Source organism: Sciurus vulgaris (assembly GCF_902686455.1).
Source record: "Sciurus vulgaris genome assembly, chromosome: 5".
In the NCBI taxonomy this organism is placed as follows: domain Eukaryota; kingdom Metazoa; phylum Chordata; class Mammalia; order Rodentia; family Sciuridae; genus Sciurus; species Sciurus vulgaris.
This window is the reverse complement of record NC_136465.1, coordinates 31,104,192-31,176,280: the sequence shown is the minus strand read 5'-3', so window position 1 is coordinate 31,176,280 and position 72,089 is coordinate 31,104,192. Positions and strand designations below refer to the sequence as shown.

At 35.7% G+C, this 72,089-nt stretch overlaps 1 protein-coding gene across 1 annotated transcript; it reads right to left on the bottom strand.

The window, feature by feature from the left end:
- Positions 1–21,216: 21,216 nt before the first annotated feature.
- On the bottom strand, positions 21,217–71,220 carry NEIL3 (nei like DNA glycosylase 3). Its single transcript, XM_079141052.1, is given in 15 exon segments — positions 21,217–21,676; positions 23,123–23,297; positions 28,838–29,258; positions 30,714–30,883; positions 38,836–38,856; positions 38,858–39,000; positions 40,466–40,540; positions 42,734–42,947; positions 43,230–43,364; positions 53,417–53,459; positions 53,462–53,479; positions 53,482–53,493; positions 53,496–53,532; positions 53,535–53,543; positions 71,005–71,220. Coding segments are annotated over 15 exon segments (1,812 nt in total). The 5' UTR covers positions 71,161–71,220; the 3' UTR covers positions 21,217–21,493.
- Between the last annotated feature and the right edge of the window lie 869 nt (positions 71,221–72,089).

Genomic DNA, 72,089 nt, shown 5'->3' with positions numbered 1-72,089 from the left:
GTATATACCTCCATATAACTCCAAGCAATAAGTAGAGTCTGGAGACAATAAGGAGAGTCTGAGAAAATTTACATGAGTAGCATACTTTAGTTGATAAAATTGTTTTCCTTAAGGGCAAAGGTAAATGATTCTGATATTCCTATACATGTATACTGGATTAAACCATTAATTAAGTTGATGGCAGATAGTTGGAGCCATATTTCTCCCTATTAAAATAAGAGTTTGAAGTTTAAAATGGGGAGAAAGCTAGAAGGATCCATGTGGTTATGGATCTTGGAGACAACAATATGAACTTGTATTTAGCTTAAAGTAGATAACAGAAACAAATATAGAAATTCTTTTAGACATGTATGTATACATATTAGTGTGTACAAATATGTTTTCTTTTTCTGTCTGCTAGGAGAGACTAGATTCAATGATATCCCAGTGGGTGTAAAACCCAAGGACCTATGATCTTGTTTTTTATTGTCACACCCCAATGAAACAAACCAGGTTTCCTTAAAGAAATGACAAATTCTAGCATTGGGTCAGAAAACATTCAAAATAAGCCTAGAACATTCTGTAGTGCAAGAAATTAGAGAACTGCTCAATAACAAATAAAGAAACCAAATAAACAGAAAAAGAATACACAAAAACAGAAAGAAAAAGACCCTCATGATGGTGGGAATGTCAAAGAAACAAAGGTGGCAACTGAAAATGCTCTTAGTAACCAAAACTGGAACAATTTGAGTAACGAATAAATAACACAAAATATGAAATAAATATTCATAATTCCATACCAATATTTTAAAAATCACTAAAAAATAAATATATGGATACAAAAATGACAAACCTCCCATGCAGATTTCCTACTTATTGATATGAATAATCCTCCTTCTGAAAATAGGCAGATCATAACTTCACACTCCTTAAGTGTGGGTTGTACAAAGCAACTTATTTCCAAAGAGTGCAGCTTGGAAAAGCATCAAAATATCTAACTGGACAGTGAAGAAACCTACCAGACCCTGTCTCAGTCAGTCAAGGTGGACAGTGATTAGTTTTGCTGACAGAATGAACAATTGGTATCAACCAAAGGAAAGGCACTTTACCTCTGTGATCTTCCTCCTCCATCATAATTCCCATCTAATCATGAGTAAACCATCAGACAAGTCCCAACTGGAACATTCTATGAAATAACTGAACAGTGAGTCTCAGAAAAAAGGTCACAAAAAAATAAAATAAAAGGGAAATCTGAGACACTATCACAACCAGTAAAAGGATGGAGTTAGAGAATATCATGCTAAGTGAAATAAGTCAATCTCAAAAAAACAAAGGCCAAATGTTTCCTCTGATATGCGGATGCTAATTCACATCAGGGATGCAGGGGATAGGGGAGAGTTATTTTACATTAGGTAAAAAGGAGTGAAGAGAGGGAAAGGGACATGGGGGTAGGAAGGATAGTAGAGTGAAACACTTTATTACCTCATGTACATATATGACTGCGTGACCCATGCAATCCTTCAATAGGTACAATCAGAAAAATGAGAAATTATACTCCATTTATATATAATCTATCAAAATGTATTAATGCATTCTCTTGTCATGTACAGTTAATTAGAACAAATAAAAAATTTAAAAACAAAAATACAAACAAAAATCTCCACATTTTTATGCTGAGATGGAGCATGAATAAACATTTAGGTCATAGAAACACAGTAAGAATCCCAGAAATAGTACAAAATATATGGATATTTAGTATGTAGCAACAGTGACAATTTTGGAAAGGATGAATAAGTAAATAGTCCATCAGCAATCATCATACCAACTGAATTACACATGAACAGGTTCCAAATTGATAAAAGTACTAATCGAAATAATAAAAACATTAATAGTACACTTAATATGAGTGGCCAGTGTTATTCTAAATATGACATAACATTCAAAAGTGAAAGGTGGTTCAATGCAGCCTTTGTATATAGTAAAAAACAGACTAAATAAATCTATATGAGGATATTATATGGTTAAGTAAAAATTGGCAACCTCTTTAGATATCCATGTGGTTAATATTAAAGATACAGTTTCTTCTTCTTTTTCTATTTCTATATTTGTATTACTATACTTATGGGGACTTTGGTTTTTATATAGAGTTTTCCACTACCACCATCAGTGGACCAACTTTTTCTTTATATTTTATCCTGTACTTGGATAGAGAGAAATAGCAAAAATGGAAGGGTATATATATATATTTTTAAATAATTTATTTATTTTGATTAATTGTAAACAAATGGGGTACAACTTGTTACTCTGGTTGTACATGAAGTAGAGTCATACCATTTGTGTAATCATACATGTATACAGGGTAATGATGTTTGTCTCATTCTGTTATTTTTCCTTGCCCCCCACCTCTCCCACCCTTTTTTTCCTGTATATAATCCATCCTTCCTCCATTCTTGCCTCCTTCCCACCCCGAATTATGTTTCATAATCTGCTTATTAGAGAGATCATCCAGCCTTTGGTTTTTTGGGATTGGCTTTTTTCACTTAGCATGATATTCTCCAACTTTATCCATTTGCCTGCAAATGCCATAATTTTATTCTTCTTTATGGCTGAGTAATATTCCATTGTGTACACACACACACACACACACACACACACAGATATATATATACACACACCACACACACCACAGTTTCTTTATCCATTCATCAGTTGAAGGGAATCTAGCTATTGTGAATTGAGCAGCTATGAACATTGATGTGGCTACATCACTGTAGTATGCTGATTTTAGGTCCTTTGGATATAGGCCAAGGAGTGGAATAGCTGGGTCAAATGGTGGTTCCATTCCAAGTTTTCTAAGGAATCTTCACACTGCTTTCCAGAGTGGCTGCACTAATTTGCAACCCCACCAGCAATGTATGAGTGTACCTTTTTCCCCACATCCTTGCCAACACTTATTGTTGCTTGTATTCTTGATAATCACCATTCTAATTGGGGTGAGATGAAATTTTAGGGTAGTGTTGATTTGCATTTCTCTTATTACTAGAGATGTTGAACATTTTTTCATATATCTGTTGATTGCTTGTAGATCTTTTTCTGTGAAGTGTCTGCTCATTTCCTTAGCCCATTTGTTGATTGGGTTATTTCTATTCTTGGTGTAAAGTTTTTTGAGTTCTTTATAGATTCTGGATATTAGTACTCTATCTAAAGTATGTGTAGCAAAGATTTTCTCCCACTCTGTAGGCTCTCTCTTTGCATTGCTGATAGTTTCCGTTGCTGAGAGAAAGCTATTTAGTTTGAATCTATCCCAATTATTGATTCCTGCTTTTATTTCTTGTGCTTTGGGAGTCCTGTTAAGGAAGTCTGATCCTAAGCCAACACGATGAAGATTTGGACCTACTTTTTCTTCTATAAGGTGCAGGGTCTCTGGTCTGATTCCTAAGTCCTTGATCCATTTTGAGTTAAGTTTTATGCAGAGTGAGAGATAGGGATTTAGTTTCATTCTGCTGCATATGGATTTCCAGTTTTCCCAGCACCATTTGTTGAACAGGCTATCTTTTCTCCATTACATATTTTTGGCACCTTTGTCTAGTATGAGAAAATTATATTTATTTGGGTTTGTCTCTGTGTCCTCTGTTCTGTACCATTGATATACCTGTCTATTTTGGTGCTAATACCAAGCCATTTTTGTTATTATTGCTCTGTAGTATAGTTGAAGTTCTGGTATTGTGATATCCCTGCTTCATTGGAAGGGTATGTATTTTTGATGGAACATATGTTGTATGTCACTCTACACTGTTACATAAGAAAAGAAGGAAGAGAGACAGAGGAGAGGGAGAATGGTAGAGTCAGTTTAGAGGGTGAGAGAGGTATAGACAAATTTCAAGTAGGAGAAAATTTTACGTATTCTCTTAGAGACCATCACTCTACCTCAGGCACATAGCAATAATATATTTTAGAAGGGGAAAAAATGTAAGGCCACACCAAGATCGACACAAGATCATTAATTTTTTGATTCAGTTATAAAACAGAAACAAAATATGGTTGGTACTGAAACTCGATCCAATAGCACACCAATACTACTGAGATAGTGTGTGTACGTGTAACCGTGAGTGTGTGTTTGCGTATGTGTTTTAACTTTTTGGGAATAACATGCAATGAAAGATGTCCCCTTCCATCAAAGTAGGGACCTATGTAAAAGGGTCCAGCCTATAAAAGCAATATCAGAAAAACTATCACAGACTATATGAGTACTGCTTTTATATACTTACCATGGGTAGGCAGAGAAACAAACTCTGTTGTAGCTAGAAAGTGGGCTGTTTTTGTCAATGACCAGAGCTGTGATAACCCCCGTATCATCTGGAATTATGATGCCATGAACTACCTTAAGGAGAATTCATTTCATCCCTTGACTCCTGAGGAGGAGAGAACTAAGTATAAATTAGAAAGAGATTAATGTGTGTGGATGGGAGGTACAGGTGGAGGAAATGGGGAGGAGGGATGAAGAAGGGGAAGAAGAAAAAGAGGAAAGAGGAGGGGAAAAGGAGAGAGAGATTAGGAGAACACAAGAGCAAACTCGTTCAGGATAAGAATGCAAGCCATTATTTCTAAACACGTGAGGGAAAAAAGCTAGGAATGACAGCCAGTTAAAAAACAAAAACAATGACAACAACAACAAAATAATCAGGGAATATATTCACTCCAGAAGAAGTGAAAATAACAGAATACTTCGAAAATTACTTTGAAATAAACATGTTAAACTCCCAAAAAAGATACAAAGAGATTGTGGAATATAAAACATACATTAACTGACAATGGTTATGAGAAAAATCAACATTTTTAAAAAGAAAAACAGATGTTGAGATAAAATCCAAATATACATGAAGCTGAAGAGAGAATAAATGAATTAAAATATTTATTTAAAGGAATTCACCTCCAATGCAGAACATAAAGCTAATGATTGTTATGGTTTGGATGTGAGGTGTCCCCCAAAAGATCACAGGTGAGACAATGTAAGAAAAGTCAAGAGAGGAGATGGTTGGGTTATGAAAGCCTTAACCCAATCAGTGAATTTATCACCCCACGGGGTTAATTGAGTGGTAAGTAAAGGCAGGCGGAATGTGGCTAGAGGAGGTGGGGCATCAGGGGTTGTGGCTTTGGGGTATATTTTTCTATCTGGCAAATGGAGACCTCTGCTCTCTGATCATCAGGTGAGCTGCTTCCCTCCACCACACTCGTGCACCGTGATGTTCACTTTGAACCCTGAGGAATGGAGCCTGCTTGCTGTCTATGGACTGAGACCTCTGAAACTGTGAACCTCCAAATAAACTTTTCCTTCCTTACGATTGTTCACAGCAGCAAAAAAAAAAAAAAAAAAAAAATTAAAACAATGACATTAAAAATATAAAACAGCATATTAACTGAAAAGAAGCCAAATGAAAACACACCCACACTTTTCTCACATTCCATTGAACATGTATAACATTAAAGGATGGAGAGAAAAATCTTTGAAGTTACCCTCAGTACTGAAGGATGATATTCTGGGAGATTATGGCAGTTTGGACTTTAGGAAGTGATGGAGGGACCAGAAATGTTAAGTCGCTAGGGTCAGGCTTCAACACAAGTGCATTGCCCGGCAGGTGACACAGGTGGGGGAAGAAAAACAGGTACGTTTCTAAGTTCTGTGAGACAACTGTTGTTCCCTCAGTGTCAGAAAGACAAGGGGGAACAGTTAGGGCCAGGACTAATGTGAGTGAGTATCCGATAGCAAAAGGTATGCTATTCACAGAAGAGCAATAAGCAACCAGGTTGAAATAAACAACGAGCCCATCTAAGAAGGCAGGTCCATTGCTTTAAGATCTGGGTTTTAAAGACAATCCATAAATCTGACTTTTAAGGTAGCATCTTCCAGTTTTAAATGTTGACAAATAATTTAAAATATAGTACACTACAAAACTGGGCAGGCCAAAAAAACTCTTGCCTGCAGGTTGAATTTGCAGCTGTCTATTTCAGAGATATGTGCACAATTAGTTGAAATTTTAGTCTTCAATAGGCTTGATGTGACCTTATCAATTCCTTTGACCTATCTCTTCTTTTGTCAATACCATGATATTTAAATCAATATCAATGCATATGTAAAATGTTATTCATACTGTGACCCTAATAAAACTTTCTTACATGAAGAGAACATCTTCTACTCTTGCAGAGACAGTTATCTTTTCCCTTGATGTCTAGAACTGTGCCTGATACTGTTTGGTTGGGTACAATTAAATCAATACATTTCAAAACAATTCAATTTTGGGCCCGTGCAAAATTGTGTCTGGCTTTGTTGTTCTCCTTTTAAAGGAGAATTACCAGATCAGCTGTATCTCCTTCCAAATATAAGGAAAAATATAAGTGAATTTTGAAATAGCATATGATTTCTCATTCATGGGAGTTAATTGGACACAAAAAGATATTAATGTGTTAAAATTATAAATAATGTGATAAAATTTTTTTGGGACAAAAAGTTACATTTTAAAATACTAATTTTAACACTTTATTTTATTTTGCTCATTCACTTGTGTTTCCTAGATTAGTATTATGCAGGTATACATCATTTAGTAACAAACCAAGTAATAATGATTGAATAATATACTCAATCTGTGTTTCTTCTAATAACTGGAAATAATGCTATAAGCAATCAGTTTCTGATTTTTCCTGGCATTTTTATGTATATATACAGAATTATGCTCTTGATATAATGGAATATAGTAAAATATTATTTTAATTTTTTTTGAGGAAAGAAAGGAGGAGTATCTACCCTTTTCAATCTACCCAACTCAATTAGTCTTGAGACACCTTCTTTTCTTTAAATATTTTACTTGAAATATTTCAGGTTTTCAGCAAATAGGAATGTCTCAAGCATTATGCTGCTGAAATAAATCACTTAAATTGCCAGGTTATATTTTACAGCTCCAGTTGCTTAAATATTTATTGTAAAGCACCAAGTACAATGATTTCCATTTTTATAATTAATGAGAAGGTCTGGAAAAATAATTCTAATTGGCAAGCCAAGAGTGATTGGTATGTGTTCTTAAAATTTCATCCAGATCTGTAGCATTACTCTCTTTCTTGTGAATGCACATCAATTAGAAAGATCAGAGGAAGGACACCACTAAAACTTGAATTGCAGACACGGTCCTAATGAGGTGAGCCAGCAAGAGAAGAGGTTGCCTGGGTTCTATTGAACATGCTATTCTCTCCAGGGCACAGGTGGTTTCAGATGCATTTCTCTATAATTCAAAAAATAATTTCCTAATCTTAACACATTATTTCTTCTAGGAGTGTAATTAAGCCTGATTTTGGATCTCCCATTATAATTCTAAAGACAATATTTAACAATTATATTATTCTCAAATCTATTCTGTTTTTTTTTTTTTTTTTAAATTCTTTCAGTTGGCTATCTTCCCAAATTTCACATCAATTCATGGTTCATTCTTTAAACAAGGCAGCCTACCTTCTAGTTAGGATAGATCACAATTTGGTTTTGCTCATTTTTTCCTTCATATTTTCTCATTGTATATTGCTCCCAAGGTCCCAGCAGCGAAGGTATCCTTGACTTGAACTTATCATTTCCTCCTCTGCCTTTTCTTCTGTCATCTACTCCTGAATATTTCTAATATATGCCTTACCAGAATCCTGCCTATGCTGAGATTCTTATTTATATCTTAATCATTTTCAATAGCAAATCCTCCCTCTACCTCATTTATAGCCTTCTTAAATCTTTAATCTGTGAGTTTCAGAAGATCTAGAATTCTGCTACTGCTATACTATGCTACCTCACCATTTTTCAAACTTTAAATTACTGACCTTTTCTATAATCTTTGATGGTTTCAGCATCTATCTTTTTTAACTCTCAATTACCAGCTCACTTGCTTTATCCTTTTAATTCCTTTCATACCCTTCTCTTCAAATAGTGCCATAAAAATAATCACAATATAAGGTGCCAAATTTCCATTGTGTCTCCATAAAGTTTATTTTCCTAACATCATCATTATATGCCCACTGAATGTCTGATTATGTGTCAAGAAACGTGTTGGGGACTAGATAGAAAATGTTAGGCTGCATAGAGGGTAGCTATTATTACATGTTTAATGGACTGAAATTTGTTATGTTATCAAAATGAACATAAATTTCTATACTGTGCTATAATAAAGGGATGAATTTAAAATGAAATGAGATAGGATGGCTATTACATTTTGGATTCTTGATTTTTGTTTTTTGTTTAAAAAGAAAGAAAAATTTCTGTGTTTATCACTTTTATCACTGTGTATAGTAATGAGAAACATCTCCACCTATTTCCCATTTCACTTTTACCTTCTAAAGTCTGAAATATCAGACAACTTCATCAAAATAATGCACAGGTAGTAAATAGCTTAGAGTCTGATCTTCATCCTTAGGGTGGAAGGTATACATCCTGAAAATAAGTTGTAGAAATGAAGGGTCTGGATTTGGAGACCTATATTTTATTTCATCAAAAGCATGTTTTGCTTACCATACAGCATTCTGCTTACATGAGACTGTTGATACGTAGGTTTAAAACACAGATGTTATTAAATCTGTTGAGAGGTTTCTCAAGGAATGTGAAATTCCTTCAACCTCTGAAGGGTACATTCTATAGTCACTCGTTTAGAGGGAGGGAATCACTTGAAGCTTTTTGGGAATGATGCTGTTACATAGCAGAGTAACTAGAAAAAAAAAAAAGGAAAAAAGAGTAGAGAGAATTATCTTTAGTTCTGTTTTTTTGTTTTTCCATTTCTGGTAAAGGTCTTTAGGTTATATGCCAAGAGATTACATTTCCTGTAGGTGAAAAAAATGAAACAAAAATGTGTTTTGTATATATTTAACTTTGTAAACTTGCACTTCTTTTTTTTTCTCATGAAAGCAATTAGATGTAGTTCTGAAGACAAAGCAAGGGAAGGGGGGATCTGCCCGTACAAATTGAAGAGATAGCAGAAGTCCAAGAAAATTAGGACTCCCAAGCTTTGAAATAATTTAATAGCATAGAAGGCTTTTAATTCACAAATTAAAAGCACTTCAGTTACTACTTAATGTTTATCATGAGATCTTCTGTACATGAGAGCTTCAGTCTAGATTTTTAGACAATGCCTAGCTATACTGTAATATTTCTGGAGGGGCCACCAGGAAGTTCCTGATATTTGGTTTCAATGAGTAGCAAGAAGAAACTTTCTCCTGTTCATCAAACCAGAAGGCCCTGTAAAACAGAACAAATAACCCACTGGGGTAGTTCTTTCTGTTGACCTTCTGAAATAACAAATGCAGTGTTGCTGAGCCTCTTCACCTCTGCACGCTGTCGCCAAGGTCAGGACAGCTGAAGGGAGGTGTACAGGCAGCTCTCACCTGACCCCACTTCACCCTGAAAAAAGTAGTGGTTGGTGATAAACTAAGTTGTGTGTTTAATGTGTGATACCGAGCTGCCAGAAACTTCTCATAATTATTTTTAACTGTGCTTCTGCCCACTCTGCTCTTCTCATGCACGGAAGACATTGACGCAAACTTACATTTCAGGCCTCTGATGAAAAATTCAAGAAAAGCTCTCTTATTCTTTGCTAGGTGTTATGTATGAATAAGCCTCTGCCACCACTCCTCAGAGACAAGGAACAGACGGTAGGAAAGGGAAAGAAAAGGGGGATGGAGTTTGTCCTCTCTATAAGCTCCATGAGTTATTTCCCAGACAGGGTTCCTTCTGGGGAGGGCAGGGAAAAGTCACCCCAGGGTTTGAGATAAGTCACCCTCCAAAATAAAATCAGGAAGATTTGAACATACTGGGTGAGATTAGTTATCTGTAGGAATGACATACCCTAAGGAATAGCCAAAAAGATATGTGGAGAAATTTAGAAACACCCTAAGGAATTTGACAATAGCAGAGGCTTGATTGTATCCATATATTTCCAGCAACAATCTAATCACAGTAAATGGATGAAGCTGTAACACAATCAAGCAGGAACTTAATCAGTTATAGTGAATAGATTAAGTACTCTAATCACAATCAATTGTATTGTGACCCACCTAAGGAAGAATGTACTAACTGAAGGGGGGTCTATAAGGAATTGGGGGCCCCAAGACGCCAGAATTTGGCTATGACTGCAGCTCCCTCCTGTGTAAGATGTGGAGCTACAGTGCTATACTTAACTGGCAGGTAGGACTCAGGGCTGTTTCCATAGTAATTTGGATTTCAAAAGCTTTATTCACATGTAGATTTGCCTACAAGGATGAGTGCTCTTATCAGCAAAGCAGCAGTCCTTATCAGTTTTAAGGCCAAAGGATTGCATTTTTAGAGTTATAAAAACAGCCAAAGGGCAGTCGGTAAAATTAATTTCAAAGACAGGGTTTCATATTCACTCAACAACCATTCGTGGAGACCTTACTATAATACTGCAGTCCCTGGTTTAGGAGCTGGAGACTCTATGTTGAAAAAGAGAAAATCTATGCCTTTAAGCTTTCATTTTGAAAAGGAAGAGAGAGATTAAACAACTGACTATACAATAAGTTATTTCATTATAGTAGTGTTTTCTAGAAAGAAAATATGCAGATTTACCTGAATTGAAAAAAATCACAGGGGCCCTTGAACTGATTTAGAGAAAGCTTTTTTGAGGGTCCTTTTGGTTGATTTATGCATAGCTTATTAAAAGCAAAGAGACAGAGAACCACAGAAATACATACAAGTCCAGGGAGTAAAATTACGCTAACATGGTGAATAAACTGGGTGATAATCAGTAGCCCCAAAATGATCTATGACAGCACAATGGTTTGCATGCAGACTGTTTAGAAAGACCACCGCTAATGTTGCTTTAAGAGTGGCACCAAGAGAGGCACCTACTGCCATTTACATTCCACACATGATGTACTGTTTAGAAATGAACTGCTTCCAATATTCTTAGAACAGATAACAGCTTTGAAGATTTTATATCACTGGAAGTTGACCATGGATCAAAATGATCTGTGTTCACTCTTGAAGCAAAATGAGGGTGCTGGAAATGTGTTATGGTTCCAGTCCCCATTGTGAAGCACTGGACAATCAGCTACAGTGGATAAGACCAATTTGAGGATGCAAGATCATAAGGCATAAAGGTAGAATGATTCTAAAGTGATGCTGAAATAGAGCATTCTCCTGTAATTTCCTATCCGAGGCAGAGAGGGGTTATTGAAAAGTTTTAGAGCAACCATGCACATGCTCTAAGTAGGTCTCAAGGGCACTCAGGCAGAAGCTACATTACCCAGGAATGTGTTAGGAGTTGGCATGCCAGGACATAAAATATGGAGTGCTAAAACACTGTTCTGTGTAAGATATAAGGAAAGGGCCAGCATATGTTAGCTCCCCAGTCACAGATCACAACAGAAAAGGAGCGGAAACAGATGAAAGAGCAAATAGGTAAAAGAGTTCCTCCTTCCAAAATATACAGAGAAAAATATTTTGGGAAGAAGCTTCCAGTGATTGTAAAGAAAATTAATTGACTGTGCCTGGGATTATAAGGCATTATGCACTTATTTTTTAAGCATGTATTTCTTAAGCTTTTATTGAGAAATTATTTGTCTGTAGTGTTGTGCTAAGTTTATGAAGGTTTATAAATTCTGCTTTTGGAAGTTTATAGTTTACATCTATAAGATTTGGTGAGAAAGCAATTCAACAGATACTCTGGGTCTCCAGCTTCCCTAATCTTCTCTCCCCAAGTTCATTTTAGTGAAATTTTTTTTTTTTTTTCCCTTACTTCTCAGCCCCTGTGAATTGTTCAATTGACATTCAGGACAGGATGCTTCGCACACTGTGATGAGTGCTATTCATTTTGTTTTCTTCTTTGGGGAGATTTAATCAAGGAATCTTCATGGGAGTTAATGGGTATAAAAGTAAGAATATGACATTTCAAGCAACTGTATAATAAACTGGAAATCCATATGCAGTAAAACAAAATTAAATCTCTATCTCTCACTCTGCACAAACTCAACTGAAAGTGGACCACAAACCTAGGCATTAGACCAAAGACCCTGCACCACATAGAAGACAAAGTAGGCCCAAATCGTCATCATATTCGCTTAGGATCAGACTTCCTTAACAAGACTCCCAAAGCATAAGAAATCAAAGCTAGAATAAATAAATGGGATGAATTCAAACTAAAGAGCTTTTTCTCACTAAAGGATACAACCAATAATGTGTAAAGAGAGCCTAAAGAGTGGGAGAAAACCTTTTCCACACATACTTCAGATAGAGCACTAATCTTCAAAATTTATCAAGAATTTAAAAACTTTACACCAAAAATACAAAGAACTCAATCAATAAATGAGCCAAGGAACTTGACAGATACTTCACAAAAGAAGATATACAGGTGATTAATAAATATATGAAAAAGTGTTCAACATCTCTAGTAATTAGAGAAATTCAAGTTCAAACAACTCTAAAATTTCATCTTACTTAGAATGGCTATTATCAAGAACACAAAACAATAATAGATATTGGTGTGGATGTGGGGAAAAAGGCACACTTTTAAATTGCTTGTGAAGTTGCAATTTGGTACAGTCACTCTGAAAAGCAGTATGGAGTTTCCTCAGAAAACTTAGAATGGACCCCCCTTTTGACCCAGTTATCCTCCTCCTTGGTTTATACCCAAAGGACTTAAAATCAGCATACTACAGTTAACACAGCCACATCAATGTTTATAGCAGCTCAATTCACAATAGCTAGATTGTGGAACCAACCTAGATGCCCTTCAATAGATGAATGGATAAAGAAACTGGTATATATACAGAATGAAATATTATTCAGCCATAAAGAAGAATAATATTATGGCATTTGCAGATAAATGGATGAAATTGGAGAATATCATGCTAAGTGAAATAAGCCAATCCCCAAAAACCAAAGGTCAAATGTTTTCTCTGGTAAGTGGATGATGACACATAATGGGGGTGGGGGTGGGGGTGGGGATTGAGAGAAGAAGAGAGGAACTTTAGATTATGTAGAGGGAAATGAGAGGGAGAAGGGGGTGGGGGTATGAAAGATGGTGGAATGAGACAGACATCATTACCCTATGTACATGTATGATTACACGATGGTGTGAATCAACTTCGTGCACAACCATAGAAGCAAAAAGTTGTACCCCATTTGTGTACAATGAATAAAAATGCAGTCTGTGAAAAAAAAAAAAAGGAAAAGAAAAAAAAAAACAGGGAAGGAAGAAAAGCTGGTTTAGACATGATAGAAAAGCACAGAGTAAAGACATTACAGCTTGAAAAGAAACTAGAAGCTGAAAAACTAAAGGTAATCCCAAAAGAGGCTGTGGATGATTGTATTATGTAATTATGTAAACTGTTAATGTTAAAAGCTATTGAGAACCACAGTAGTTTAGATTGGAAATGGGTCTCTGAGGTCTTCTTATACAAACTCCTTGTGTTATGACTGAAGACTCCGAGATCCAAGAGAAGTTCAGTATGTTGGCAGAGCAATCCATTATTTCATAGCAGTTATTTTTTTGAATCTTATTCATATTTGGTGGTAGAGTTGGAAGTAGAAATCATGTTACCTGACTCCCACTTCATTCACTGTTCTTTACTCAACCTTACATTCCTATTCCATTAAAAATGAATTCACCTAATTATTATAACACATTTCAAAAAAGAACTATTATGTGTCTATTCTAATATAGTTAAACCTCGTTTGAAACACTTACAAATACTCTGCTCTAGAACAGTGGTCCTCAAGCATGAGATTGCAGGAGGATCACCTGTAGGTCTTGCAGGAGCTAATATTCCTGGGCCTGAGATTTTACTGATGCTGCTGGTCCAAATTTTCATTAGCACTTTAACAGCACTACTCTAGGAAATAGGCACTAGTTATACTAATCCCACTTTCGGTAAAATGGATGAGAGAAGTTAAAAATTTGCAGTGAAGGAACAGTATGAACTAAATGAACAATTATTTGAGTTGGTTGATTTTAGATCTTGTTGTATTTCCATGCCAAACAGTCTTTTACAAATTCTTCTCTCTGCTTACAGGCTCCTGTTTGCAGCTGGCAAACTACCTACCTCCCCAGGGTTCTCTTTTGCAGGAAGCCTTCTAGTGTTTAACAGGTTGCTGGCACAGGTCTTTTACTTATTTTCTTTTTCTTTTGTGTCTCTCCACTTTGGCCCTTGTCATGGTGATCTATAATTGCTGCTTCACATGCTTATTTAACCTTAAGACTTCAAACTCCTCCAGGCACTATCCTTTACTTATGCTTTCATAGTGCTTATCATAGTACTAGTCTTATAATTTATATTTGGTTGAATGCTTATAAACATGAAGATAACTAGAGAGAAAACAAATATAAAATACTTATTGTTGACCAATTCCCTGTGAGTGACATTCATTGCTCTTAATTCTATTATCTATTCCCATTCTATTCTTGGTGGATCTATAAATAAAATGCAAACAACTGTGAGAAGATTGTAAATACTCGTTAAATGTTAATTCATGATACAAAAATCTTTCATGGAAGTGTTAGGTAGGAGTTCAGGGATGCCAAGATGACAGAGACAGGGTAAAAGAAAGATACCCCTGGAGGACAAGACAGGGAGAGGAATCATGTCCTTGTTTATGGTAAGTTCCATTACCATGACAACGCCAGTCACAGGTTTAATATTTTAAAATGACCAATTGAGGTAAAATGGGCAGTATTCTAATTAGGATTTCTAAAGTAACCAATGGGGCAAAAATTGGACAATAATCTAATCAGGTATCATAAGGTAAAAAACAGAAACCAATGGAATAAGGCTTTTAATCTGGGCCATATAGAAAAGAGAAAACCCCTCACAGCTCAGCATATAAGACACTAATTTCCAGACGTTGGGCCTTAAGCCCCTCTTTCTCTCTAAGCCCACTTTGTTCTACCTTACAGAATGCTACTCTTACCTTCACTTTCAATAATCTGTACTTTGCTTGCCTCTTGTGTGTGTCTTGTCCAACTCTTTATTTGGAACACCAAGAATACGGATGGACCCCACTGGACACCCCAATGAAAACTCAAGTATTCAGAAATCCCCCTCCAAAAGCTTGGCATCATCAAGGATAGAACATTCATTCATTCCTGAGTCATTTCCTTTAGAATTATATTTCTTAGAAGGAATCTTTGAAAAACACTGAGGTCCCTTCCCTTCTAACCATATCCATAGGAGACTGGTCTCTGAATTTGCTTGATGACATCCCTGGCAAGAGCTAGGTACTTTATAGTATACCTATTTCAGTTGTAAGAATGTTAGTTTTTGGATTTTTGTTTCTTTTAAAACTCAAGTCCATTTCCTCTAATTGTCTTTCTGGATGTACATGGAGTAAATATAATCCTTTCTATTTTGTTTCAGTCCTTTAGATTTCTAAATATAGTTGTCATGTTCTGTCTAGCATATTTTCCTTAGTGAAAAGAAGATAGAGAAAATGAAAACCACATATTTAATCAAAAAATACCTATCAAGTTCAATGCTACATTTCCCATGGGTGCTGTCTAGAATGGCATGCAGAAAGAATGTGTAGAAATATGCAAATCAAATTTGAACTAAAAATACAAACAAGTGTGAATTATGCACACTCATTAAAAGAAATTTACTGATTGATTTCTACTCATTCTATTTCAGTTTCTAATTTTACAGGAGTTTTGTGGTCATTGACACTATCCTTGTTTCTATATTTTCCCCTTACAGAACTGTATTTGTGTGAATGTTTGAAGTATTATCAGAAGGAAGTTTCACATGACAAGATGCACTCCAACAGACTCTGTTCCTAATGTTGTTTCATGGTGACACTCCCCCCTGGTTCAAGACATAGTGAATAAACCTCCCTTCCACTTGAAGTCTCCATGTCTGATAAAAAATGGAATAGTTGAGTTTATGCAGCTGTTCATGAGCTAATTATCTGCAATCATTTCTGATTACTTAATAGGCCATGGTAGGATGTGTGTTTGCTGCTATGTTGAGTTTACACATTAGGCTTTAATGTGCTGATATGGTTAATTGTTGTGCTCACTGCTGCCTGCTAATAGACCATTCCTGAAAATGAGACCATATCTCAACGGAATTTGCTTGTTTATTTTAAATAAGTAATAACTACAAACTGAGATCCTAGATCCAGTGTTTACCATTTTAAGAATGCACTTTTTAATGCTGTATCATTTCTAATGCATTTAAATTATTCAAGTTTGAGAAAACGAGTTATTAAACTAATGAGTCAATAACCTACTCAAATACATAGATTTTAACATTTTGCCTGTTCTGTTCAGTTTCCTAAATTGTTTTCTGCCATTGATAACAAAATCAATTCTTTTAAATAGTGCCAAACAAGTTGAATGTGATACCATAATAATGAGAAAAATAAATGCATATTAAAAACAGACAAGTATTTTTTAATATGTAAACCAAGATTCTCATACTAGCAATTGGGAGTAACACAGATATGTTAGTATGGAAAGTAGATATGGAATTGTGTAATGAGGCCATTAATTTGTTTTGTAGTTTTACATTTTGTGATAGCATTTAATCCAAAGAACTCCTTTGTAGTTTAAAAAATTTAGAAAACTGTTTTTTTGTTGACTCTCTGCATATCTGTGCTTCTATTACTGAAAATGGATGCAAAGCACCTGTACAGGTGTTTAGGTATTCCTTTTCATCCTTCCCTCTCTGTTCACAAGATCTATTTTTTTGTCCTGTTATCACTTCTTTTTGTGACTTCAGGTCTTTTTAACGTCATGTCTTCCCTCCCTTACTGCTTTTATTAGAGAAGTCAATACTATTCAAATAATGAATAGGTATTTAATAAATAGATGTCCTAGATTTCTTTCTGCAACTTCTAGGAACAACAGGGCTCTTTCGTTCTTTGCCCATTCCCCAGGCAGGCTCTGCTATGGCTATTTTAGCATTGTTTTCACCTCTTTTTGAATAGATTTCAATGAAGAGGTCCACTGGGTCTCCTTGAGCCCGTCACTGGGTGATACAGTGCAATGTGGTCTTGTAATTTGCTCCTCTGCTAACATTATATAATGTTTCCATGCAGTTAGAGCCATAAGTTGCAATGAAAAAAATACTGCGAGGCTGGAATTAGAATAATTTAAACTGATGATGATTTATACTCATGTTTCCTATATATGACTTCTATCTAAAATGCAATATATGCCTAGAGTACACTAAAGCTTTGGCTTTTTCCATTTTTCATGAAGGGCTTGTTTTTTTAGTTTTTATGTTTTCTGTTCTTTTCCATGTTTTCAATTTGATGTCTCACTGAAACCATAAAACTCTAGTATCTTCTTCCTAATGACTTCTTTTTCCAAGTTCCAGACTCTCTGGTCCCCAAATACATGTCCTTCCTCATGCTTCCATGCTTTCATATTGCTTCCCTCAGTTCACTGTTCTGCTCTAGTGAAGTCCAATTTCTTCTTCTAAGGTTTTTTTTTTTTTTTTTTTTTTTTCTTTTTTTAAATCATGACCGTTTTTTTCCAAAACATTCTACAAGGGCTGGGCATGGTGGTGCTCACCTGTAATCACAGAGACTCAGGGGGCTAAAGCAGGAATTATTGCAAGTTCCCGGTCAGCCTCAGCAACTTAGGGACACCCTATCTCAAAGTAAAAAAATAAAGAGGGTTGATGACATAGCTCAGTGATTGAGTGCCCTTGGGTTCAATTCATAGTACCACAAAAACAAAAAAACAAATAAAAAAACCCCTACAAAACTAAAACATTCCATGAAAAGAGTTGTACTAGACCATAGTAGTTGTACTATCACTAATAAAGATAATAAAATTAATTCAAACAGTTTAACTGTCAGGGAGTATAATAAACCCTTTACATGGCTATTACACTTGGTCCTCAGAATGGTTCTGTGAAATTTGCACTATTATTGTCACTGTCTAACAGATGAGATGACTAAGGTTTAGCACACGTATTAATCAGTTTTTTCGCTGCTGTGACTAAAAGACCCAAATTAGAACAATTGTAGAGAAGGAAAAGTTTATTTAAGGGTTCATGAGGTCTTAGTCCATAGAAGTCCATCTTCATTCCTTGGGACTTGAGGTGAGGTTGAACATCATGGTGGGAGAGTGTGAGGGAGAGAAGCAGCTCACATGATGATCAGAAAAGAGAGGGAGAGGGGGAGGGAGAGGCGGAGGGGGAGGGAGAGGAAGAGGGAGAGGGAGAAGAAGGAGAGGGGGAGGGGGAGGGAAGGGAGAGAGGGGGAGGGAGGGGGGAGGGGGAGGGAGAGAGTTCCCTCTCCAGATACGAAATACATACACCCTATAACCACGCCCCCAAGAATCACTTCCTCTAGCCAAACCCCACCTGCCTTCAGTTGTCACTCAGTTAATCCCATGAGGGATTTACTTGCTAATTAGGTTAAGGCTATAACCCAATCATTTCTCCTCCAAACCTTCTTGTATTGTCTCGAATGTGAGCTTTCGGGGAACACCACATCTAAACCATAACAACACAATAGACAAGACTTTGTAAAATATTGAGTTCAAGGTCATATGGTCAAAGACAAGTTAATGGCTGGCTGTGAAGGTCTTTGAAATAGACTCTGACTTCAGAATACTTATCTCAGGGTCTGAGCAATTAACCACTATGCATACCATTTCCCACAATGCTAGCAAAATAGTTTTCCTTTTCATTTGTTCAAATGGCCCTGTGTTTGCATCATTAGTTTAGTGTGTGTCCCAGTGTGCATTGACTTGCTTATCTGCCAATGGGCTCCTTAAGGGGAGAGAGTGATTTATTTATTTTTATAGCCTCAGAAAACAGAACTGGCCCATCTTAGGAACTCCATTTATAGCCATGAAATGGGAATTGATTCTTTCTTTACACATTTATCTCCCGGTATTTTCCTTCACATACCCTATGATATAGCTAAATAGGACTGTTTGCTATTCCCCACACATCGCCCATGCTGCCACTCTCAGATATCTTTGCTTATGCTGTGCCTACTGCCTGAAATGCCCTTCTACATATGCAAATCTTCACCAAGGTGAAATTCCAATGGCTGTCTTTCCTGAAGCTCTTCTAGTTTATGGGTTAGATATGCTTTGTTCCTGCATCCTTTAGTGCTTTGTTTATAGTGCTGTTATCCATTATCATTTCATTCATTTGTAGGATCTTTTTACAACAATACTTTCACTGAATTTTTCACATAGTAGGTGCTCAATAGAGATTAACTGTTTAAACACCTATTTAAACCAGTTGGATTGTTTTTGTACCAAATGAAGAGGTTCAAATTTATGGCCTTGTGAGAAATAACTATTTATCTAAACATATTATTAGCATAAATGTAAGGCAGCATTATTTTCATAGCTTGCTTTTCAGTGAATGTATAACCTTTGCTTTGATTTCGACCTGTCCATTTGTAAGCAAATTTCTATAAATGCCAAGAATTTTATTTAAATTATTAGAAAAATTTAACAGTTTTTACATATGGAACAATTTTTTCTCTTTCATAATAAACCAGCAATGCTCTTTTCAAAGACATTTAAGTGTGTGCATGCCCAAATAGTGGTAAAGAGGTTAAAAATATTCAACAGATTGACATATTAAACCTTCATCTACTACTGAAGTCAACAAATGTTTATCAAGTTTCTACTGTGTAAGACATAATACTTGGTAAGATTATGTGAAGAATAAGTTATACATAATTTCTTTAGGAAGATAACATTAAGAAATATAGATAGAATAACTAGTAGAGCAACCACTGGTAGACTATGGTATAAACCACAAAAAAGATATAAAGTGCTTCAAAGATATCCAATGAAAAAAGGTTTCATCTTTTGCTAATATTGGTAACCTATGACAGAGATTCTTTGCTTGGCCAATGTTTAGTCAGGCTTCTGAATCTTCTCATAGGCCCAACTGTACATTGCATTTTTCAGCAAAAAAGCTCTGCAGTTTAGCAAGAACTTTCTTATCCTTTGTATCTGATCAGCTTCCCTGTACTCTACCATGTTTCTCATTCCACATCCCCCAACCGGTTTGACCACTGACTTCATTAAAAATCTCCTTAAATGGTTTTTATTTTTCAGAATTATCATCTTTTTTAAAATTATTTTTTATTTTTACAGACCACATTTTGATTCATTGTACACAAATGGGGTACGTCTTTTCATTTCTATGGTTGTGCATGATGTAGATTCATACTATTCGTGTAATCATATATGTACATAGGGTAATGATGTCTGGAGGAACTTTAGATTACGTAGAGGGAAATGAGGGGGGTATGAAAAATGGTGGGATGAAACAAACATCATTATCCTTAAACTGTTTTAGCAGGAATCCTTATCCTTGATGTTTCTTCTTAGTACTATTTTCCATCCACTATTTCCAGCACTGCTCCGTGGTTATAAATTCCCACTTGCTCATGCTGTACTCAGAGTTAGCCCAATGTCTCTTTCACACTGTGAGAGCCTATTATAGTAATTCTTATTAACTTTAAAGGACAAAAGTTTTATTTTTACTCACTGTTTCATGGGTTTCAGTCTATGGTGTTTCTGTTGGTTCCAATGTTTTTGGGTCAGGCAAAGCAGTATATCATGGAGGGGAGCTCATGGTGGAGCAAAGCTGCTCACCTTATGGCAGAAGGAAGGGAAGAGAGGAAGGAAGGGGCCAGGGTCCCAGTATCCCTTTCAAAGGTATGTCTCATGGCCTAACTTCCTACACCAAGCCCCTTGTTGTGAAGGTTCTACCACCTCTCAATAGCCCCAATGGCAGGCAACAAAGCCTTTGACACATAAACCTGTGGGGGACACTTCAGATCCACAACTGTATAGCAATATATTAAGAATCGAAATTGACTTAATTCTATAATTAGGTAATAAATGTCAAAAGGAACATTAGAAAAATATAAATCAACTTGTCCTTTAAACATATACAAGGAACTTCTGCTCTTAAATGCTAATTTTTTAATCTAATAAATTTCCATGAAAACACACCTGAAGTTATACAAGGGTTCATCATTTCCCTTGCATCTAGGAAGAACTTAATGTTTGTTGAACAGAATAAAATGTTCTTTTTCATAAAGAGGATGTCAAATTTTAAAATTTTGTTTAAAAAAATTCTTCTAATCATTTTAATAGATATGGTAGTTCCTGAGAAAAGTATTCATTACATGATATCTTATTATTTCATTGTGCTGTATAGTCCTATCCTAAAAAATAAAGCTTTCTTCAAAGAAGTTATAAGAGACCAACAGACTACTGAAGATAACTTTATTGTGATTATTACATGCATTAAATATACATTATAAATGGAATATACTGCCCATCTGATGAAATGAATACATTCATTAAGATAAAAGGGAAAAAAATGCCACAGGATAACACATTAAAAAAAAAAAGACCTCGTCTCAAATACTGCAGATACTTAGTTTATATGAGGTATTTTACAAGCTTTCTTATTAAACAAAGGGGTGTATACCTTATAAAAAGTTTGAAAGGATGAAGTGCCAGATATTCTACAGAAGGAGATAATATTAGCATCCTGGAATAATTTTTATTCCTGGTCCATTTTCTGCCCACTGGAAAAAATTGCACTGTTTTTCTTTCTCAAAAGGACACACAAAAAATTTTTTTCCATTATTAGGTCCAATCTTCAACACTGTTCTCATGATGGAGCGCCTGCCATGGTTGCAGAATGGGAAGGACAAATCTGCCCACTAGGGGAACAACATAAACAAAAAACAATAGGAGTGTAAACTATGTGGAAGTTACCATGATGTACAGACTAAGCTGAGGCACATTTGATTGATGTCATATTGGCTTCACTACTATTGATATTAAGTTGATTGTGAAACAGACATAAACCATTACTTGTTGCCTTTAAATAAAGTTTATATTCTGTAAGAAGCAACTCTTACACGTGTTTGAATCACACAGAAAACTGTCTTAATTTTGAGCTTAAGGTTTCTAAATATCTGAAGATATAGAAATTCCTTCCCTTTATTAAGAATAATTGAAACTGTCAGAATCTTGTAATAAAAGTAATCACCAGTGTTTTCTCTATAGTTTAAGTTTCAATTACAAGATCAAATATTTTTCATAACACTAATGCTAAACTTCCGTAGTCTCTTAGGAAGAGGAAGACTCCAGTAGGAACATATATAGACCAAATTAGGGAGATTCCATTGGATTATTCTTATTTGGGCCTCAAGAGAGGCATGAAGAAGTCTTATATTACTGCTAATAATATTATTATTTATTGCTAATAATTTTTCCATTATATCTATAAAAGTTTCTTGAGGAAAGATTTAGAAGGATAGAGTCACGTCTTATTCAGAGGTGTAAAATTACTATCAAATTTTCCCTGGGAAATTCTTAAGAAGAATCACACTGAAGACAGATATTTTATCTCTCAATAAGGCCAACTAGAGCATTTTTGCTCCAGCACTGAAATAGGTCAGTATTTTCATTTTTCGGTTATATATCAGATAAAGTGTAGTTTGGAAAAGTGTGTGCTTTTAAATTTTAGATTCACACTCTGCCTGTGATTCTCATACTGAGAGGAATGCAGAAAGTGAGACTGACTGATGGACTCCAGATTATTGTCTCCTACCTCAGATTCATTTTCAGGGACACACTCATAGACCGTAAAGTCATAAAGAATATAGTGAAATTACTTTAGTGCCATCATCTTTCTTCCCCGCCCCACTTGGTCAAACTTGTGTAGCAGGATTCACTAGGGTTACTGTAAATTTAAGGCATGTACACTGTCTTTCTCATGTACCTCTACCCAATGAAACCAAAGGTTTTCATAGAGCACTGAAGTTAGGAAGAGTAAATTCTTATCTTGGATTATTAACCACATGAGTACTACCAGTACTTGTTAGTCAATACCTTTCCATCTTTGTGAACCAAGGGCAACAGTTTTATATTCTTTTTACATTTGTGATTACAAATATGATATGCTCTGATAGTCTAATAGCTATTAGTTCACTATTATTATTTTGCTGAACCTTTGCAAATTTCAAATTATTCAACGTTTGAGTTTTAGACTGACTACTATTGTGGCTAAAATATAAAACTGAAAGAGCATCACTATTTGTTACATTTTAATAACTAAAATTCAGTGACACCATAGTAAGCTTGATGAATCTTATACCTACTTCAAAAAATCCACATTGTGCTTCTCCAGGCAGAGGACAAGCATAAAACTGTCTTCCCTTGTTTGCGCCATCCTTCCTCACAACTCGGAGAACACAGTGGCGGTTGTGTTTACTGCATCGAGGGCCACCAGCATTTAAGGTACAAGGACCAGCTGTCACATTCGTTTGGCGTTCACTGTAACAACAGGTCATGAAATAACCACAGAAAAATAGTGCTAAGGGGATCATTCACAAGCCACCTGTACCTGTTTGAACTCTGCTTATATGAAGAATCTATATCAAAAAGTAGGCCAACATGAACCTCAGGTAATTGCACAAACTACTGCCTTTTTAATTGTTTTCCAAGGTAATCTAATTCACTTCTCAAGCTACCTATGTACCTGAAGCACAGAACTTAAATTTCTGAATAAAGACAGCTGAATTGTTGTGAATCCATTACATCAAATTGTAAGTTCTCGTTCTGATATTCAGTTCTTCTTTTACCCAGTATTCAGTGTAGACACTTTTATTTCCTGTAAAATATTCTCAGGTCTAGCTGGCCCTCGACCCATAAAGCAAGCAGAGTCACAATCTTCTCTAATTATTTTCTCATTGGTAGCAACTCTCATCAATGGCTCTGACAAGGCCAAAGAGACACTCTTTCTACTGTCCACTTTAAAGACAATTTTCTATGCTTTTCTTTGATCAAGGCTACTATAATAGTTGCAATCATATTCTAGCAAGAAACAGGCTGCCTAGAAGAGCAGAAATGTGTATTTTGTGAAGCTAGTAGGGAAGCTTTATCTCCCCCACAATTAGAATCAAGAGTATTTGGAGGTCATTCCTGTATTCGTTGAACAAAGCTGAGGAGTTGACCTTGTACTCTAGCTGTATAAGCAGAATTTTCTCTCTGAAAAAGAGCTTCGCTATTTTTAATTTTCTATGTTTTGCATATTTTAAATCGTGCCTTTATAATAGACTTTTAATAAGCCAGTTGAAAAGAAAGTGTTCACATTGATTAAAACTGGGGGTTGGGGTATAGCTCAGCAGTATAGTAGGTGCTTAGCACATGCAAAGCCTGAGGTTTAATCCCAGCACCCAAAACAAAACAAATAACCCAACCAAACCAAACCAAACATCTTTCCCCTTTATACATCTATGTTTTTAACTTTTAAAGGATAAGCAGTGAATTCTTATTTGGGGTAAAATTTCTAAAGAAAAAAAATCATTCTTAAATAAATTTTAAAAAATTAAAAAAAAATCAGATAGTTGTTTTCACTTGTTTCCTTAAACTGCATTTTTCAGATACCTGTTTCTATAATAGTGCCTCAAGGCATCATAATTGAAATGTTCAAAGAATATCTTTTATTTGTGATAAAATTTGTTTAAACTCATTTTTAAAACAGATGCTTCAATATATTGCTTTAAAAATGTTTGCTGGGATGGACTTAGACATTCTGAGGGCAGTTTTTGAAGATGTTCTTGTGGCAGTCATTTGTAAACTGAAGGTAACTGGGCAATTCTAAGGAATTCTTATAATTATTCGACCAGTCACTATTTTGCTGGCATATTTTCCCCGGTGGGGTGGTGGTTTATATTTGAGATGAGTAATGTCAAATTAGAAATACCAAAGCTGAATTCAATCCCCAGTACTGAAAGAAATAAACACAGCTAAGAAGCAATAAGCTTTTCTTTTCCACAACACTCCATTTGACAAAATGCCTCCAAAAGAGGTGATATTCAAATTTCAACATGGAGAGAGGGTGAATATCTTGATAGTTGTATGAGAAGTCAGAGATTTAAAAATTAAGTGATTTCATTAAGTGTTCTTTTTAAATTTAAAGACAAATGATTAAGATTACTGGCATTAAGTGAAATGATCCTTATTAAACTATGTACACATAAAACATAGTTTCATATATAATTTTAAAGGTGGACATCTTTGATAACAACTAATTAAATATTTTCTAATCTACTTGCTTCAACATACCCAAGGACAGGCTGAGATTGTTTACCCTTGAGGCTTTTCTGAGGAGAGGGGCAAAGTAAAAGGCAGGAATGAGGTAAGAGGGGCCTCAATGTCTTCCCTCTGGTTCACATCTGTCTTCAATTTTGTTTCCTCCTTGGTATCAAGTTAAAGGAAAAGCTAGTCATATGTATCCTAACCTTGGTACTCAAGAGTGTGTTTCACTGCCCAGAAACATCAGACTCACCTGGAGCTCCTTAGATATACAGAATTAACTGCTCCTACTCCAGAACCCTATGGAATTAGTATCTGCATGTTACCAAGTTTCCCAGGCCATTCATATGCACATTAAGTTTCAAGCACTGGAGTTAATGAAACCAAGATCCCGGAAGCCACCTGTGATCACAATCACATGGGCTCTAAATATGCGCACCTAATCTTCATTTTATGATAGAAAACATTATCCAGGATAATTAAATATCCTACTTAATTGAGGACATCTTGGTTCCTCTTTGCTTCAAGCATTATTTCTAAAATGTAGCTAAGCATTTTCATAGGTAAGTTTAGCATAGAGAATAGTTGATTTTGATGAACGGGTCAATCATTTTGAAAATGGACTTCTAAATGGCTTAATAGATCAGGAGTTGGCAAACCTTTTAAAGTAACACATTTTAGGCTTGTGGGTCTTGTGGTCTCTGTTGAAATTACTCAATTCTGTTAAAATCATTTGCTGAATATAAAATTCATTTAGATATAAGGTTACATTAAATTTTAAAAAAATCCTTAGTTCATTATAATAAAGATGCTATCTGAAAATTTTGGATAAATCAGTGCAAATGAATGTAGATTTTGTCATCTGAGATTATTTCAAGGATTAAAACAATCAGAAGATAAATAAACAACTTATCCTGAATGGTCCAGTTGATTCTGCAATCCTTAGGGAGGGAAAACTTCCAGGGGTGACCTGGAATCTAGAACTACATGTCAGTGCTACAGCACCAGTGAATAGAGGCAGACCTTCCTCACCACTGATGGCAATGAGAAAATGCTAATGATTTTGATAGTGTCATTTCACTCTTCTACATGATCCTTCGCATTGACTCAGTAAAAATTTTAACCTACAACACATGCCGTCTCTGGAAATGTATCAATGTGTTTTGCTTTCTATTTATAATAATTGACTCAAACATTTAAAACTGTTTCTAGCAGTTATTCTTAACTGCTTAAAAATTGGTTCAATTATCTAATTTATAATTCAGTAGCTGGAAAACATTCAAGTGTGTTTAAAGATTGATCCAAAAATATGCCTCATCAACACGGCATGTATAGTACAGTGATGAGATCAGTAATTAAAAGAACAAAAGTCAAATGATTTACCCTGTAATTATTAATGAAAAAATTAACTTGCTATAAATTCTGGGTGGACCACCTGCTTTAATAGTATTATGTTGTGCGCTTCTGCTAGGTGTCTTGTCCACAAGATGAATACCGTAGCTGCCAGACAAGGAGAAAAATGAAATAAATGACAGTAATTTGCAATTTATTCCTTGTAAAGTAGCTGGGTGCAGAAGGGCTTCTAGGTGAATTTATTTCATCACTTGACATTTATTCTGCTAGTTGATCTTGATTGATTGTGGAGTCTCAGTCCTGGTGTTCTTATATTCAATGCATTCACATGGCTGTAGCATTTCTAAGTAATGCTGTGCACTGTGATTAATCTCATGGTTCTATTACTAATGGCTTATGAAGAAATCACTTAAATTTAAGGTTACATTAATTTTTTTTTTTTTTTTTTTAAATCCCTGATTCATTAACTAAATTGTCTGAGATTTTTAAAAAGGCACTAAGGAAATAAAAATACGCCAAGATATTTCGTCTGGGTACAACAAATGACACAATATTTTAAGATGATCACTTCTACTTCTTTCCACTTAAGTCAGAACAGAAAAGCTGTTCAAAAATGATTTTCTCCTACAGGATAGGTTCCCAATTCTGACATTCTTAACTAATTGCTCCATATTTCCGTCATGAGGCACTAATAAAGTGGAAAGACTTTCTATTTACCCAGCCAGTTAAAAATTTGGCCACTATAGTTTAATTCAAATGTGAGTATCATGGACAGAAGTTAAATCAGTTGTCATAAGAGATTATGAATGAAGTATTTTGAAAAATAAGTCAAGAATAAATCATCTGGATTAAGTGATATAAAGTTATAATAGGAAATTTGAACTGAATGCATGCATTGAGTAAAAGCTGTCTCAGAACCGTTATGAAATAAGCTTTAAGAATTCCCAGAGTATGGTCTAGGAGTGTCACTTATCCACTGCCCAGAGGAAGAAATCTTCCTATCAGCCAAAGCACAACAATCTTAGGAAAAGCTAGCAATCAGAATTCCACCCCAAATTAAAGATTCCACTCAAAATAACTGTCTCCCGTAGCCTAGGAAGAAGATCCTGCATTCATAAGTTATACTCTTTATTTTAAAATTCTGGATATATGGCTTCTTTTTTGGTAAAAAAGAAGCAGTTTGGAAAGCAAAATTTTGGGAAAATCTCTCTTTCTGATGGAGGTATATTATCATATCATGGGGTTAGGAAGCCCAGATAATGGGAGGAAATGAGGTAGGGGAAGGAGGGCCAACAGAAAACTGGCCCAATATTAAGGAGCTGTCATTTTTGAGGGAAGAGATGACACTATTTATTCAAATGTCTGCATCTTGGTTAACAGCAATTGAAGTTTTCTGGAAATGAAGCTGATAGTTTCATAAAACACATCTAATCAGGTATTTATAAATTGGAATTACAACTTCCGTTTCAGATACAAAACCAGTATGAACACTTCTTGGTTGAAATAGAGAATGCCACCCCACATGGATGAGTGAGAAACAACCATGTTCTTTAACAGAAGCATCACTAAAGGTATCTTAGATTTTTCTTTTTTTTTTTTTTTTTTTTTTTTTTTAATAGAGGCCACTTACTAAATTTTTACAAAAGTTTCTCTTCCAGAACTATTTTTCCCTGGAGGGAAATTTGGATGGTCTTCAACTTATGATGGTTCTACTTAGACTTTTTCAACTTTACTGTGGTGTGAAGCAATGGGCAATCAAGAGAAGCTATACTTCAAATTTTGAATTTTGATCTTTTCCTGGGCTGGTGAAATGTAGCACAATAATTTCTTTTGATGCTGGACATCAGCAGTGAGCCAGAGCTCCTGGTCAGTTACATAACCACAAGGGGAAACAACCAGTACTCAGTGTCCTATGCTACGAGGCTATGACTGATGTTTTAGCAGGTAAATTAACTGCATTTTTGACTTAAGACATTTTCGACATATGCTGGGTTTAGCAGGATGTAACCCACTGTAACTTGAGGAGTATTCTACATAAAAAAATGCTAAAGGTTATTGGTAACTGGTATGATTATGGGCAATTTAATATTTTTCTTTATACTTTCAATATTTTCCAAATATTCTGTATTGAGCATATACATGGTTATAGTACAAAAACCTCAACTTTTTATAGGTGTAGGAAATTTGTATATTTCCTTTCCTCCTCTGGCATTATAAACTAGAGAAGAGAAAGGAGGTAAATTACTACAATGATTTTGCAGTGTTTGATTTATGTTACAAGAATCAGTTCGACTTTCTTAGCAATGGATGATTTTTCTGCCTTCTTAAAACTTAATGTAGTACAAGTACCTCAAAGATCTTAAAAATACCTTAAACAAAGCTGAATTCAAATACCTTAAAGACCAAGGTTAGAAGCATCATACCTGTTAGAAAATCCAGGGTTGCAACTTTTGAGATCAGGTTCTGAGTGGTGGGCTGTTTTCAATTTTTTATGTGCTGGACTAAATAATTCAGACTGAGAGCAGACCAAAGGTGATATGTTTACTTTGTTAGATAGTTGAGTTATATAGTTTGTTCTCTCCTTGGAGGGGTGCTGTGTATCACTAAGACAAATGTTTGAAGGAAGACAGTTTTGAAATTCCCCATCCAGTATCTGGTTCTGGCTTTTTGTTCTTTCCAAAGTACTGGATTTACTGCTAAAATCAGTTAAGACAAGGGTTGTAGTTCCAAATACAGTTTTCCTGTTGATCTTTACTTCTGTATGTGTGTTCCCAAAGCTATTACAAGGATACTTCATTAAGTTGCTAAAGGCAATAGTATTTTCTTCATTCTTGAGCAATGAATCTGAAAGGAGAGATAAGTAATTCTGTAATATTCCTAAAAAATATAATATACTATTTGCAACATCTTTTTTATTTGACTAGAAAATTTAGTTCACTTTATTACAGTGAACTAATATGTAGAACTAATAATGCAAAGTTAGCTTGAGCAAGTTATAATTAATCATTTGCTGGTTAGGAAGTAAAGTTTTATTTAAAATGCAAAATGTTAACAACCTATAGGGACACAAAGATGGGCTTAACGAAGATTTCTATTTGCAGTATATTATATTTAAGCTTTAAATATTATACAGCTATCAGTTTTGTTAATATCAGGCAAAGCATTAAAGCAGTAGTAATTAAAAGACGATGTCTCACAAAGCTTTAGGTCAACAGTTAGTCCTCTGTATGGACTACCAGTAATGTTCCTGTAAATGACAAGGCCATGCAAAAGGCACATTTAGAAGAAGTAAAGATGAATCACACAGACTTAATATTTACCAAATAAAACATCTTGATAAAATATTCTGGGATTTTGGAATTTGTACTGTATTCTAAATTGTAGTTAGGATATATGTCTTTCATACTCAGAAAAAATTAACACAAAAACAGTGAGACATGTAAAGGCATTTGAGAACGTTGAAATAAATGTGGAAATCTAAGACTAGATTTCTGAGGTTGCTCTGCTGAATGATACTGAAGAAGGGATGGAAATAGGAGGTGCAGTCCCTTCAGCTATTAGCAAAGCTGTGCAAGGGGTGATGCCCAACTCGCAGGCCCAGGGAACAAAACACAATATGACAGCTAACACAATGTAGAGGTCTGTAAGTCAAGAATGAACTTTCTCATCTCTAATTGAAAGAAAGAAAGAACACTTTGCGAACACAATAGAAGCTGCATCAATGAGATGGTTCTTAATCACAGGTTTCCTCTGAGGTTTTACATTCTCTGAACGCATGAAATTGTGAGCTATAAAGAGTTATTTTGAAGGATTTCAATGAAATCAGTACAATTGTCTGGGTAAAGATTTTAATAACAAGGGTAGGAAGGATAAAGAAGAGAAAAAATTCAGCATTTTTCTATTCCACCTGCAAAGATATTCTTACAGAAATCCTCCCTTTCAATTTATGAAACACTTGGACTGAATAACAAACTCGAAAGTTGCTGAAATCTGCATAAAACAAAGCTTTATTGAATAATTCATTAGAAACAGTAGAGAACAGATGTGATCATCTCAGTTTTTTGAGATACAAAGGCACATACTGTTTTAGCACAAGCATGTTTTCCCTCCCTATAAAAAATATTCAACAGAATATTGGCATGGTTTACAGGCAAAGGATGGCAATTTCTTAAAGCCTTTGAGAATGAAAGCATTTCACTTAGTGATAGAATATCAAGAATAAAGCAAGATGTGTACCTAACTTTGTATAAGTGATCCTTTTGGAAATGCAATGAACTCAAAATCAAAATTCAGTCTTACCAATAGGCCTTGAGGTCAAGCAAGCATCACATGTCTTAGCAGAGGGCTTATTTATTAGTGTACAGACCAAACATGTCCATTGCTCTTCAGACTTCTGAGCCACCAAGTCAATAAGATGATCCCTCCTGTTAGATGTCCAACTGACTACAGTATTTCTAGTTGGTAGTTTGCTAGAAAAAATTAAAAATTAATTATTAACATGATCATTGCCTTATTCTTATATATTCTGGGTATTTTAGAATCAATTACAAAAGTATTAATGTCCCAATGCTTCTTACATTGCTTAGAAGTCATAATAACTGAGAGTTAGATGTCATAACTACATCTTGAGCCCTGCTGATTGCCATTTAAGTCAGAAATAAAAGTTTTTATTTAGAGCCAAAGAGCTATTTTTTTGAACCAGTAGGAAGTATTTCACAAATATTCTAATACTTTTCAAAGCAAAACTAAAATGTTATTCAACTAAATCAGAAAAACAAACATCATGCAGAAATTAGAGAACTAAACATTAAGTGAGAGATTTTACATTACCTCATGTACTCCAAAAATTCTAGAAACTCTAGAATTTATAGTATTTGCTAAGCAACATGTGGGTTAGTTGATCTATAATAATGAAAAAAATATTTTTCTTTGTATATTTTTCTTCATATAAACTACTTTATATCTTCTGAATTACTATGGTTAGTACACAAGCAATAAAACCAACCCTGATTTTTTTTTAACACAAATGTAAATCATGATTTTCTACCCGGAATTTTTCCTTGACCATTTATTGTTATACAAAATGCCTTCCTACAGCTCTGATACAGTCCGACTCTCAAATACACAGGTGTAGGTCTATAGAGCACATCATGTGGTTAAGCAATCACAGCAGTATCATGGATTTTTCTCATTATTCCAAGCATTAATATTGAAAACTCTCTTCCAGGTAAAGGCTATGTATCTTACATTTCAGAACTGAGTTCTTTGACTTTCCAATGTGAACCTTGACTTCTGTAACATTTTCTCCTTACATACAATTACACTAGTTTTAAAATTTAGGCTTGTCTGGTAAAATAATAAATAGCATGAGAAAATCTGAAAGTAAGATACATCTCATTATGATTCTTTTATCTTTACTTACCTTGACTTTTAATGCATTTAGAATTTCTTATTCCTATGGAACACCAGACCTTCTACAGAATTTGCTTACTTGACCTTATCCCTGCCCTCTACTAATTTACACTGGAAGACAGTATGTTGCATATTTGTTCATAATTAAATAAACATGACTTTAATGCCCTTCAGATTTTCAATGTGCTCTCAACTTTTCATTATTTTCACCTTTTTCATACAGAAGCTTTGGAAGTATTCTTGCCTATACTGCCCCATTTCTTAATCAGCCACTATTAAATTCATTCCAATCTCTACTTGGATATCTAGCAGGAATCTCAAACTTACATGTGGCAGTAGGCTGAATAAGGGCCTCTTAATGGTATGAGGTCATAATCCCAGTAAACTATAAATTGTTACTTTGTAAAAAGAGCCTCTGCAGATGCAATTAAGGATCTTGACCTAGGGAGATTATCTGGATGGTTCCTTAATCCATTCATAAATATTCTTATGAGAGGCAGAGGTAGATGATTTGGTTTACACAGGAGAGATGGTACTATAAAAATAGGCAGAAAATGTCCTGGTTGCAACCAAAGTCAAGGATATTGGGCAACTACCAAGAGGTCAATTCTCCTCTTGAATCTTTAGAGTAAGAACAGCTCTGCACACACCTTATCACTGATCCAATGCTGCTGCTGTTGATTGAGCTTCTGGCATGTAGAGCTTGAGCAAATAAATTTCTGTTACTTTAATTCACTAAATCTGTAGTAATCTGGCATAGCAGTCACAAAAAAACTAGTACAAATAAAATTCATGATCCTTCAATCTGCAACTCTACTTTGTCTCTCAGTAAATGTCATAAGCATGCCCTAATTGATCAGGTCCAAAGCCTAGACGTCATCCTCAATACTTTCCTTTACATCCCACATTCAACCCGTCAGCAAATCCTACAGTCTACCACAGAGTCAAGTTTACTATAAAGGTAATGAAGCTTATTCTTTCATGGCTTGGTGGGTTGTTTTCTACAGACCAGAGTGGGGGACAGGGAGAATGGAACCAGTAACTCCAATTGCATGCTGGAGGCCAAGATGCTATCAGTGGTGGTGATCCTGGGGTTCTAGGTGAGGCTTATGGGCTGCCAGTGTCGCCTCATGAATGTTCATTATCCAGGGACAATGTGCCCTGGTCACATCAAGAAGCAGGTAGATTCTGTCTTTATCCTTGAGTATCATGATCAGAACAAGAAATGCTTCTTCACTCCTTGCTGAAGGGCCATCATCACCCAGTCTGCAAGGTCCCTCAACCCATATACCACTCCAATGCCCTACTCTTAACCCCAAAACATCAGGGTAGAGAGGGAAATATGAGGCAGTAGAGGGAGGAAAAAAAAGACTGAGGTTCTCAAAGTAAGGTCCTTAGGCCAGCAGCAATGGCATCACATGGCAAGTTCGACATGCTGGTTTTCAGACCCCTCTCCAGACCTCCAGAAACTCTGGGATGGCCCAGCATCTGTATTTTGACAAGGCTTGAGGAGATTCTGGTGTTCCTTGTGGTTCCTTTGAACCACAGCTTCAAAGCTTCCTTGCAGGAAAGGAACAGTGCTTCAGGAAAATATTACAAGAAACATTAGAGATGAATTATTGTCAATCGCCAACTGTAGGATAAAAGACAGTTTTCTAATTCATTGATAATAAAAATGCAATATTATTATTGGTGGTCATGTGACAGAGCAATCAAGGAGTCTATAGCCCAAACATAGAAGAAGGCAATAACATGCTGAGTCAGGCAGTGAATGAATAATACTCATTTTTCTGATGTTTCTGGCACTTAAAAATTGTAATCTATTGTGACTCCTTGGACCTAGGTTGGTTGGTTTGTTTTTTTTCCTGTGCTGGGGAATAAAGTTGGGTCTTATGTATGCTAGGCAAGTGCTCTACCACTGAGCTACATCCTAGTCCTGGGCCTAATTCTATTCATATTTTTTATTCATTTCATAGAGTAGTCCCCCTAAACTGTGTAAGATTCAAGGCTTCTTCAAATTCCAAAAAAATCTTAAATACAACCACTTTTTGCCAGGCTTCATTCACCACCTACACTGATGTCGAAAGCTCCTGATGCTGCTGCTTCATTCTAATAACACAGCAGTCAGTTTTTTGGAACAGCCTAAGTGATTCCCATAGAACATAAGTCAGTTCATATCACTTCTTTGCTTGAAGCCTTCCAGTGGTTTCCTAGCTCACTCAGAGTCGATAACATTTCAAGTTAGCCAGTGATCTTCTAAAATTTAAATGAGTTTATTTCATGCCTGTTCAAAACCTTCCGAAGACTTCATGTTATACTCAAAATGAAATGCAAATTTCCTTCCATGCCCAAGCAGCTATGCATGCTCCTCTGGTCTGTGTCTCATTTCTTCTGCTTTGGGTCAATCACCCTTGCCTTCTTTCTCTTCCTTGAATAAGTCAGAGGTTCTCGCTTTCTAGGCTAACTTCTTTGAAAACGTCTCTCCTATCCCCATATCTTTACAAGTCATCAGATCTTTTCAACAATCTCTTCCTCAGAGACTTAATCTGCTCACCCCATCTAGAATGGACTTTCCTTATTATTATCTATCCTCTACTGTGGCTGGTATTTGTTAAGAGCAGTGATCATTACTTATCATTGTCTCATATTACACACACACACACATGAACAGGATTTCTTAAAAGATCTACCACTATATTCCAAAGATACCATTTTTTCAAGACCATTTTAATTTTCCAGCTGTCAAATCAAATGGCTTAGAGAGGGTCCCATCCTCTCTAAACTCAGTCAACTAACTCTCTCAAGCACTTCCCCACTTTGGTTGCTTATAACATTGATTCTTCCACCTCTTCATGAGCTCCTTTTCTTCTTTTGATCACTAAGGCAAGTTAAGGTATCACAAGGATCTCTACTGGACCTTTCTGCCTCTTTGTGCTTTGCAAATATTATTAAGTTCAACTGTTATCTCAGATTTCTCCAAAGTGATGAATGGTAGGGGCATAAAGTACAAGTGGAGCATGATAGTATCTTGCAGATATCTTTGCACGTCTCAAGTAAGACAAGATACTAGCATGGGAAGCAACTGATTTTTCTTTGTCCAAACAAAACAGATTTTTTAAAAAGGCCAATATAAAAGCTAATAAAAGAAAGTTATGCAAAACAAAGAAGCATTTAAAGGTTTATATAAAAAGAACTTCCAAGCTGCTATTCAACTTCTATTTCAATGGTATCACTTGCTACTTCATTCCTTCTACTCTGAATTCTTACTCTTACAACACCAACACTTCCTGGGAGCTCCCCAGAATGTATTTCTTCTGCTGAAATCACAAAACAAAACAAAAGAAAAGCTTGTTATCCTGAGGATGGAGTTAAGAGGCTTAAGCAGGAAGCAGTATGTCCTCTTTTTACTTCTACCTATGTAGAGACTGGGGCGTGGTCATCTTCATGGTTTCCTGTCCCTGAGGCTCTGGTTAGTACAGTTTTTCCATTATTTTGTGAATTACCCCAGTATTAATTTGGTCACTTGGCTCTTTTCAACTATGTTCTAAAGATGACAACTATGCAATTAAACTTTCTTCCCAAAGCAAGCTTACTGCATTAAGACTCAGCCATCACAGGTTGCCTTCATTTCTTTTGTACCCTCCAATTGCTCCATCCCTTCAAGTATCTCTGCAGGTCAGGTCTGGTATTAAGATTTGGCTTGCATCCTATGTTCCTATATGAATACACAACCAATGTAACTCAATGTCATGTACAACCACAAGAATGGGAAGTTATACTTCATGTATGTATAATATGCCCAAACACATTCTAACTAAAAAGAACAAATAAAAAAAAGTAAAAAAAAAAAAAGACAAAAACAAAAAAAACACACACACAGATTTTGCTTGCAAACAGCACTAAATTCTCATTAACTGGCAACCAATAATTAGCACATTTGCAAACTAGGTGGTTGTTAAGACCCAGATATATCTTTTTTAAGGAACAAAATATCCTCTCCACCTACGCACAGCTCTCCAAATGCAGTGTCTCCTCTGTGCACTTGCCCATGTGCTGTGTTCTCTTCTAGGAAATCCTTCTCCTTCCTGATCTTTGATGAATTCCTACTTCCTTCGACCAGAAACTCTAATTTTACCTCTTTCAGAAAGATTTCCTTGTCCTTCCCAGGTAGATTTTTCTATTTCCTGCACTATACCTCCACTGCCATTAGTGTATCCATATATGTCCACAGCACATTTACCACAGTGTCTTTATTATCTTTTTACTCATTTACTTCTCACTTTAGATCTTGAGCATGGTGGGGACTATATTTGATTTTGTACTGTATTCCTGAACCTGGCATATAGTGAACCATAATAAAGTAAATGATAAATTTTAAAAATAAAAAAAAAAATTTAAAAAGATTCTAAAAAAAATCCTTATTTTCCTCGAAAGAAACAATACTTACATACAAAAATTATGAAAGTTAGCATGTAATTAAGACCCAATAATAAATGATATAGTCATTTAAAATGTGGTACAATTAATAAAAACTAGAAAACATGGGTAGGATTTATGATGGAGTTAAGTAAACTTTTAGCAATTGAAGGAATATTTAGATCACTGCTATTTTCAGACTTCAAGTTAAGCTAAAGTGACTTTAAATTAAAAGAAGGAAATTTAATTAAAAATAAAAGTATTTAAATACTAATCAAAAAAAATGAATGGAATATAAGTACAGAAAAACCTAACAATAGGGCAAATAGTACTGGTTTCCAAACTTACAAAATTATGTATGTATTTCTTTTGCAGTTTAAAGTCTTAAACTGATTGCCAATATATAAGACAGGATTAGGTGAGGAAGGAAGAGTTTTAGTATCATGCCCTCTCTTTACTCTTTGGTGAGTCTAAGTCTCTTTCAGGGATCTCTGAGCTTTAAAAACTAGTTTCAAAAATCTTCAGTTCTGACAGCTGATTATTACCTTATTTAGATGATAAATAATATTTGATGATTTGAAAGAATAAGGATTTTTTTTAAATTTGAAAAGCTATCAATTAACAGAAAGTAAATATAGAACATTAATCACCTATTTAATAGACAAATATATATTGGAGGTCTACTGAGTGCCAGATATTGGGGTTGAGTGCATGTGGCCAACTGTATACCTATATTATGAAAAATAGTTTCTTGTTCATGAAAAACAAAAACCAATCATAAACATGTATAGTAATATAATTATCTAAGTATTTCAGATGTCTATGATAGTAAAATCAGGTGAAGAAGCTGAGAGGAAGGAAATATAAAGTGACTTAGAAGTAGCTAAGAACAAGAGAAGGAGTGATGAAGAAAATGAAACAAAGGAGCAGAGAAAAATAAAAGTAGCTTCAGATACATTTATGAAGAAAGAAGCCAAGATCTCCGCATTGTGGCCCAGAGCTCTACACATAGCCAATGCCCTCTCTCTCCTCTCCAGCTTCTCTGCACAGCTGCACAGCTTCCTATTTGCAGTCACATCATTTTGTTCCCTTTGCTTACTTTTCCTCCTACTCAATAGTAATGGGTAGTCCCTGAAACTCACACCTTGATTTGTGTCTTCATTTGGTCACAGTGAACTGAGAAAATTTTAATGTTTTCCCCTCACAATACTGTGCTAATAAGATCTCAGGCATGACCTCTAACCCTTCAGTGGATACTCCACTGTTAACCTCACATATACACTCACTGTATCTTAACATTATATCCCAACTTTCTTGGACCCATAAGTACAAATCTCTTATTATTTGGTTCTGAAATTTTCTGCATTATTCTACATATCAAATCTTCTGTGATTTTTGTTGACTTTTAAAAGTGTTTTAGGAAGGTGCTATTTCCAGTGTTTTGATCCTAGCCCTGGTAACCATTTCTTGTCCTTTACTCTGCACTGGCTTCTTCATACATTTCCCATCTTTTCATTTTCTATGTTAACTACATGCTACAATCGATTAAAAGTCCTATTAAACATTCCCAGAACTGCTAATGATCCCTACTATTTGATTTCATCCTACCTGTAAAACCAGCCTTCAATGGAGCCTTCAAATGTTTGGCCTTCAATGGCTTGGCTGATATTTTTTTCATTCTCCAGCATGCCTGCTTATTAATGTTCAAGTTTGGTGGCCATACTTCCTTTTAATTCAAATAATGTGTACCTTTTTCATTACTTAACCAAAATTCCATTTTTTAAAAGTAAAATTCAAATTTGACTTTATGAGATCTTCTAGCCCCTCTGTATGTATAATCCTCTAATATCCCTGAACTCATAGCACTACATGCACTGATAATTTTGGTTTGTAATCCCATACAGAGTAGCTGTATAATAGCTTTAATCTTTCTCTTGGCCTTGCCAAGGCACACTCACCCCACTATCTTCTACTAGGACAGAAAATAATCAGATTTTGTTGGGTTTACTAGATAATGACTCTGAATTGATACTAATTTAAGGAGACCCAAAACATTACTATGGGTCACCAGTTAGGTCAGAAGTTTGGTCCATTTCATCTTACAGAGTCTTCAAACCCATCCAGTGGTTACTACACCAGTCTGGAATGCATAATTACACTCTGCAAAGGGCAAAATCACTGCACTATGTTTATTAAGTAATCTATTGTTTAATCAATCAGACAAGTTCTGAAAAAGATCCTGCTTAAATTTTATGACATATTCTAAGTAAAGCAAAGACGTTTGAAGATAGTTGCATTTTTCCCATTATTGACTACTCCTGATACTTACTTCCCAAATTAGATTATACCAAGGGCTGGATATTATCACCTGAGTTAGAGGATTTCTACCTGAATTGAGAAATTATCCATAAATCAGCTTTGGCTCCTTTTGGTTCCTTGATGACATTATTTACTGTTTTCTTCAAATAGGTCCAAATACTTTTGAATTGTGTACTCTTATGAATAGCTTGATATTTAGTTATGTTCTTTGATTATTAACCTTTTAGTTTAGATAACCAAGGCAAACAGTATCGCTTTAAATGAGGTTTCTTACCATATGTCAACAGTTGAGGATTTTCTTTTGACACTGAGGACAGAAATAGGTCATTCTGTTGTTCTCCCCCAAGCGACATACAGTTATTCTGCAGTGGCAATGACCACAGTTCGGACGTCTATAAACCTTGTAGTGTTTAGAAACACCAGATCCTGCTTTATGGCACTAACAAAAATAAATAAATAAGTAAAAGTTGAAAGAAAATAAAATAATATATGTTTAATGTTAAATGGTGTGTGAGGGAGTCAAAGATAATTCTTTAAGTCACCTCTGAAAAACAATCCATTAAAAATTTACATATATTTGAACATAGTTCCATATAATCTTTTCTTTCATCTAAGGAAAAGGTATTGACAAGCTTCTGTAATGTTTGTTAAATAAGATTGTGTGGAAATAATCAAATCATTTTAACTTATTAGTATTCAAAATAGTTCTTTGCATAGCTTTATCCTCTTGTCTAAATGAGACATAAAAGTTTTATATATTAAAATGTCTTCTATGATTTTAAGGTATTTTTTTAATTGAACATAATTATGTGGTTCAAAGAAAAAGACTAGATTAGTTTTAAATCTGATTACTTTCAGAACATTGAAACTGCTCCACACAGTTATAACAGCTAAAACCCTTATTTCTAGGGGACAAAATTTAACAGGAGCATTTTTTTCTTTTTCTTTTAACCTTAGAGACTCACTGGAAACAAAATTCAAATACCATCCTAGTAGATATGTTCCATTTTGGAATAAATACTATTTCAAAAAAATATTTTGCTATCTTCTGTGGTTTTTACACTATTCATATGCATTTAAAACTCTTACAAAAAGAATATTTTGGATTTACATCAGTTGTGTGAAAATTTAAAAGTCCAAAAATAAGGTTCACCATATGAGCTGAAAATTGCACAAACAATTTATATTAATTTAAACAAAGTTTTGAAAATAGCCAATTTAATCTGGGCAGAATATGGGCTGTTTTAAAATAGTCCTATTTACTCAAAACAAATATGTAAAGCAAAAGGTTCCCTGACATTTTAGGTCAATTAATGAAGAATGCTACAATACTTTCTTTTCTAAACATAAGAAAAAGTAAAAATAGTAAATAATATAGTAAAAATAAGAATTTGAATATAGGAAAAGACTGGCATAAAAACAGACTTATTTAAAACAGGTTTAAAAGATAAAATGTGTCTATTGAATTCTATGTACGCATATATGTAAGTTTTACAATTTACATGTTAGCAAGTACTTATTTCATTCCTGGATTAGTTTTTGTGAGAGACAGAGAATTATTATTCATTTTACAGATAAAGAAACTACACTTAAGATTTATTTACCTGAAGTAGTCTATTTTTCTAAACTTCTGTTTGACGTATTCAAATGTAGAATAAGAGTGTATGACACATGCTAACATAGCTGCTTCCAACTAAGTAGAATTCAGTATAATCATGGTTAGACAAGTCTGGAATGACCTATGACCTAGAATTTCAAAATGTTAATTATTCCCATAAAATGTCCCCCTGCCTTTTTGTATCTCTATACTCTTACCACTAGGTGGCTATATCTAGCCTTAGCATTTTTGATGCAATCAAAAGGGAACCACTGACATTTACATAGCTGAAAATTTCTGCTCTTACCCTGTAAAAGAAAATGCTGAAATCACGAATCATCTTCACAAGGTGATGTGTCTGTTGATCTGTTAATTGACAAACCTTGAGATGGAAAAATAATTGAATGTAATTTCATAATTTATTCACTACTGTAAAATAAAAAAAACTTCCAGTTCTCTGAAAGAGAACTATGAATAAATTAAAATATTATGCATATCTTCTAGAACTCTCTTTATTATATATCTTTTTGGGGTCATTAGCTAAATTGTAGCTTTATTTTTACTTGATAGTGGTATTGATTTTAAAAAATACTACCCCTATGTGTTTTAATTCTAAACTCAAGTATATATTGAATGAAAAGCCTTGCTGGATTTGAAAAAGTGAAAAGTAAAAAGAAAGAAATCAGAAAGAAAGGAGGAAGGAGAACTAGGCATAGGAGCAGTTGAGTATCAAGGTTACAATAGGTTTTAAAAATATATGAATTTATATACAAGCATTAATATTGCAGTACTCGACACATGGAAGAACCCAGACAGACTTTACTGGAGAACTTTTTTATGACAAAGTGGCACAAATCTCAGTGTTCCTGATGCAGAATTAATTTTCATTTGGCACATATGCTTTAAATGGCAATTCCAAAAGAAATTCCAATACCTTACTCTTGTTGTATGTGTCTGAATACACACACACACACAGAAACAATTTATCAGTGAGTATAAAAATGAAAATTGTCTAATCAACATCATCTTCCAAAAGTATTGTAAATGTTCTTCAATTTTTTAATTTAAAATATATACATTTTAAAAACATTTATTCCTTACATCTTATATACATATCAAGACAAATCTTGGAATGCTAACCTGTAGTAGTTCAATAATTGTGTCTATACTTTTAGGAGGCTAATAAATAAAACTTCAGAAATGCCAGTGATTTTTAAACTTCCAGGTACTATGGGTAAATGAACTTTCACTAAGTGAATGGATGACTGTACAGATAAAACGTAAATTCTCAGTTCATCTGAAAACCCTTCTTTCTTAACATTTTCCTTCAAGGTCTACGTGATTTAAAACAGCACCTCTTTAAAATTTTTTTCATTATTGCCCCATTGAACTAACTTGTTCCTAGTGTCAAAGAGCAGAACTTTATCTAAAATTATCACTACCTGGTTTCTTTTAAAACTTAATTCCTACTGATTTGGATTTTACCAAACTATCTAGGAAGTATCTACACAAAACAAAAAGGTAACTTGGGACTTACATAAAAATAGTTAGCAGAATTAATTATTATTTAAAAATAACTTAGTTAATAGAAATAATTAGTTAACACAGTTAAAAATAATTTAAATAGTAATAGATCTGGATAAAGCCCTAATGTAGAATTCTTCTGGAAACTAAAACACATGCATTCCAATCTCTCTGAATTCTCAGAGAGGTTTGGATTCCAGTCTCTCAAACCTCTCACAACCTTGCTCTACTGACCACCATCCTCTTTTCTATAATTTAAGTATTTCTCTCTACCACTTCTTTTTTTCCCAATTTAGAAGTAGGTTCAAATCTCTCCAGATATAGAAAAAGAAAAAAAAAAAAAAAAAAAAAAAAAAAAAAAACCACCTAAATCCATCCCTATCCTGGTATTCCCTCCTAGCAGTCTAATATTTTTCTCAAGTTAACCTAAGTTATTAGAAGGAACAAGAACTCTATATTTTGTTTCCATTTGTTTACTGACCACTCATTCCTTAGTTCCTGTTATCTGAATTCCATTCTTATCATACTACTGAAACTACATTTTCTATGAGCACCAACAGCTATAAATAGGAATACAGGAGGATGTGTAGAGTATATGTTGAACATGCCAGACAAAAAGAAATTCATTCATACATCCTACAACATCTCTTTATGCCCATCATATGTCAGCCACTGTGTTCCAGATGCATGGAAACATTCCTGAACAAAGCAGACCTGTCCTAATCAGAGACTGCATTCTAGTTAGGAGGAGAAGGCAAATTTGTTGAACAATAAATGTAATAAGTAAATATATTGCGTTTGAGAGTAATACAAGATAAAATAAAATGCACAGTAAGTTAAGGAAGACTGAGAGTATGAAGGGGAAAAGGGGTTGCACACTGCAGTTTTAACGAGGTGGTCAGATTTGGTTGCAGAGAAGTGGACATGAACCAAGACTTGAAGGACACCTAAAGTCTGAGGAGAATGTGTTACTGCAACACAAATTTAAGTGTGCCACATTGGTCCCTTAGTAGTATTTAAAAAGAGAAGTTTAAAAATACTTAAAATTTACTTTAACAGCTGGATGGAGACCACTGTCAAAGAGTGCTTCATTTTTGATGATGTTCCCTACCCCAGGCAACACTTTCTGATCCAGTAACACATCACATAGCATCCGACCTTTCTGTTTGTTAACTTCACTTTCTGCTCTTGAGAAACTAAATTTAGGTGAACATATGTCTAATTCTTCCATCATTCTTATTTTCTGTTGGCTTTCCATTGAGTTCCTATAGAAAGGAATAAAAAAAAAAAGGTAACTGTTAAGTCTGGCTTACAGTTTCACAGTGTCATTTAAAAATGAGCTTTGATATAAACACTTCACAACAATCAGGGCACAAGAGTTATTGGGTGAACAGTGGAGAACCTAACAAATTATTTTATTTGAAGACTTCTTTATCATGATGTTTCATCAAATGTAAATTGTTTAGTAACACAGGTGATGTTCCAAAGCAAACTGCAAATCTAATCTCCATAATTTTGCAGCTAAGTATTTTTATTTTATTTTTTACCTGAGTTCTACAGATGAGTCAAAGAAACAAATCAAATCTTTGGTGAGCTGCACTTCAAAAACAGGAGAAACACCATTTTTACTTTTATGTTTAAGTGGATTAATCATGATGGAGCCTTTCATTCCAAAATGAATCCTGAAACAAAGTAAAACCCATTTTTAAATAGAAGTATATCATGTATCACACTTTTCCCTTTAGTTTCATTTTTTTTTTTTTTTGCATTAAAGGCAAATAAATGTTAGTCATCATAGGTACTTTGTAAGGGCAAAATATTGTAGCTAATATTATATATTTTTCTTATACTTTTGTATCTTTATAAAGCTAGAAGATGTGACAGTGCTTCAACCAATACATTAGTTTCTAGAGAATAACCAAGTCCCAACAATAAGCCCGGGAAAACATACCCCTCTTCTCTTCTTATCAGATGAAATAGCTTTTATTCATAGAACAGTCTAGCATCTCTCAGTTTTTTCTGATTCAAAGGCTTGAGATAAAGCTAAATTTAAAATGCCAATAATTTGTGTTTATGAATTCTACAAAGCCACTAACATTCAAATTCCCTATTTCTAGCCATAGTAGAATGGAAATGTTTACCTACTGCAAAATAAGATCTACAGTTTAAGATACTTTTCTTTCCTACTGCTCTGGGCTGAGCAATGAAATAATTTCTTGCAAAATCTTGTGTATAAAAAAGAAAGAGCAACAGGCGAGAGAGAGAGAGAGAAACACAAGTCAAAATGCTATTGTCTTCAATTCTTTTCATTTTCTTTTACCTTTACATGTATTGGGAAGAAGGGATTTATAAATATTTATGGTTAACTTTAAAGTTACAATGCAGTGATGAAAAATTCATAACCTTTCAGATTTTATAGGATTGATTAGCATGTCCAGTAAAATAAGAAAAAAAAAAAAAGAAGTGATTTTGTGAGGCCTCTGATGATGAAGATCAAAAATGATTCTCAAGATGAAATACTGTGTTCTGCCTTTCAAATCCATCTTCTTGTAGCTTTGTTGAGTTAATAAATATGGTTCTTTTGGCAGTAAATGTTACTGCTCTGCGCTTCTAATTCCAAAGCACCATGTTATAGTATTGTACAAGGTTAACCAGTCTAACTTTAAAAATGTGGGTTTTAAACTCTGTGTGCCCTACTATCAATCATAAATGCATTTCACATGCCCCATAGTTCTTGACAGGAAAAATGTGTGCCTGTAAGTACTCCATAATTTAGCTTATGGAGGTTCGGCCCCAGTGAAAGGTGTACAACTGTCATGCCCAGAAGCCATCATATCTAAAATCTTTTCAGCTGCATGCCTCATAAAGTGGATTCTAAATCACTTTCCATAATGAAACCACATCCACATCAAAAATCTCAAAGGTTAAGACCCAATTCAAATGCAGGAAAAGCCTTGATAAGAACTGTAAATAAAGTAAATGTGCCTATTTCTTGTAAATCTGTTCAATTTCGGGGAAAATGTGCATAAAATAACTCTTTTTATCTTATATATTTATTTTATTTAATAGACAAAATAATGGAGCACTGATAAAAATTTTGTTTAGTGTTAAGTACCTTTTTTCATAAAATAAGAATATATTAGTATCATGAAAAATTTGAAGACATAGTAAACATCTAAATTGTTTTAACAACTGATATATTGGTTTTTATAGATCCGCACATAGATCCATTTTACAATTACGAATGAGATTTTAAAGTATCATTTGATTTTTCAGTATTTCATATATGTAATTATCCTAGTTCAGGAAGATATTCCCAGATCCTTATTTCTATCCTGTTCCCACATCCCAGTCAAATGGTTATGAGAGACCATTCACTCTGCATAATGTCACTCTGTCTGCCAACTGCAGTTGTCTGGCCCCAGGGTGGGTGTCAGGCCAAACCTGGAATGGTCTCCAGCCTTTCCTCTGACGCTGAGCCTTTGATACAATTAAGTAATAAGTCCCTGTCCTAAGCTGTATTCGTCAGATCTCTTGATAAATTTATAGATTTTAGATACACAGAGATCAGTTTTTATTTTTTTAGTATTGGAAAAGTCACTGTGGGAACTGTCTGTGGGAATGGGAACCAGAGAAGCCAAGGAAGACCTGTCTGCAGAGAGGAAGGTTACAACAGATTTTAGTGAGGAACGGACTCAAGAAATGAAGAGAGTCCTAATAGCTTTCAGTCTTTGCTTCTAGTTCTACCTCAACCCATCTGTATTATCTTCAGGTTTCATAAGATACCCCATTTTCTTATCATAAGTAATTATTAAACTTGTTTGAGTCATACTTTTATCATTTGCAGTCAAAGTTATAATGTAAAAATTATGCACAAACTAAAACTGAAATGAGAGTAAGAAAATTCCTGTAGTTATGAGTCTTCTAAAACAAATTAATAAAAAAATCCTGAACCCACTGGAGAAAAGATAGCCTCTTCAACAAAGGGTGGTAGGAAAACTGGAAATCCATATGTAGCAAAATAAAACTAACCCCCTATCTCTCACCCTGCACAAAACTCAACTCAAAGTAGATCAAGGACCTAGAAATTAGACCAGAGACCCTATGCCTAACAGAAGAAAAAGTAGGCCTAAATCTTCACCATGTTGGCCTAGGATCTGACTTCCTTAACAAGACCCCTAAGCACAAGAAATCAAAAATCAATAAATGGGATGGATTCAAACTAAAAACCTTCTCAGTAAAGGAAACAATAATGCGAAGAGAAAGTTTACAGATTGGGAGAAAATCTTTACCACATGCACATCAGATAGAACACTGATCTCCAGGATATAAAAAGAACTCAAAACACTTCACACCAAAAAAACAAATGATCCAATCAATAAATGGGCTAAGGAACTGAACAGACACTTCACAGAAGATACACAATCAATTAACAAATATATGAAAAAAGGTTCAACATCTCTAGCAATTAGAGAAATGCAAATAAAAACTACTCCAAGATTTCATCTCACTCCAGTCAGAATGGCAATTATCAAGAATACATGCAACAATAAGTGTTGGCGAGGATGTGGGCAAAAAGGTACACTCATACATTTCTAGTGGGACTGTAATTTGGTGCAACCATGCTGGAGAGCAGTATGGAGATTCCTCAGAAAACCTGGAATGGAACCAACATTTGAACCAGCTATCCCACTCTTCAGTTTATACCCAAAGGACTTAAAATCAGCATACTACAGTGATGCAGTCACATCAATGTTTATAGCAGCTCAATTCACAATAGCTAAACTATGGAACCAAACTAGATGCCCTTCAATAGATGAATGGACAAAGAAAATGTGGTATATTTACACAATGGAATATTACTCAGCCTTAAAGAACAATGAAATTATGGCACATGAAGGTAAATAGATGGAGTTGGAGAATATTGTGCTATGTGAAATAAGCCAATCCCAAATAAACCAAAGGCCAAATGTTTTCTCTGATATGCGGATGCTGATCCATAATTGGGGGAGGGGTGGGAAGAATGGTAGAACTTTGGATTAGACAGAGGGGAGTGAAGGGGGCATGGGGGTGGGAAGGATGGTGGAATGAGATGGACATTATTACTCCATATACATTTATGACTGCATGAACTGTGTAACTCTGCATCACGTACAGCCAGAGAAATAAGAAGTCGTGCTCCGTTTGTGTACGGTGAGTTGAAATGCATTCTGCTGTCATGTATAACTAATTAGAATAAATAAAAAAATAATCCTTTAACCTAAATTAAACATCTAGGCTCTCTCCTAGGCTATTATTGGAATAGTCTGAACATTATGAAGTGCACAAAACAACACAGACAATAGCACTGTTGCAGTTCATCTTAATGATGACCACACATTGCAAATAAGGCACCTGCTTAGGAAAATTGTCAAGTGGTCAGAAGTGTCCTAAAGATGATAAAGAATATAGAGTAGTTGAATATATAATTATAAGACCTGTGGTAAAAATTCAAAGAAGGAGGTTGTAAAAAGATAGGGTTTTAACCATGTGAAGATGAAAAAAGTGAGTTTTACTTTTACTTAGGATATAGAAGTGAACACAACTCCACCCAAACACAGAAGGGAAAGAAATTACATTATTTAGAATATCAAACATTTACTGTAGTCCATCAGGGACATGAGGTTTGCAAGGCAATCAGGTGAGCAAAATCCCAAAGTGACAAATCCCTTTCTGAGGAAAGTCAGAACACACAAACTATTATACCTATGGCAGGATATAGGAAGAAGAGAAGGCTACCAGCGAAAATGGGTAAGGAAACAGCTAAATTTCAACATACCGAGTGTGACCTAGCATGGCAGTTCAGAGTCCCTGTTCAGAATCCCTGAGTCCCACAAGGGAGTGTGCACTCCTGGCATCCATTGCTGAGACAGGCAAGAGGAGGAAGAGTCGGCACAGGAAGAGCTGCCTTTTGTGGCAGGACACCTGTCTTTACAAACACTTCTCTAATATGAAGCAAGTCTTAAAAAATCTTAAGCTGCTGTTGTGAAAGGAGAGGCAGAAAGAAAAAGCTGTCAGGAAATCTCTGCTGCTCACATAATCATTTTTATACTGATTAACACGCTTAAGCAGTCTGCAAGGGGGCCGAGTAGGAAACTCCTGCAACCAGGCCCAGGCAAAGGTGATTCAATGGTGAGGGCAAGCAGCGAGCAAAAGCCACCTGTCCTTAGGAGCGAGACAAGAAGTTGGCTTTCGCACAGGATCTTGAAATTATTGCAGAGAAATCTGCTTCCACTGAGAAAGAGGTAGGAAACCGTAGGACTCAATAACACCCACAGAGATAAGGTAGAGTTAATAAGGAGAGGGGCAGTAATTTCCAGAAAACTGCAACCCTTGCGTCCACATGCACAGGAATAGCCCAAGCCTCAAGCTCATCCAGAAGAAACAAGAACCTCCATGGTTGCAAGCATGAGTCTCTCACTGAGAAACAATCAGCAGTGGTCTACCACGAAGGAAGTGGCAAGAGTAGAGACTCCCTATGTGACATGAACATGCAGGGTCTGTTGAGAGCTGAGAGCAGAGCAGAAATGCAGAGAAACCACACGTTAAGCAGCAGAAGCAGCCGGAGCTTTGAAGTCCTTGGTGAACTACAAGAGGCCACTACTTCCCACCAACCAACTACTTAGAAGATCCACTCAGTTTTCCACACTAATGACCTGACAGAAGAGGCATTACCACTTCTGGGTTCATGCTCTCCTAGAAGTGAATTCTGGAACATAGCTCATGTTTTCCTGTACATTATGTCTGGGACTCAAAGAATACATATAAGACATACCACATGCACACACTGGAAAATCCAATATCAAGAGATAATACAAGTCAATGGAAAAAGATTAAAAAATGTCCCAGATGTTGGAATTATAGGATAGGTAATGAAAAAGTAACACTAAATTAAAATTAAGATAGTCATTTTAGTCAATTCTATTTTATATATCAGTCATCAAAATATTAATGATTAATATATGAGATGATGTAGTACAAAGGCACATGAAGTGATAGGAAATTCCTATTAGAGAAATAAAAAACATGATTTCAGAGATAAAGAATTTCTTCAAGGAGCAGATCAGCAGACTTCACACAGCAGAGGAAAAGACATGAACATGAAAATAGATGAACAGAAATTATGCAAACAAAAAGATGTGTATATGCTTTAGACATGAAAAATATCCTTAATGTTTCCTCTCATGTTTCCCATTTGCAGCGTCCTTTTCCTTTCTGTGGACTTGAATTCGGCCAGTGAAGTATTCTTTATGTGGGGCAGACTTCATTGACTTTTCTGTGTTACAGGTCTACCGGTGCTGGATTCTCCTAGCTTTCTTTTTTCTCTTTTTTAATGGGGGGTGGGGTGGGGTTGTCTTTTTGAAAGTTTTTATTGTACCTTCATTCTTAATAGATATTTTCAGGGGGCTCAGAATTCTCAGTTGAGAAGCTTATTGTCTATTTGGCAATTTCAAGAGGTTGTTGTTCTGTCTTGCGGAGTTCCGATGAGAAGTCGAATGTGTTTTTTTAGCTTTGTTCCTTTGTATGTGATGTTTATTTTTTATCTGGCTGCTTCCAGGATTTCTCTTCATTAACTTTCAGCATGTTGGTTGGGTATATGTGAGGGCTATTTGTTTTTATTTGAAGCGATCTGAGTTTTTGAGTCCAGGATTGGATAAGGAGAATTTCTGGCCTCTGAACTCTTCAAAAGATGTCTTTTGCACTATTAACTTTTTTTTTTTCTGCGATTCTAGTTAAAAGTATGTTAGACCATTTGACCTTGTTCCATATCTTCATTAATTCTGTACAATTCTTGGTCATTACTTCTCTAATCCTTATGTTCTTTTCCTGGGCCGCCAATACATTACACCAGTTAATACTGTACCAATATTAGATCTACACAAACTCTTTGAGAAAACCAGAAAGGGAAAATTCCCAATACATTTGGAGACCAGCATTATCATAATGCCAAAATTAGACAAAGACACTGAGAAGAAAATAAATCTATAGGCCAATATTGCTCATGAAGACAAACTCCTCAAAAAATAAATCCTCAATAAAATAAATCCAGCAATATATAGAAAGGATAATATATCATAAAAAAATAGATTGTGACCTTGGAATGCATGTCTTATTTAAAATTCAAAAATCAATCAGTATAATTCACCATATGTTGTGGTTTGGATGTGATGTGTTCTCCAAAAGCTCACATGCGAGACAATGCAAGGTTTGGAGGAAAAATGATTCAGTCACAGCATTAACTTAATTGGTGAATTAATCCCTAATGGGATTGATTGAGGGGTAACTAGAGGCAGGTGGGGTGTGGCTGGAGGAAGTGATTCATTGAGGGCGTGGCTATGGGGTACATATTTTGTATCTGGAGAGTGGAGATCTCTTTCTCTGCTTCCTGATCACCATGTGAGCCACTTCCCTGTACTACACTCTTCTGCCTCATGTTCAGCCTCACCTTGAGTCCTGAGGAATGGAGCCTGCTGTCTGCAGACTGAGACCTCTGAAACCATGAGCCCTCAAATAAACTATTCCTCCTCTACAATTGTTCTGGTCAGATCTTTTAGTCACTGTGGTGAAAAGCTGCCTAAACACCATGTAAACAAATAAGAACAGGAATGTAGTGATCATAATAGATGCAGAAAAAAGTACTTGAAAAAAATATAATAGACATTCATGATTTAAATTCTCAATAGTCTAAATAAAAAGAAACTTTTCCAATCTAATAAAGGACACTCATGAAAAAATAAAACTAAAATCCCAGAGAATAGGCAAAGTATACAAGTGGCACACAGAAGGTATTTATTACCCTTAAGTATATAATTTGGAATCTTTATCCCAATTCAGTCTTTCCTAAAAAGTTATTTAACAGATTACAAAAATTATATGTAAACTGTAAAACCCTTTTATTTTTTAAAATATTTTTTAGTTGTCAATGGATATTTTATTTATTTATTTATATGTGGTGCTGACGACTGAACCCAGGGCCTCACACATGACAGGCAAGCGCTCTACCACTGAGCCACAATCCCAGCCCTGCAAAACCCTTTTACAATCAGTTTATGATAGGTCCCATAGAGACATCTTGGCAAACTAAGAATTGTTGTATCATCTCTTGCATATCATATTAGAGGCTCATACTATTTAAACAATAAACTACAAAAATTATTAAGTAAAAAGTTTTCCTAAAATGGCAAAGCCTATAAAATATGTCAGATATAGCTTCCGGTTTGAGTATGTACGATAAATTATAATCAGTTATATAAATCACAAAATTAGAAAAATATTTTGGAGAGATAATTCATTAAGAAATATATCTTGTAAAACAATAGCCCAAAATGTAACAGCTGAGTCCATTTTGATTGAAAATAACAGTTGCAGAATGGGTGGGTCTGAGTGAGTAGAAAAACATTTGTTATAGAAGTTACATCATTAAGAGGCTTCTGTTTAATATATGTTCACTGTCCAGGTGATAAATGCACCAAAGTCAATAAAGATTACATTTGGTAGTGGATCCTGAATGTATTATCATATACTTACTTTTTCAGTTTGTTCTAATATTTGTTATGTTTACAACAAAAAATTGAAAATGATTTTTTGCCTTGCTTTACCTGAAGAGTTACTGTTCAGAAATTAGTATAGATACTACTAACACTACAACTATGCTCACAAAATGTCTATCAAATAATTTTTAGTATTCCATGGCACTATTATGAGTACTTATATACATCATTTGCTAGCAGAAGTAATCACACTCTAATTTGTATTTTTCTGAAGTATGAATTTTTACATGGCAGATTCTCTTAGAGTGGACTGCACCCATATTCTACTTTATAAACAAATGAATCCCAGATGATTCACAGCTTGCCCTGTGAAATACACATTGTCTTATGACTAAAATGCATGGGCAATTTTGATCATGAAGAGCTTGGTATTAAGGGAAAACTGTAAGAAATCTTTAAGCATGTTTCCTGCTACATGCTCTCTAAAATGCAGACCAGTGTTGTGAGTGGAAAACAAGTAATAAATGAACACTAAATATCTATGTCAGGCTCACAGACCTGCAGCCTCACAAAAGGTTCACATTCATTTGACAGTCATCCATTCCCCTAAGAAGCATAGGCTGGGAGTGCATTTTTTGGACTTATGTTACTTTGTGAAAGGGCATACAGTTGATTTTAAGTTATTGAGTTTAGATTCCAACAGCTGATCTGCCACTGACCTTGAATTGTTACATAAAATAGCTGTTAAGGTTGCAGGAAACAGGATGCAAGTCATTGCATTTTCTTCCTATCCACATACCGAGATAGGTACTCTCCAGGGATGGTACTTGTTCATGTAGTTTGAAGAAGTGATTGCCCTTGTTTGGAACTTCATGGAACACTTACTGACAGCCCTGCACTGAGAAATGATTCCTTCCTTATCAGTCTGGTGAAGAACACTTGATAAAGCCTCCTTCTCATCTTACAGAAATAAATCTGCACCTAACATCAGAGAATCAATAACATATCAATGTTTTCAACTATGGTGCATGGATTCCATTGTGTCCTAGTCTGTCCAGAGCTAAGGGTTTTCAATCACATCAATCTACAACAGCAGTAATGTAACCTGCAATATATCATTACTGCATGAACCAGTAGGCATATGCTGATGTTATCAACCCCAGACTAAGAAAAACTATGAAGTGACAATGTTGTCCAAGGACAGCAGCTGCTGACAATGAAGAGAGAACACCTCAAAGGAAAAGCAATTACATAAACCTGAAGTACTCTAAATATGTGGTTCATGAGATGCAATAAATAACAATCATAGAGTCACACCATCTCTTTGTAAGCTTTATTCACCTTCAGTTAAAAGCACAGGGTCTAATAGCAACTCTTTTCTTTAAAGAAGGTGATAAGAGTTCAATACCTTTAAAAAAAACACTGAAAAGGATTTAAGGAAGCAGGACCCATCTTAAGAGTTTGCAATAGCTTAGGCTAAATTCAGAAAAGACAGACTTAGATTCAATAGACATATTAACTCATAGACCTTTTTTATTTCCCTGCAAAAATTAAATAGGTACCTGACCATGCATTGCAATTACATAAATTTTGATACTTTTTATCTTTAAGTTAATAAAGTAGTAGGCTGCTTGTCCTTCTTTGCCAACATACTAGCCATGAATTTCCATAAGAACTCTGAAACAATGGAGAACTTGTTATTTCGAGAAAAGTTTTGAATTCAGTAAGTGTTCCCAAGTTCTGTGTGAAGGCTTCAGAGAGAAAGTAAGGAAGACAGGAAAAAATATAAAAAAACCTACATGATGACATTTTAGGCCAAAGTAGGCCCTTTCACAAATATAAACTGATGCTACTGAATTCAATGAACATTGATGACAAGATGGGAGACTAGCAGTGGGCAGGGAATTTGGAGAATAGCAAAACAGACGTTGTGTGCTCTAATGCATCTGGGGAAGTGCCTGCTAGCCTATCAGTTTTTTTAAGAGAAATAAATTGACTAGCCTCCAAGTAACGATGACATCACAATTTATTCTTCTTCTGCTTATTGCTTTCCAAGATAGAATCTCAACCTCTTATATTAGAGCTCTCTTAAACATAGAGTACTTTCTACATGATTAAATGTGACACCTGGCAAAACTATAAGAAAAAGCCTTCACACATCTTTAATACAGAGTGATAAGATGTATTGTACAGGTTTATCTTACCGTAAAGCTTTTGGGCCAAAGTACATAAAGAGCTCCTTCCCAAAGTTTCCACACCACTGTAATATATCCATTAAATGTTGCAGGAAATTCTGTCTGGACTCTTTATTATTATTCGTGTCAGTACAGCCTAAAAGAAATACTATTGTAGGGACTCTAAACAAAAATAAATAATTTAATTCTTAAAATGCATTTACATACTTCACTCCCAGGTGTCAGTCCAATGAGAACAAGTTCCACCAAGTCAGTAATGTAATCAGCTGTTTACATATATTTGTCAATTACTATGCAGTCATTTAAAGAGAGCAGCCAAAAACTAAGTGAAAACAGTAATTGGCAGACAATCAAAGGAGCTTCTTCCAGGATCTATACTGTGTGTATATGAAATTAAAGCATAGGAAACAATGTGAATGTTGGTAAAATCAGCAAGCAGAATATAGTCTTCTATTTTTCAGAAGAACAGCCAAGTTTCCAGAAAGAGTATTCAGATAAACACTGCTAAACTGATGTAAAATAAGAAAACAAAGTATTTTTAAAAGTACTGATGAATTTTGAAGCAAGTAAGGAATCATAAGAAGCTGAAAACAAAGTAAAAGTAGGAGAGAATCTTGAGAGGTAGGTAAGCAGAGCCCTGTAGTCAGCTTGACCATAAGGGCATTTGTTAGACCTAAGGAATGAGACAACTTAAATGTCCACAGACTTGTGCTACAGGTCTCCTAAGAAGGTGGTCTAATTTGAGATCTGCCCCACTTTAACCACAATGTTAAAAATGAAGGAAAAATTCACATTCCCTTTTACCCATCAGTCTTGCAAAACCAAGCAATATATTGTTAGGGTTACAATGTATGTACTAAACACAATAATAAAATTAAGGAAATGATAAACAAAAATATAAAATATAGGCTTTTCTATGGAGGAAGGAATAGGATTTAGCTTAGGTACTGGTCATGTTCTTACCAGAGCATTATGTATGCTTGTGTTCTATATATAATTTTTATGGTTTAGGTATATGTTTCATAAACATTTAATTTTCATTCAAAATTTAATACAAAATTTAAAACTTACAAATGTATATACAAAAATTGGTACATGCACATTAACTCTTTATTCAAGGAAATCCTCATCCCTAACTTCTCTGTTCTTTTTCTCAATGGGTCTAAGGATCTGAAGATTCTAAATGAAATCTTAGTCGGTAGGAAGGGGTGGGAGCAATGTCAAGGAGGTAATTATAAAATAGCTTTGGACAGAGAGCTAGAAGAAAGTCACCACTATTCCTTAGCTTACGATAGAATGACACTGCTCAGGAATTCTCAGAACTTGGTTTACAAACATCTGTTATTCTACATGCTTCAGGAGATATGTCCACCCTGTTCCTAATTTTACTAGGTTGGCCCTTGCTTAAAAAAAAAAAAAAAAAAAAAAAAAAAAAAGACTGTAGTGTTTAATTCAGAGAGGTAACAGGGAGATTTATATATATATTTTTAAAGATTGACAGTAGACACTATTCTTCCACTAACATGTTCAGGATTATAATGGTGGCTACCAATGCCAGGATTTTCTAACTGCCTAAAGTTCAAGGAACTGTGAAGGGCTTGGTATCCCTCCTTTGCTAAAGAACTGGATAATTAATCACAGGTTTACAATGACCAGTAAATATGCAGGAGTAATTAAAAGTGGCAGCCTTCCAGGTCTGCACAGATCGCAAGAATCGGTGGGGGAGTCAAGCATATCCTCGGAACTTCTGCCTCTGATTTCTCTTTCTTGCATGAACTTGAGAGCCCACCAATGAATATCAAGCACTGGTGAGGAAGGCTGAGTACCAGGTGAGGGAAAACATACTTCCACATCTACCTTGCTTCTATAAATGAACCTGTTAGAGCCCTGACTTGAGAAGCAACAAGAGTCATGATGCTTTTCGGCCTGACAAGGGACTTTAAGCCACTTAACATATACTTCAAGCCAAGTATAGACTACAATAGCAGGTTTCAAGGTCGGTTTCCATGACAACGAATTAGCACGTACAAAGTTCTTATAAAACTAAACAGGACACATTTAAGATGATGATATACAGAGCTGATGCAGATCATTCATAAGCAAACTTTGCCTTAATATAAATTAAGTTTTATATTTGGGGGACCTTAGATTTAAGGCCTGACATATCATCTTACACACTGGTTTATGAATTGCTGGCTCAGAATCTTGTTTATCTACCACTTCCATGTCAGCAGTCTCTTAGCCTCCCCCAATATTATTTATTAGCAACTGGTTTTAATCATGCCCTTCAGCTTCTGTCAGGACTCCCAGCAAAGACTACACATGCTCATATATAGTAGTCCTTGTTAAGAAAGGAATTTACTACTACTGCCATCATCGGGCTTTATCCTCCTTTAGTCTTTCAGTTTTATTCTCCTTTAGTCTTTCAGTTTTCCAAGTCACATCACAAAGACAATACTTATCCCAAATCCGACTGGCCAATTAAAAAGTCTTCTTTAAGCTGTTACATTACCATCTATACCTCACTGTCCCCTCCCGTTCTTCCCAACATGGGAGACCACATGATGAGGTTGCTTTCACTACTGGTCTGCTTCCTGCTCAGACCTTCTTTCCTCTATTCAATTCTCACTTTTTTTAAAAATTCTATTATTAAAAATCATAAACATACATAGGGCAATATTGTTTCATTCATTCTGTTATTGTTACCTCCCCCCCACTCCTCCCACCCCTCTTTTCCCACTATACAGTCCTTCCTTCCTCCATTCTTACCACCCTCCATATCCCTAACCCTAAACCTAATGCTAATCCCTCCGACCCCCCCTTATATGTCCTCATCCGCTTATCAGCGAGATCATTTGTCCTTTAGTTTTTTGAGATTGGCTTATCTCACTTAGCATGATATCCTCCAATTTCATCCATTTGCCTGCAAATGCCATAATTCTATCATTCTTCATGGCGGAGTAATATTCCATTCTATATGTATGCCACAGTTTCTTTATCCATTCATCAACTGAAGGGCATCTAGGTTGGTTCCACAATCTGGCTATAGCGAATTGAGCAGCTATGAACGTTGATGTGGCTGTATCTCTGTAGTATGCTGATTTTAAGTCCTTTGGGTATAGGCCAAGGAGTGGGATAGCTGGGTCAAATGGTGGTTCCATTCCAAGCTTTCTGAGGAATCTCCATACTGCTTTCCAGAGTGGCTGCACTCATTTGCAACCCCACCAGCAATGTATGAGCATACCTTTTTCCCCACATCCTCGCCAAACCTATTGTTGCTTGTGTTCTTGATAATAGCCATTCTAATTGGGGTGAGATGAAATCTTAGGGTAGTTTTGATTTGCATTTCTCTTATTACTAGAGATGTTGAACATTTTTTCATATATCTGTTGATTGCTTGTAGATCTTCTTCTGTGAAGTGTCTGTTCATTTTCTTAGTCCATTTGTTGATTGGATTATTTGTATTCTTGGTGTAAAGTTTTTTGAGTTCTTTATACATTCTGGAAATTAGCGCTCTATCTGAAGTATGAGTGGCAAAGATATTCTCCCACTCTGTAGGCTTTCTCTACACATTACTGATAGTTTCCTTTGCTGAGAGAAAGCTTTTTAAGCTTGAATCTATCCCAGTGGTTGATTCTAGCTTTTATTTCTTGTGCTATGGGAGTCCTGTTAAGGAAGTGTGATGCTAAGCCAACAAGTTGAAGGTTTGGACCTACTTTTTCTTCTATAAGGTGCAGGGTCTCTGGTCTGATTCCGAGGTCCTTGATCCATTTTGAGTTGAGTTTTGTGCAGGGTGAGAGATAGGAGTTTAATTTCATTCTGTTGCATATGGTTTTCCAGTTTTCTCAGCACCATTTGTTGAAGAGGCTATCTTTTCTCCACTGCATATTTTTGGCACCTTTGTCTAGTATGAGAAAATTGTATTTATTTGGGTTTGTGTCCATGTCCTCCATTCTATACCATTGATTTACCTGTCTATCTTGGTACCAATACCACGCTGTTTTTGTTACTACTGCTTTGTAATAGAGTTGAAGATCTGGTATTGCGATACCTCCTGCTTTGCTCTTTCTACTGAGGATTGCTTTAGCTATTCTGGGTTTCTTATTCTTCCAGATGAATTTCATAATTGCTTGCTCTATTTCTGTAAGGTACATCATAGGGATTTTAATTGAAATTGCATTGAATCTGTATAGCACTTTTGGTAGTATGGCCATTTTGACAATATTAATTCTGCCTACCCAAGAACATGAAAATTCTTTCCATCTTCTAAAGTTTTCTTTAATTTCTTTCTTTAGTGTTCTGTAGTTCTCATTGTAGAGGTCTTTCACCTCTTTTGTGAGATTGATTCCCAGGTATTTTATTTTTTTCGATGCTATTGTGAATGGGGTAGTTTTCCTAATTTCTCTTTCGGAAGATTCATCATTTATGTATAAAAATGCATTGGATTTATGAGCATTGATCTTGTAACCTGCTACTTTACTGAATTCACTTATGAGTTCTAAGTTTTCTGGTGGAATTTCCAGGTTCCTCTAAATATATAATCATGTCATCAGCAAACAGGGATAGTTCGAGTTCCTCTTTTCCAATTCGTATCCCTTTAATTTCTTTGGTTTGTCTAATTGCTCTGGCTAGAGTCTCAAGAACGATATTGAATAGAAGTGGTAAAAGAGGGCATCCCGGCCTTGTTCCAGTTTTTAGGGGGAATGCTTTCAATTTTTCACCATTTAGAATGATATTGGCCATGGGCGTAGCATAGACGGCCTTTACAATGTTAAGGAATGTTCCCACTACCCCAATTTTCTCTAGTGTTTTGACCATGAAGAGATGCTGTATTTTATCGAATGCTTTTTCTGCATCTATTGAAATAATCATGTGATTCTTAACTTTTAGTCTGTTGATATGGTGAATGACATTTATTGATTTCCAGATGCTGAACCAACCTTGCATCCCTGGGATAAAACCCACTTGATCGTGGTGCACTATCTTTTTAATATATTTTTGTATGCGATTTGCTAAAATTTTGTTGAGAATTTTTGCATCGATGTTCGTTAAGGATGTTGGTCTGAAATTTTCTTTCCTTGATGTGTCTCTGTCTGGTTTAGGTATCAGGGTGATATTGGCCTCATAGAATGAGTTTGGGAGGGTTCCCTCCTCTTCTATTTTATGGAATACTTTGAGAAGTATTGGAATGAGCTCTTCTTTAAAGGCTTTTGTAGAACTCGACTGAGAACCCATCTGGTCCCGGACTTTTCTTTGTTGGTAGACTTTTGATGACCTCTTCTATTTCATTGCTTGAAATTGATTTATTTCAGTTGTGTATGTCCTCCTCGTTCAGTTTAGGTAATTCATATGTCTCTAGAAACTTGTTGATGTCTTTGAGGTTTTCTGTTTTGTTGGAGTATAGATTTTCAAAATAGCTTCTAATTATGTTTTGTATTTCACTCATGTCTGTTGTGATATTTCCTTGTTCATTCCGAATTTCAGTAATTTGAGTTTTCTCCCTCTTTCTCTTTGTTAGTGTGGCTAAGGGTTTATCAATTTTGTTTATTTTTTTCAAAGAACCAACTATTTATTTTGTTAACTTTTCCGATTGTTTCTTTTGTTTCAATTTCGTTGATTTGGGCTCTTATTTTAACTATTTCCTGTCTTCTACTACTTTTGGTGTTGGTCTGCTCTTCTTTTTCTAGGGCTTTGAGCTGTAGTGTTAAGTCGTTTATTTGTTGATTTCTACTTCTTTTGTTGAATGCGCCCCATGAAATATATCTTCCTCTAATTACTGCTTTCATAGCATCCCAGAGATTTTGATATGATGTGTCTTTGTTCTCGTTTACTTCTAAAAATTTTTTTATTTCCCTCCTGATGTCTTCTGTTATCCATTCATCATATAATAGTGTATTATTTAATCTCCAGGTATTGGAGAAGTTTGTTTTTTATTCTGTCATTTATTTCTAATTTCAATCCATTATGATCTGATAGAGTACAAGGTAGTATCTCTATCTTCTTGTATTTGTAACAGTAGCTTTGTGGCATAAGACATGGTCTATTTTAGAGAAGGATCCATGTGATGCTGAGAAGAAGGTGTATTCGTTCTTTGTTGGATGGTATATTCTATATAAGTCAGTTAAGTCTAAACTGTTGATTGTGTTATTGAGATCTATGGTTTCTTTATTCAATTTTTGTTTGAACGATCTATCCAGCGGTGAGAGAAGTGTGTTAAAATCACCTAGTATTATTGTGTTGTGGCCTATTTGATTTCTGGAATTGAGAAGGATTTGTTTGACCTACATGGATGAGTCAATGTTCGGGGCATAGATATTTATGATTGTTATGTCTTGCTCATTTATGCTTCCCTTAAGCAGTATGTAATGTCCTTCTTCATCCCTTCTGACTAGTTTTGGCTTGAAGTCCACATTATCTGAAATGAGGATGGATACTCCAGCTTTTTTTGCTGTGTCCATGTGCATGGTATGTTTTTTCCCATCCTTTCACATTTAGTCTATGGGTATCTCTTTCTATGAGATGAGTCTCTTGCAGGCAGCAAATTGTTGGATTTTTCTTTTTAATCCATTCTGCCAGTCTATGTCTTTTGATTGATGAGTTCAGGCCATTAACATTCTGGGTTATTATTATGATATGATTTGTATTCCCAGTCATTTGACTCATTTTTGTTTTTTGACATGATTTGGTTTCCCCTTTATTTGGCTATTCCTTTAGGCTAGTTCCTCCCGTTGCTGATTTGCATTGTTGTTTTTCATCTCTTCCTCATGGAATATTTTGCTGAGAATGTATTGCAATGTTGGATTTCTTTTTGTAAATTCCTTTAGCTCTTGTTTATCATGGAAGGATCTTATTTCATTGTCAAATCTGAAAGTAAGTTTTGCTGGGTATAAGATTCTTGGTTGGCATCCATTTTCTTTCAGGGCTTCGTAAATGTTGTTCCAGGCCCTTCTAGCTTTTAGGGTCTGGATTGAAAAATCTGCTGATATTCTTATTGATTTTCCCCGGAATGTAATTTGATTCTTTTCTCTTGCGGCCTTTAAAATTCTGTCTTTATTTTGTATGTTAGGTATTTTCATAATAATGTGCCTTGTTGTGGGTCTGTTGTAATTTTGTATATTTGGAGTCCTATAAGCCTCTTGTACTTGGTTTTCCATTTCATTCATCAGATTTAGGTAATTTTCTGATATTATTTCATTGAATAGATTGTTCATTCCTTTGGTTTGTTTCTCTAAGCCTTCTTCAATCCCAATAATTTTTAAATTTGGCCTTTTCATGATATTCCATAATTCTTGTAGATTCTGTTCATGATTTCTTACCATCTTTTCTGTTTGGTCAACTTTGTTTTCAAGATTAAATATTTTGTCTTCGATATCTAAGGTTCTGTCTTCCAGGTGTTCTGTCCTATTGGTTATGCTTTCTATGGAGTTTTTAACTTGGTTTATTGTTTCCTTCATTTCAAGGATTTCTGTTTGTTTTTTTTTTTCAATATCTCTAACTCTTTATTGAAATGATCTCTTGCTTCCCATATTTGCTCCTTTAACTGTTGATTGGTGCGATCATTTAATGCCTGCATTTGCTCTTTCATCTCCTCCTTCAATGCCTGCATTTGCTCTTTCATCTCCTCATTTGCTTCCCTGATTGTTTTAATTATGTACATTCTGAACTCCCTTTCTGACATTTCTTCTGCTGTGCTGTCATTGGGTTTTATTGATATAGTATCTAGGTTTGTTTGGGACATTTTCTTCCCTTGTTTTCTCATATTGGTCAGATATCAGTGGGACTCTGTGATATTGCAGAATTCTTCTATTGGCTTATAGTGTCCCTGCAGATTTCCAGTGTATCACCTTCCTGCCTTCAGTAGCCTGAAGTCCTGGAGTAACTTGATAATGCAGTGCTTCCAAGGAAAGCTGCCCCTAGCCCACTACTGGTTCCAGGACTTGGAGCTGGCTCTGTGTGGAAAGGCTCTCACTGGAGGGCCTGCTCCGAGAAGCTAGCCTGGAAAGGCGCTTCCCGCCGGAGGGGGCCGGGCTGCGGGCTACTTGGGGAAGTCCCTGGCTGCCCTGTCCTGGTCCCTGAAGCAACCTGCGGGCAGGAACTCGCCGCCGTGGTCAGGGACTTGAAGCTTGGTTCTGTGCAGACAGGCTCTCACTGGAGGGGCCTGCTCCGAGATGCTGGAGAATCTGGCCCTGTGGGAGGAGCCCGCCGGAGTGCGCAGGGCTGCCTGGGGAAGACTCTAGCTGCCCTACCCTATTCTAATAAGCCACCCGAATCTGGGCCTGCCACCCGGGCAGTGCTTCATCGAGTGGGGGAGACTCACCCCGTGGCTCTATTTTAGTCCAAGTCTCTCAATGCCTCCCCTTCTTGAATCCTGGGTTCTGAGTGCCTGGAGATGCAGTCACCCTCTAGTCCGCCATCTTGGATCGCCCCCTTCAATTCTCACTTTACCATGTTTTAGGATGTCTCTGACAAAGAGACAGATAAAGTACCCTTGAAATAAACAGTGCTGTCACAAGATGTACTAAAACAGTATATGGAAAAAATGAGTCCCAACTGTCTCACTGCTACATTAACACCTTTGACAAGAACGTACATCATTTAATAAAATCTCGAAAAGCCAACAGGTGTAACAGTTTATGTTATTCACTTGGCTGGGTCTACAACACAGACATTCTCTCACCACAAAAGTGATCTGTGACACCTAGGAACACAATCCTTCCCATTAAAAAATGGACCACAGTCAAGCATGGTAGCAAATGCCTGAGACCAGCCTCCCAGAGACTCGGGAGGCTCATATAGGAGAATTGCAAGTTCAAAGCCAGCCTCAGCAACTTAGCATGACCCTGTCTCAAAATTAAAAAGGGTTAGAAATATATTTCAGTGGCAGAGCACCCCTGGGTCAAGCCTTAGTAAAAAATAACAAACAAACAAAACCACTCATGGCTGTTTAAATGGATTGATTCATTTTAAAAAAGATTGATTTTCTACTGTGTGTGAGGTTTAGTTCTAGAAGCTGAGGATGTCAATAAACGATTAAATTCATCCCACCTTTAGGGAGGTTATCTTCTAGTAGGGGAAGAGAGTAGAGCAAGTATGTCAGAACACCTGCAAAGATGAGAAAGAGATTGGGGACGGGGAACAGGTAGCAGTTTGGATGGGGTAGTCACAATTTCATTAGGAAATTGGCATTTGAGCAAGTTTTACATGAGCTTAGAGAAAGAGTCATAATTCTGGCTAAAGAAATGGCAGTGCAAAGGACCTAGTATGCTGTGGGCCAGTGTGGCCATAGCACAGACAAGAGCAATATTAGAGATTTGATTTATGGGTTATGGACTCCCATGGGTTCTTGGGCTCCCTACCAGAACAACCACATAAAGACACATTAGCACAGGAACAATGGTCTTCATTCTTCTGTAGGGAGATCAATCTCAGGCTGGCTCAAATGAAGGAAAATGGTACACCGCTTTTATGGCATCTATAGGTAGGCAGAAACTTGCTGTTGTCACATGTAGAAGTCGAGTTTCAGTTGCATCTGTGCTCTTCTTCTTGTATCTTAGTACCATTTTAAGTCTCTACCTCGGGGTGTAATTTCTACTCAGGGTGTGATTTTTACTATGCTAATAAAGGTAACTATAGGTTACTTTAGTGACCATCTTATGCATGCATCGGCCCCTTACCACATGAATTTGCTCCTTACCATTTGAGAGTCTCCAGTATTATTTTCAGAACAGGACAAACTATTATCGTCTCTCATTGGGTTTGATTTCCATGACCTTGCTCTTCTTGGCTTTGGCTTCTTGTTATCTCCGTTGACCACATAGTCTTTGAAGACTGAGCTGACTTACCAACCTCCTGACTCCAGGTATGTTCTTAATTTCATAGCCCTGAAGTCTGCTCTACGTTTTAACTTCTCATTTTCTGGCATGATCTTTTAATCCCATAAAACTGAGGGCTCGATTAGCTCTCACAGTAGGATCAGAGAGAATGGCCACAAGGGTACAATCTGAGTAGCCACTTTTTCTCTGACAGTAATCAAACAGAAGAAAAATATGATCTACATTACTGTTTTATATATGCTCTCTGGCTCCTGGCTAGAATTTTGGCTGGGGGGGTTGAAGGTAAAAGCCAAGAAAGTACTTCAAAGTCTACTGCAAAAATCCATTCAATAGATGGAGATCTGGACCAGTGGAGACAGTGACAGTGGTTAGATTTTTAAACGTATTTTGAAGGTAAGACAGAGTATATGCTGGTGGATTTAATGTGGGAGGAGAGAGATGGGGGGTCATGATAATTGATTTTTGGCCTAATCAACTGAAAAGAGAAATGCCATACAATAGATGGGGAAGATTTGAGTAGAACACATTAGGAATGGAAAAACAACAGTTTTAGACATGTTAAAGTTGAGAAGTCTGTTAAAAAAAAAAATGTCCCATAAACAGACAGATATAGGAGTCTGGAGTTCAGGAGAGGAATCTGGGCTGAGGACATGAATTTGTCCAATGATCAGCTGAGAAATGGTATCTAAAGCTGCAACACTGGGTGAAACAGGGAGTATGTATAGATAAAGAAAAGGATTACGGGAACTGGGTCTGGGGCTCTGTAGAGGAAGAACCAGCAAAAGAACATTATGATGTCAGAAAGGAGGAGGAGGAAGTAGCAAAGGTGACTGAGAAAGCAGGCATCAAGGCAGGAGCAAAACCAAGCAGGTGCAGGATCTTGGAAGCAGGTGAAAACCATGTTCCAAGGACGAGGGCACATAGAGGGCTGCCAACAAATCAAGTGAGATGAAGACTGAGACTGGACCACTGGATTTAGCAATGTAGTAGTAATTAGCGACTTGAGTTTTAGAGAAGCCCTAGGGGCCAAAGCCTAGTTGGAGTGCCCCATTATCAAAATGCCAAGGTTTAATTTATCAAGAGAAGAGTTGAAAACTTTGCCCATAGCTGATGCTAAGGGGTAGTTTTAAAACGTCCTGGCAGGATTAAGCCCTCAAGCCATCAAAGATTGTCCTGAAGCATATATCTCTATCTGTAAATCTATTGTCAACTAGCAGAAATTTATAAAGATCTAAACATGGAAAATTTGGTCATTTAGTAAAAGAAAGTCTCCATGGATGGTCCTTAAAACCCTTATGGTTACAAGTCACTTATTAACATGACAAAGGAGAATAATTGTCCTTGTAAATAAATTCTGTTGTGCATGGGAGGAGTCTCAAAATATAAAGGCCGATATACTTAAAATGCATAGGACCATTATACATCTTCACACAGCTGTCAGTGAAAAATGAAATATGTTGTCCTGCCTGACAAAGCCTCCAAGCGAACCTCAAACCTAATCTTTAAAGGTATAAAAATGACTTGCCAATTCTACTGGTGTTTCACCTACGTTCCATAATTGAAAACAACATAAATGGCATCAAAAAAGAAACATTGAAACAGTCATGAAATTAAAGGCATATAAATGTTGAAAAAGATGTTTATGGCATGATAAATGTGAATATTATAATATAGCTACTGGAAGAAGGACAAATGGAAGAATGATCATAGGTGGAGAAATACTTGTGTTTCACTTGACCTGAATCTATCAAAGCACTTCTGTGCAGAAGAAACTCCTTCTAGCTACAGATGCTGTGTGACCTTGGCTTGAATGTGTTCAAGAATTAGTTTTTTAAATGCCTGATGCAGTGTTTGGGAATTGAAATGAAATGCTGGTACAAACTTATCCTTGCTTGCATATATAGTTTGTAATCTCTCTGGTTCTAGGGTCTTCCCTCCGGGGCAGCTGAATAATCTTGAGACATTCTACTTGTCACACTTAGCATAGTGTTTTCTAAACCATGGGCATGGTATTTACTACACTGAATTATTATTTGTGTGTGACTTGTATTTCTTCCCTATCTGTAAAAGCACATTGGGGGTTGTAACTCACATTTAGCTAATATATTTAAGGGCTTTATACAATGCCTGGGGTTCAGTAAACGTATGTAGGATTAAACAGATCCCTTCTCTCTTCCCTCCTAAAACTATGTGCAGCTTTAAAAGAACAGGCTCACTGTCTCCCCCACCATATCCATCTTGCTTGACCTGTCCTAAGACTTCACAGCAAAAAAAATTCTACTCTACCATGAGTTTCATATTCTTTTAAAATCTATTAACATCTCAGTCCGTTATTTTCACGTTATCTGCAATGGAGTGAGATTTAAATGTAAGAGGACAAAATTCTCATGACTACCAAATGCTATATGGAAGTAAAATATCACATTTACCAGAATTTCTCATAAATTAAAAAGAGTTTAATAGGGGAGATTTGAAAAGGGATTGAGGTACATGCAATGACAAGTCCCAAAGCACCCCCTTTTGTGTGTGTATGTGTGTGTGTTTGACATGTTTACTTAGCATTAAATAGCTGCTTTAGAAACATCTATTCTAATACTACATTTGTGTTTGGAGAAAAATTACATGTAGAGATCATTTTTTAATTTAGTTGTCCATTATGCAGAAGCTTCACCTAAGTCAGTTGATTTCTTAGACACTATTGTTTCTAAATCATCAGTTCAACATACTATTTGGGACAAAATAAAATTTTCAGCTAATGATTTATTGGCTATCACAAGTCAATCAATATACTTTTCACTTTTTTAAAAAAATTCTATTTTAAGGGGAAGTTCTGATATACCAGTAGGCTTGTTTCACTTATTTTGTGAGCTACTGTGTACAAACTGGGTGAGACTTTTGCAATAAATCTAAGATTTACAAGATATTCACTTGTCCTACTATGGATTCTAGGGTTATCACCTCATTCTACAAGCTCCTGTTGCCTAGACAAATTCAAAAATTAATTTCTAGAAGCCTATTATCTTTTCTGTAATTATACACAATTGCCCAATATATACTTGACTTTCTCATGTTGACCCTTATAATCCTGTTACTGTATTATTTGAACATTTCAACCTTTTTATTTTCTGAAAGAGATGAAAATCTCCTATGCCACAATTTTAAGTATGATTGAGTAGGGTTCACCTTCCCATTTTCAAGTGGCTTAATAATATGAAATCTTCAAAACAACATATATTTTCCGAGACAGCACATGATTTATTGCACTGATTACCATTTATCCTGCCTATCCATGGGTGAACAAGGAAGATGAACTTTTCATAGCAGAATAAGACTTTTTCATAGATAAATGTTTCAACTTTACTGCAGTTACATATTTTCCCCACAGAGAAGAAAATGTCATATATTTTCCCATTCTCTCCTCCTCCTTCCTCATATGCTCTTTTCTCCCCTAATGTAACACTTCTCCTAATCAGAGATCACTTATCTGCCAATCTAAACCACCAAAGAACTTAATTTTAAAATGGTCTCTAAGTTCCAAACTAAAGGTCTTTAGGTCTATATATACAGTTTTTAAAGAGCAGGACATTTGAGCACTTACCTTTTTGAGGGCATCAACTGATTACAGGCCATTTATAAGGGAAGAGGGTGTTCCTGAGGTAAATAGGTCTGGTGGGAAAGCCCTGATGGAGTAGAGAAAGGAACAAGTACCAGGATGTTTACTTTGCCATGCACTAAGAGTTTAGTATGTCTCTAATTTAATCCTGATCACATAAACTAAGATGTGACTATAAGCATCTTCAAATAGAAAGTAAAGAAGGAGTAGAAATTAAAAATCAAGTTGATCAGGTATTCTTCTCTGTACAGCACACTGAACAATGTTGGATAAAAGACTATAATGGCCGTGGAAAATCACCTCCTTTAATTTGCTCATCTGTAAAATAATGTGAGGATATGTGTTCTCTGTTACCCCCCATTTCATGATGCATTATAATTCTGCATACCAATAAGGATGATCTTGAGTCACTGAGGAGAAATAATTACCAATATCCACCTAAGAGGGCAAAAAATATATAATGCATGTTATAGCCAATATTTGGCTACTTAAAGAAATTAGCTTCATTTAGCTGGGAAATGAATCTCTGTAGATTAGTTTGTTCCTTTAAATAATGGCAATAGAATGTGCTATGATTTTTTTTTCCACGTTGAAGAAGGGTAAGGTAGGAGGAAAACTTATTATGAGGCTTCATTATTTTCATGTTACTAGGCATTTCCAAAACATAAACATACTCATAAGGAGTATAGAATTCATTTTTAAATCCATTATCATTGTGCACTATTAAAAACTTTGCTCCATTCATTCACTTTTATTAAATCTTAATCTGTTCATGATACTCTGATGTATAAAGATGAATAAAAATAGCTAGAACGTTAAATACATGTGTCAAATGTTAAGAAGTCATAGGAATAACCAGGAGCTCATGTTTCAAATGAAATAAATTCTTATAAATAAACTCTCATATCCTAGTTTATGAAAGGAGATTGAAAACACATTCAGATTACACACTGATTTCACTAAAATATTGTATCCACACAACAATTAAAATTGGAAGATTGACTCTTCAAAGCTCATTAGTCAGGCACGTTCATTTATATTCCAAGATTGTTTCTTACCATAAGGTTCTACAAGCTCCAGCAGAGTTTTATGCAATGTGCTTACACAGTTGCATAATTTTATGCTGACAAGACAGTGGATCAAGACTCAGAAAATAATACAGTACATACATGACTGGCACATGCTGGGATCTTCTATAGCTAGGCTTTCTTCTTCAAAATGAGGATTAGTTGTCATAGGCAGAGATACACTAACGTGTGTTTTCTATGAACTTTAAATTGGAACAAAGAGAAATGCTATAAGACAAACAGTAAGTGGTTCATGATGGTAGTATCTACTGTGGTACAGGGTTTTTTATAGTTTGGTTGGTTCTCGGAGCTATGATTATCTGAAATTTAAATATTTTAAGTACTCTATTTGTAATTTTTTCATGTTCACTGTAAAGAATATAGTATATAGTTGTTATTTTAAAACTGTGTTTGAGAAAACAAATCATTCCAAGCCAGTAGCAGAAAACATTTAATAGCTTCAACTCTCTGGCATATATGCATAGGAAATGAGCTCATCTGTTACAATAATGATCTTGCAAGAAATTTGGGACAACCTACTATGTTTTAATGAAATTCACTATGGATCCAACATCCCTCTCAAATGCAAAAGAGACTATTCATATTTACAAGGATTATTATTATTACTATCATTATTATTTGGGGTACTAGATATTGAACCCAGAATGCTCCCCACTGAGCTACACTTCTACCCTCTTTCCCTTTATTTTCATTTTGAGACAGGGTTTCACTAAGTTGCCCAGGCTGATCTGGAATTTGTAGTCCTTCTGCCTCATCCTCCAGTAGCTGGGATTACTGGTGTGTCACTCTACCTGCTGTTATGTTTTAGATAAGTCCCAGAATGTGAAGCTATGGCAAAATATTTAGAAGTTTATCAAAAGCCATAAGGAGATTATTAATTCCATATTAATAGAACCAGACTTCTCATCCTAATCACAAACATCTCTTCCAATTAGTAAATTCCTCTATTAAGAGGAATAGAATAGCTGTAAATCCAAGACTGCAGCATAGTTAAGAGTACATGTTTTGGAGTCAGAAAGAAGAAAGATCAAACCCTGCTTATCCCTTTACTACTCATGTGATCTTGGGCAATGGGTTTCAACTCACTCTGAGCCTCACAATTCTTCTCTGTAGAATTAGGTTAATTCTTTATTATAGAGTTATTCTTTCTCATGACTAAATGAAATGTAAAAGCACCTCATGCCTTGCAACGAAATTCATAATAAATTTAAAAGGAAATGTTCTTTCTCTTGCCTAAAAAACAATGAGGTGATTATTTAAAACGTTAGGTTGGACTCTTACAGTGGGAACCTTATCTTATTCATCTTTACATCCCCAGGAGCACAAGTGCCAAGGCCTAACACAAAATACAAAATGTTAAGTGATGTAATTATGATACTGAGAAGAATATTTATATCATATTAATTGCTAAGCACTATGATCTGTACTTTTGAAAGAGTGATTTTTTTTTTTTTCCTCTCTCATTTAATCTCTACCACCACACCCGGTCCCAGTCCCTCACTTGAATCACTGCAGTAGTCTCCCAACTGAAGGAGCACTGTCTACTCTGGCTTTCCTCCAGTCTTTTCCTTCTTTTCAAAGTATAAATGAATCTTGTCACACTTTAAGGACTCCTATGGCTCTTATGATAAATACAAAGTCCCTAATCTTGTCTACAGTGTTCTCTGTGGTCTGCCTTCTACCCACCAATCAATATTATATCAAACCACCATCCCTGTTTCATTCTCCCTTTTCAATTCACACTGGTTCATGTGCTTGGAGCTCTTTTTCTTTGTTCTGTGGCCTACCTTCAGCACAGGTGCTGGGTATCTCACCCCTTCACACCTCAATTTTGTTCCATCCCCAGGGAAGCCTTCTCTGCCCTTTCTAAGTCCTTACAGAATCATGTACCTCTCCTACAGAGAACTTATCAACATACATTTCTTTATGCTACCCTTTAATGAATGTCTACGTATCTTCCCAACTAAAAAATAGGATATACAGGGTAAGTGTCTGTTTTCACTCTCCAAGTTAACTTCAGTATTCAAAATTTTGCTGGATGAATGACTTATAAACATTAACATTCTTAAGAACCATTAAAATTCATCTCTACAGCACCCTGAAATGATTTTGAGAAATGTAAAAAAAAAAAAAAAAAGTACTTACTGACATATCAATTTAGAATAAATAGAAGGGGAATTGGAAGGAGACACAAAACTTTTCCGAAGTTTGAAAAAGCATTTCCTCAGATTTAGAACCTCATTTCAAGTTGGAAGCATATACTAATTTCATAGTAGACAACTTTTTCTTTCCAAGACCAAAGGCTATGGGGAAGCTTTGCAGGAGAAATTGAAGTACAGCACAATATTGCATGTATCCGTGAAATACAATCATCCACACATCTGAAGGGCTTCAAATGTATGATGGCTTAATCGGAATATTTTTAGTACAAGTTTTAAGTTCTTACCAAATGAATATCACACCATCTGCAATGAATGCCGAGGGGCAAGAAGGTGTGCTACAATTTACTTTAAAAAGGAAAAAAAAATCATGTAAGGGATCCAGAACTGGGTTTCTCCGCTCCTTCATTAGATGGCAATATTGAGTGACAAGTTAGTGCTAAATTTACTATGTGCAATTTTATAATTATTTGTTATTTGTCACACTGTGAACCAACTGCAGAATATTAGTCAGGTAAGAAGGTCGGATTTTATGTTAAAAGCTATTGTCTTAAAAATGTGAAGAAAAAACGTGAGAGGTTGCAGACATTTGATAGTATTAATAGTGGAAAAGGCAGCTGTAGACCTAAATAAACCATCTTTTGCTGGGTTATTTAAAACGTTACACAAGGTGACTTTGAATCAAACACCTTCAAATCAATTTTATCTGCTCAGGAGGTAACAGTCTGGGCGCTTTGGCTAGGACCAACTTCTCCCTACCATAAAGATAAACGTTGGAAACCGCGGGTCTCCAGGGAACTTGAACCAAGAGAAAAGATACCGCACTGCTGATGCTGGAAACCTGGGAGGGATTTTATTCCATTTCTCTCTGCATGCTCCATGGCCAGTAATAGGAGTAGCTCACCTGTGAAGAGACCTGGACCCCTGAGACTGCCTGTAGCAACGCGGGGCTCTGCAGATTCTGAAGAGCACTTCCCCGCACGTCTATCACCGTCTGGCCTGGGAGCACTCGCGCCCGAATTTTCTCTCCATTCAGAGTACATCCTGGTCCTTCCACCATCTCCCTAGTCGGCACTGTGCCCCGCTACTTGCAGTGACCGAAGAGAAAACAGTTGTGCAACTTTACTTCCGCGCGGGTCCTGACTCCGTGGAGAGGAAGTTCAAATCTCCCGCGCGTCCGGCCCCGCCCAGGCCCCGCCCAGGCACCCCCTCGCGGTTGGGCGGGAGACGCTGCCCTACGGCGCATGTGCATTGGTTTACGCCTCGCGGTCTCTATGTGCACTTTTGTGGAAATGCCAGTGAGGTGAGTGTGTACTATGAACTAGGCTGAATGAACTGAAAGAACAGAGGAAATAGGAATTTGAGAACCTCCACCCTGATTTTTTTTGCTTTAAGAATTTGCCCGTGTTTGAATTAACCTGTTGACACACATTTTTTACTTGACCCTATGTTTTGCCCTAAAATCCAAAAAACTGACAGGCCTGTGTTGTTGTATACCTGTTCTAACATGAGTGGGATGAGACAAACTGAGGGGAGGTTTCATAGGGCAAACCGCTTTGATATTTTTTTCTCCTATGGGTTTATCATGTTTTGGAAAAGATAACTTTATATGCCAATTATATATTACTGTCTGTATTAAAAACCTTCACTTTCTATGGCTAAGTGAGCCTTACCCAAATCCATGCATCCATTTTTTTGTTATGGGATGTCCTGAGGTGAATGCTGTTGAAATTGTTTTGTAAAGGATAAGCCTCCATGTAAATTTGAAGGCAGTGCATAGCTTTTCAGATTTACCCACAGACCTAAGCAAAGATGAATATGCACATACATATAAACATATGACATTACTTTCCATAGCTCACAGGATGCTCTTTTGCACATAATATTAACTTAAAATTGAAAAGGTTGGACATTTTACTCCCTAATTATCTTTTCTGTTAGTTACATATATATGTAAATTTTAGTTACATATATTTATGTGTGTGTATA